Source organism: Schistocerca americana, chromosome 2 (assembly GCF_021461395.2).
Source record: "Schistocerca americana isolate TAMUIC-IGC-003095 chromosome 2, iqSchAmer2.1, whole genome shotgun sequence".
NCBI classification, from domain to species: Eukaryota; Metazoa; Arthropoda; class Insecta; order Orthoptera; family Acrididae; genus Schistocerca; species Schistocerca americana.
In genome coordinates this window covers 524,276,182-524,348,270 of record NC_060120.1, presented here as the reverse complement: position 1 = coordinate 524,348,270, position 72,089 = coordinate 524,276,182, and the positions used below count along the sequence as shown (strand labels likewise).

Here is a 72,089-nt window from a genome sequence, read left to right as displayed (position 1 = left end):
AACAGGGTCCTTAGCCACATCCCAAACCTCTCCCCAGAGACCATCTCTCTCCTCACCTCTACCATTACGCGCATTCCTACCTTCTACACTTTCTAAAGTCCATCTAAAGTCCATAAAACAAACTACCTAGAAGTCCCCTTTGTGGCCAGTTACCGTGCCACACTGAGAGAATCTCTGCTCTTGTAGATCAATACCTTCAGCCTATTATCTGCAACCTTCCCTCCTTATAAAAGATACCAACCATTTCTTCTACTGACTCTCCATAGTTCCTGTTCCTTTACCACATGATGATCTGGTCATCGCTAATGATGCTACCTCCATTTGCAACATCCCTAATGCCTGTGGTCTTACAACTACTGCACACTTCCTTTTCTAATACCCAACAGACTTCAAACCAACAACCTCATTCCGAGTTGTCATCAGCAGCTATATCCTCACCCACAATCACTTCTCCTTTGAAGGCACACTGACCAACAAATCTGATGGATGGTCATGGGCACCTATGGCACCATCCTATGCCAACCTATTAATGGGCCATCTAGAGGAATCCCTCCTAAACACCCAGAATCGGAGCCCCTCACCTGGTTCAGATTCATTGATGACATCTTTATGATCTGGATCGAGTGTGAGGATGTCCTACCCACATTCCTCCTGAACCACAACAACTTCTCACCATTCACTTCACCTGGTCCAACTCAACCCAACAAGCCACCTTCCTTCAAGGTTGCCTCCACCTCACAGATGGCAGCTTCAGTACCTCTGCCCATATCAGACCAACCAACTGCCATAAATACCTCCACTTCGACAGTTGCTACCCATTCTATACCAAGAAGTCCCTTCCGTACAGCTGAGCCACCTGCTGCCATCACATCTATATTCATGAATTGTCCCTCTTGAAATATAGTGAGGGTCTCACTGAGGCCTTAACAGGCTGTAATTATCCTCCCAACCCTGCATGAAAACAGATCTCTCATGCCTTATCTCTCCAGTCACCCAACACTTCCCAAACTACTAGTGTCTGCTCACAGAGGAGCATTCCCTTTGGGACTCATTACCACCCAGGACTGGAGCAGCTGAATCACATTCTCCAGAAGGGTTTCGACTACCTCTTGTCATGCCCTGGAATGATGAATGTACTATCAACTATGCTTCCCATCCCCCCCCCCCCACAGAAGTTTCACTCCTTTTCAAAGACCTTACCTTTTTCCCCACTACCACATTCAATCATGCATGAGTTGTTGAAGACGTTCTTCTCCCAGTCCCTTCTGGGGAAGCAGTTTTTCAGCACCAAGCCTATCAATCAGACTCAACCAACTTCCCATGTCAAACCCCGCCTGACTCAGTTCACTGCTCCACCTAAGTGTGATCCACAACCACTGCCCCCAAATAACCCTCTGTTAACTTTCAAGAATTTATTAGCCTCGAAACTTGCCTCACCCTCATTTCCCTAATCCCTCAACATGCATGAGCTGTGGCATTCTCTGTGAAGGTGCAAACGTGATCTTGCTAGTGCCTCTTGTGGGCACATTCCATGGACTCTGGCCCTCGTCTTACCATTCATGCCATCTGTGATAGGTTATATGTTCCCTTTGGGGCTGTGTGGTGGCCAGTGGTGTATTGGACACGGATCTGGATGAGTGTGCCTGAGTACTCGGCATCCTGGCGAGTTAACACCATTGACCAATGGGCTTTCGGAGCTCGTGTTTTCATGTAGTCTTGACCTTTGCCACTGGCAAGTTTTATGGGTAAGGAGCGGCTCCCATCGCGTGCAACCTAGTTAGGACGTGCATCAATCAACTCTTGTGTGGTAAACGCGCTGAGATGTATGGAACAACTTGTTAGCAGCCATGAGCAGTAGGGAAGTGTTATACAGTATCTACCTGTAGTCATGAGACTGTTAGCCTCGTTAGAATTTATTTGAAGTACCGTACTTTACGATTGTTAATTCTATCTGAATTGAGCTGGCCAGGAATCCAGTTTCTCATTGCCTTTTGGTAACACCTGTGGGTCTGTGTGTCTCAGTCTGGAGTTTCTGCATGCACCAAGCTAGTTTTAATCTTGTATCTGATGTCAAGGTTTGATATTATTATTTGATGCTACTATTTGTAATTTCTATTTGTTGTAGACCTCATTCCCCTTCCTGAGATAAGTTTTGGTTATGACCTGTAACTAAAGTTCTGCACACTCAGCCTAAAGGTGGACATGCATAGGTCATGTGTGTGTGCATGCTTGTATTTGCACACTCTCTTGCTCTGTGTTGAGGACCTATTCAGGTTATGGGTGTACAGGTTAACGTGCATCTGCCATTTGGTGCATATCCCTATTACAGTGTCTTTCAGCCCCTAAGAGGCCCCAGAAAAAGCTGTACCTTGATTTCTTAAATCTTGTTTGAAGTATTATGTAATTAGTTTTTTAAACAACTTTGAACATTGCTTCTTGTTATTACTGGGAAGGTTAATTTACAATGTTATCAGCGAGCCTCTACCATACTGAAGTTTAAATAGTTGAATTTTCAATTGCCCATTTAAGTATTTCTGTGAATGATAATATTTATCAAAATTGTTTGCTGTTTGTGGCTTGGTATATGTTGACAGCCTTGTGTCGGCATTGGTTGATAAGTTGCTGTTCTGCTGGCCTGGGGCAGGGATGTGTTTTCCTTCTGATTCAGTGGTTTTCTCATCATTGCACAAGGCATTTGCCACGCAATTCTGTGGATCTCCCATTCCAGCCTCAAGTTGAGTAGTTTGTTGTTATGCTTTTGATATCACGACATGTCAGAGGTATTGCATGATTAGGAAGTAAGTGAGTCAGTATTTCTGTTATTATAAGGCCCTTGTGGGCATGTCATGAAAGTCTTTGGCCAAACTGAGCACTGAGTTTCTTGATTTCAAAAAAATTGAAGGTTTAATTGTCATTATAGTTTTAATTTTGTTTTAGAGACCCATTAGTAGTACTTAACATAATTTATGTGGAACAGGCTTGTGACCAATTGGTGAAGTACAACTGTTGGTTTTGCCTTACATGTGGGTAGCCTTTGGGCAGCTTGGCCACATCTTGTCTGTATGAGAGCAGAATAACCAGTGGAGCTGTATGCATTTTAATGTTCTTTATTTAATGCTTGTTGAACTTATATTCAAGTCCTGTTGCGGAATTAGTACACAGTTGTGATCTAGTTGTGGGGACAGAGTGCCACAGCATGTTTACTAAATTGATTAACTGTTTATAATCAGGCCACTACTGTGTCACACAGTTGGCATTTTTTGAGTACTATTGGTAATTTTATGTATAACGCAAATCTCCTTATATGTTGTGAATCTCATTTAAAATTTTTAACTATTTATATGTATTTCGCAAGAATCTTGGTAGCTGTCAGTTGGTTCATGATATAATTGTTATTAAATAATAATATTTGTTGGGAATTATAAATGATGCATCGAGTTGGGTTACCCTTCATGTGTTTTCTTTAAATTTATCCCTATTCTTGTTCTTGGTTTCAATACAAACTAAGCTTACAAGCTCAGAAAGAATGGCAATCCACCACTTAAAAACTGACCATGATCTTATATTGTTACCTGCTGACAAGACTCCATCACTGTTGTTTTGATCTGCAAGGATTACCTACCGAAGGACTTCACCAGCAGTGCGATTCATCCACCTGAAAACCCTGCAACAGTGACCACATTCCAGAAATCCAGCAGGATCTCGAATCTCTTCTCAGTTCCTTAGGTCCATCCCGGAACTTCATCCTGGAGTCCCTCTCCTTCTTCACCACTAATCACTCCCTGCAATTCTACCTCCCATATGGCTCTTAAAGTCCATGAACCCAACCACCAAGGATGCCTCATTGTGGCTGGTTACTGTGCCTCCACTGACAGAATCTCTGCTCTCATAGATCAACACCTTCAGCCTGCAGTCTACCCTCCTACATAAAAGATACCAACCATTTGGTCCACCGACTCTCCACAGTTCCCGTTCCTTTATGACATGGTACCCTGCTCATCACTATTGATGCTATCTCCCTCTACACTAACATCCCTAACATATGTGGTCTTATTGCTGTTGAAAAGTTCCTTTCCCAATGTCCCACAGATTCTTTCCTAGTCGCAATGAGCAGCTATATCTTTACCCACAAGTACTCCTCCTTTGAAGGCATTACCTAGAAACAAATCTGGGTTACAGCTATGGGTCAAACTGTTAATGGGCCATCTTCAGGAATCCTTCCTAAACACCCAGCATCCCAAACCCCTTATCTGGAAATTTCATTGATGATATCTTTGTGGTCTGGATTGAGGGTGAGGACACCCTACCCACATTCCTCCAGAACTTCAACAACTTTTCCCATATTCACTTTACCTGGTCTAGCTCAACAAGCCACTTTCATCAATGTTACCTCCACCTCAAAGACGGCTACATCAGTACCTCTGTCCATATCAAACTTATCGACTACCAGCAATACCCCCACTTCGATAGCTGCCACCAATTCCATACGAAAAAGTGAGTTCCATAGAGCCTAATCACCCATGGCGGACCCTCTTGAAATATATTAAGGGTCTCACTGAGGCCTTCACAGACTGTAATTATCCTCCCAACCTTGTACAAAAGCAAATTTCTCATGCTTTACCTCTCCAGTTAACCACCACCTCCCAGAGTCCTAGTGTGTAATCACAGAGGAGCATTCTCCCTGTGACTCAGTACCATCTAGGACTGGAGTAACTGAATCACATTCTCTGCCAGGGTTTCAACCATTTCGCGTCATGCTCTGGAATCTCCTACCCACAATCCTTCCCACCCCTCCCACATTGGTATTCCGCCACCCACTGAACCTACACAATACCCTCCTCGTTCTCTACACAACCCCTGCTCCCAATACCTTGCCTCCTGGCTTATGTTCCTGAAACAAACCTAGGTGCAAGACTTGTCACATACATCCTTACACCACCACCTACTCCAGTCCTGCCACAAGCATCACTTATCCCACCAAAGCCAGGGGTATGTGTGAAACCAATCAGCGATCTACCAGCTAAGCTGCAACCATTGTACTGCGTTCTGTGTGCTCATGACAACCAACAAGCTATCTGTCTGCGGGAATGGCCCCAACAAACTGTGGTCAAGATATAGCAGGACCATGCCATTGCTGAGGATGTCGCCCAACACGAGATTCTTCATTTGAATAACTACTTCACAGCCTGTGTCACCTGGCTCCTTCCCATCAACACCAGTTTTTCTGAACGCCACTGGTGGGAACATTCCCTGTAGTATATCCTACATTTCTGTAACCCTCGTGGGCTCAACCTTCGTTAATAATTGTTATTACCCATCTAGCCCCTTCCCTGTCCCAATCCCAGCACTACACAGCCCTCTATTCCACCAACAAGCCCTCAGTCTATTTACTTCTCTACTTTTCTGCTACCCTGTCCTCTCTCCATCCTCGTCCCTCTATGCTCCCACAAACAGCACTTTAACATCCACCTCCCATACCATGGTATCCCACCCCTCCCCATCCCAGCCTCCTCCTTATCCCCAGCATTCTGTTGCCTCTCCCATCATGCATTGCTAGTTGCGATCTAGCTTCAGCAGCCAGAGTCTTTGACCATGTGTGTGTGAGTTGTGTTTGTATGAGTGTGCATGTGTATGTATGCTACTTCTGATGAGGGCCTTCTTGGCCAAAAGCTCACTTTCTCGCCATCTTTGTGGTGGCTATCTGCGACTCACCATTTCTGCTATATGGTGAGTAGCAACTATGCTTTTCAGAATACTGTTATAGTTGTATCCTATATTTTTTACAGTGTGTGCATCAACAGCTTAGTTGACTTATGATAAAAGTCTCTTTTATTTTTTATTAAATTCTTGTTGAAACCTTCTGAAAATTGAATTAGCTGTTAATAATCTTCAGAAGGAAATATCTATATCTCATCCAGGTAATGAATGTTGGCTTTATTTAGTATATGTAAAAGATGCATATATTATTTTCACATGTCAGTTATTTCACTTGAGTAAAATATTTGTTTACAGTAGAAATGGGAAAAGCTTTTTGATAAGGAATTTGACAAAATTCTCTGAGTGCTCAATTATGGTGAATCTTCAGAGCTGTCACATAACTATGATAGCCAACCAGAAACACGCTGAGAAACTGAGGTGCAGTGTGGTAGTTGATTATTGCAGATATGTCAGTAGAAGGAACATGAAAGGAATGGTAGACATTGCATCCTGGTAAGGAGACTTTTATTTTACAAATAAAGATTGCAACATACTTTTAAGTGAAAAAAGATTTCACACACATTAATGATGCCTTCAGCAGTCCACGAACTAAATCAGATGAGAATGTAAGAAGACCTGGTTAATGTTTTTCAGAAAAATGCATAAAGGATTTTTCTGGAAGAGGTTGCAGAAGAAACAAATGATGTCAGTAAAGTGTTACAGCCCTGAGACATGATAACTGGTTTGCGCTTATATTTTGATAGATACCTGCATTAGCATGTCTCTATTTGTGTGTGTTTTAGTAGCTATGCAATCAGTCACCTACTAATTCATCATATGCATCTATAGTGTCATAATGGTATCAAATGACAGTATAACATTTTCCAAAAAACTGTTAGTGGAATATCAAATTCTTTGAAGCACATCCGTTCAGATAAATGATTTGGTTAAGGAAAATGCAAATACATCTTTTTTCATGGCAGAAAAAATATTAACTGAAGTGGAAAAATGATGTAGCTGTATAATTTTTTTAGCATTCTGGCAAATCTTTCCTGTCAATCCAATGCTTCAAAAATATGATTTTCATGATGGCTTGTATTGCAGTCCTGAGAAACTTTATCAAGACATATTCATACATAAATACTGTCAGGTCAGGCACCTTGTACTAGTAAAAAAAGGAACAGGAAAGATGATTTAGAGGGAAAATCTAAAATATATCAACACAATATTGTTATTTTACCAATGTGTTATTGTAATGATACATTTCCAAAGAAATAACCTTAAACAGTTGTATGTTCATATACATCATCATAAAAATAGAGGATTTTTTTAAATTCCACTGCAACAGTACAAAAAGTAACTATATGTCACTGCCACTGATCAAAAACTTCATTTCACCACATTGTCATCGATGCCATTATACAATTATTGGTGATACTCTCCTTATTTTATATTTTTTGCAATAACTCTGGTATCTGAAATGCCTCAGAATACCACTATGCATCAGCTCCAGCAGGTTCTGAAGAAGTTATTATGGCCTTTTAACATCATATCAAGTAAACAAATTAACAATCAAATTTACAAAGAAAATTCAACTATTATAGAAATGCTAACTAAAGCACAAAAAAATAATAAAAATAACTCGCTCATATATTGGAAGTGTTGGTGGGTTTCTGAAGGTAGCAACTTTTGAATCACATACTTACTCATGGAAATTAATATGATTTTTATGTATTAGTCTATCAAAAACATGGAAAAATCATGAAACAATATGTCTGATCTGCAGTCGGTTTTATCACAGCTACTGTATTTTCTTAAAGGGGTTTCATTATTAAGTTTTGAAGATCCCTACAGAATACTCATATGGAAAACTAAGTTTCAAAAGTATTTAAAATGCCAAAAATCATTAACCTTCATTCTCCACTGTAGGAAAAATCCAATAAGATATTTTGCTTTATAATTTGTACTTAATTCACTTGACTTCTCATGGTGTTCACTCATACGAACTCTTACATTAGTTTCAGAATTTATGAGGGATAATTGAAAAAATTTAATTATCACCTTGAAAAAATGAAGTCATTAATTTTTTGCTTGTTTACAGTTAGGCAAAGGTAAGGTAAAGTGGCTAGACCAGGAAAAGTGACCATTGCATATTTTTTGCACTTGAAAGTGCTGCTATCTGCTAAAAGTAGCCAAACAAGTTCTAATAAAAACCATCATCATTGTAAGTAAGTTTAACAAAGGAAGCCTGATTGTTATTGTTTGGTAAGAGATTTACTGATTTTCACTTGTGATTTATTGACATGATGCCAAGGCTGAAGTTTCTGTTCGTGAATGTACTGCTTGATTTGCCAGTCGACGAAATCCAGATAAAAATGTATTTCGTCATCTGGAGCTTTACTTTTGAGAAACAGGTGATCTTTACCCACCTTCATTGAGAAGTGTGGGCTCCGGCTAATGTTGAAGCTATTCTAGAAGCTACAGACAAAGATCCCCATCCAAGTACACATGAAATGGCAAGGCAATTGCGTGCCTCGCAAATCATAGCCATTAACATACTACATGATGAAGGGATGCACCACTATCATCAGTCGTTAACACAACACCAGTCTCCTGAAGACGTCTTGTAAATGGTTCCAACAACAACAGAAAGCCAATGATTACCTCATAAAAATTTGAATAACGTCTGATGAAGATGCATTCATACTTCATCACTGATATGAAGTAAACCCACACATCGCAAGTCTGCTTTAGCATCAGTTATGAGCTGGAATACTGGGAGACATAATCTTGAGTCCTTATATGCTGCTGAACCAGTAGACTGAGCCATGGTATTGTGCATTACACACAAGGAATTTGTCTGAAGTGCACGAAATTTTCCACTTTAAGTTCACCAGAGGTTGTGGTTTCAACACGAGGGTGAACCTGCGCACCTGGGAAGAAACGTGCGGTGATATTTAAGGTGGGACTTCGCAGGAAATGGATCGTCATGGAGGTTCTGTTCTATAGCATCTGCATCCGCCTGATGTTAATCCTCTGGATATATTGGTGTGGAGGCGTTTGAAAGATCATGTTTCTCCTAAGCCCACCGAGATGTGGGAGACCTGGTAGCACGCTTTCATGTTACACTTGCAAATGTGATGTAGCTATGCTAAGAAGAGTTCAGAGAAGGGTGATTCGACGATGTAGGTAAGTCACTTTGAGCATTGCTCTGAATACTGTGTATGTCTTGTGAAAGGTATACTGTTACTGATAGCGTATTTAAAATATTGCTTCTGGTTGCTCCTACTGAATGCAGAATGTTCATTATGTGAACGGAAGTATCTGGACGCCATACATAATGTAGATTTGACCACTAGATGTCACGAGAGGTTGACCTGCCAGCATAAAAGTAGATGGGAAGTATTGTGTGGGGAGTATTGTGTTGTCTGTACAGGAGCAGTAACAGCAAAATGGGTCAGTTAAGACAACTCGGTGGCTCCAAATGTGGACTTCACGACTGGGTGTGACCTGCATAACAAATCGATCAAGACCATTTCAGTCCTTCTAAAGGTGCCCTTATTGATTGTTGATGGAAATACGCAAGAACAATTACACCTAAGACAAGATCGGGCAGACCTCCATTACTGACGGGGAAGAACCATTGGGTGTGGCAGAGGCTGATTGTAAAAAAATCCCATGAAGTCAGTGGAAGGAGTCACTCATGAGTTCCAAAGTGCTACCAGCAATCCAGCTAACACTATGATTGAGAGTAGTGAGTTTGCAAAGATTAGGGTACAGTGGTCAAGCAGTTCCTTGTAAGCCACACATTTCTTTAGTCAGTGCTAAGTGACGCTTGAGGGGTGTAAAGAGACACGCAGCTGGGCAGTGGAGCACTGGAAACGATTGGAGTGATAAATTACGCTGTATCCTGTGGCATTCTGACATAGGAGCTTTGGTTTGGCGAATGCCTGGAGAACGTTACCTTCCATCATGTGTAGTACCAACAGTGAAGTACAGAGTAGTTGGTACTAAGATAAGGGGGCGTTTTTCGTGGTTATAATGTGGTACCCTCATTGCCCTTAAGAAATCTCTAAATGCGGAAGGATATGAAAATACTTTACAGCATTGCATACTGTATGCATTAAAGACACAGTTCGGGTAAAATGATTGCAAAAGCATGGCAATGCAACCTGTCATAAAGCAGCATCTCTGAGGAACGGTTTATGGACAATAACATTCCTGAAAGGAATTGTGCTGCGCAGAGTCCAGACTGGAAATGAATGGAACATCTTTTGGATGCGTTAGATCGTTGATGTCACTTCAGAGCCCAGCGTCCACGACAACACCACTGTCTCTGGTTTAGGGTCTTGAGGGAGACCGGGCTCCTTTTCCTCCACAGAAATTCACTGTAAATGTCCCCAGCAGAGCTGAAGCTGTCGAAAAGGCGAAGGAGTACACACCCTACATTAATATTTGGAATAAGTGTCCGGATACTTTTTATCAGATAGTATGTTTAGCATGTCTCCAGTGATAAGTTTTGTAGTGAGTTCTGTCCCATCCATCTAATTTATTACTAACAGATTATTACTTGACATTACTATTTCTAACATGTCTGACTAATAATTTTTATATTTAACGCTAAAAAAGTGAAATTGTAGGATGTGTAGTGTACAGCATTATTGGACATATCAAAATCAGAAAATAAAGCAAAAATTATACCTCTATCTTGGAGCAAACTCTGAAACTCGAATAGGCTATCATGAAACTCTAACCAATGCGCTAACTTTTCTTTTCTATATATATTTTTAAAAAATACGTCAGTAAATAACCTGCATAAATTTCGTATCAGTATTTAAAGTTATGGAAATTCCTACGGACGAATTTCAACAATAAACACGGAAAATGAAAAGTTAATGAGTGAAAACAGACAGGTAACAGAATTCTGTAAGAGCATAACAAGGTCAGATCCTCTCTCACACAAGTCCAGTACTCTATCACTGTGCCATCTTACACTCTCTGACATCGATAATAACGTGTATTGGTCTCATATCATTATTTTAAAATTGTGAAATGTAGTATGGATGAATTTCAGAACAAAACATGGGAATAAATCAAAATTTAATGAGTAAAATCTATCAACAAGTGAAACCCTAAGAAAGCTGCATCATATTAGCTCTGTTCGTTTCTTTGTTTTCTCTCGATCTCGATTTTTCTTGTCTGGGGCGAAATCTGACGCTTGAAATTTGATTCCTATGGAAGGACAAGCACCAAAAACGATGGTGAGGGGCCAAGAGTACAAAGATACTCTCTTTAAACTGACTGGCTGTAAATATTGACAGTATTACAGACCCTTAATGTTCGCTGTTACCACTAACTGGGCAACGTAAGTACACAACATTGCATGGAGATACTTGTCGTACATTTGATTACAGTGTTGCCAAATTACGCTGCTATGACGTTCATTTTCCACAGAAAATATGGAAGAGGTGAAATACTGTTACAGGCATTTTTGTTTTGTTAGTATTCAAGGAATCACGGTGTGGTGTCCAAGTCCGCGAAATTTGTTTCACCCTAAATAGGGTGTTAGGACAGGATCATATAGCAAGCGATGTTGAGGGTCAGTCGGATGTCCGAAAGCGTTAAGGAAACAATACTGCCACTTTACGCACTTATTAACTATAAGAACAGCTTTGTCTTCGTCACATCACCGGCAACCAGGTGAGACAGTGGAGCCCTCGCTAACCAGTATTTGTTGTTGCTGGCATGGCCCCCATGTCGGTGCGGAGGTTCTAGTTTACGTCACGGACAATTGTCGATTTGGTAGCTCAGCAAACTTAGCTAGTACTGCCTGGTGGCCTGCAGTTCTGATTGCCAGGTTACCAGAGTATTCTCACTGACGTCATAGACGGAGCCCCCGTGAGGCAGCCGGCAGCTGTGCACGAGGCGATCGTAGTTGTGGAGAGTTACGTAATGGCCTGTCTGCCTTTGGATGGAAACATGTGTAGGGCTCTGCCTCAGTAATTTCGCGTAATTAAAATAATCTCTGTTGCAGTTCTTCGGGCGGATTTCGTTGGATTTCGCTCAATAACTCCAGAAATCCTTGGTGACATTTTCAAAAGTAGCTACAGTTTGCCGGGGGCCAATATTCCCCTCTAGATCACCGGCCACGATACCCGTCCGTTGGAATTTGGCCAAGAGCTTGCGAATGGTCTTCGCATAGATTCTTTTGGAACATTAAATCGTGTCTGACGACTGCGCGTTTTTACCGTAGGACAGTGTTCTAACCTGTGGCATTCCAGGACCAGAAAAAACACGTTGTTGAATAGAATACATGACTTCTACCTATTCCTTCATTATACTAACTTCCTTTCAAGTTTCAGCGGTGCAACTGACAGCTCTGAACTGTGGTGCACTATTTACAGGCACTAGGTATTGCGATTGCAGGGTTATCTGTTCACAGATCTTCGAGATATTTCGAAACTTCTGCGCTATTTCTGTATAAAATTCTTACAGCACTCACAATAAACATACCTTTTTGTTACAATCGTCTGTTGATCTTAATTTTCGAAATAATTAATTTTTAAATGAGCGAATCCTTCGATTGACACACAGTATGTTTCCCAAATACTTGTAAAAAGATAATAACATCTCGCCCTAATTCAGACATTTAAAGTGATTAAGCTATTTTTATACAAAGAAAATAGTTATTAAAATTGAAATAGTTACTGAGTTGAAACGAATGTATCTATCAGCATCAGTTAGGACTACATAGACACGTCAGCATTTAACTGAGTTAAATATTATTCAGGAAATTAAAATTAACGTAGGTGTGACCATGGTGTGGTTTGAGTAGTTACACATTTGTGCAAAAATTATACAAGTATTACTAAGTGGATCAGTGTGGGAAAGTACTTAAACGTGGCCTCTCTGTGGTCTCACTGAATGTGATTGAAACTCAAGAGCGACCTTATAGATCTATACACATATTAAAGGTCAGACATGAAGGTGTCCCATCAGCTTAACAGCTTAAGAACGGAAGTTGTACAGGGTGTTCAGAAAGTTGCAGTGCAGTAACTAAATATGTCGGAAATGACGTCCACAGGTGGCTACACAAGAATTTTATTGGAAAACACTTTTTGGAAATCTGATTGTGGTATTCTTACACATACGCCATTATTTCAGTTTCTAAGTCACAAATTGTGGGTGGGTAACTGCGACGCTCCAAGGATTTTGCTGTTCCTCAAAGAAAAATGTATGATGGAGTGAGTGAACCAGGCGACCATAGGTTTTTCGAGATGAAACGTGCCACGTAAACTCTTCCAGGACATGCATGGTGCTGTGTATGCAGCAGCGCCATATTGTTGAAACCATGAGTCATTAAATTGTAACATTCACTCTTCACGATTTGTTTAAAAAACAGAGGTCCAGTAGTCCAACTTAATGTGCATCCATAGTCCCTATTCCAGTACACAGTGATTTTCTGAACACACTGTACCTTACTTTATCTAATAATGCAAATGAAAATCAGAGCAAGACTGTTCAGTATCCTCATTATTCTCATAAATTTCATGGTAACTATTGTAAACATAAAAATTTGCTTTCCATCTGAAAGAAGCTGACTCCACAGTTCAGTTAACATACTGAATTTTGTCACATTGGCAAAATTGTTATTTGTCCAGTGGATTTCTTAGTGTGTGGTTGTGAAGTTACACTTGTCACATTTTGCACAATTTATTCTTTACATTATTGTAACACATGGAGGACCTCCATAATAAACTTTCAAACAGAATAGTATCTCTTACTTCACTTGCTTAGGATGGAGAACATCATAGAACCAAGTAGTACAGCATGAATAATCTTTGTGGAATTGGATTTGTGCCGACATTAGTTCTGTTCTCAGCTGCACCTTTTTTTGTTCTCAGTACATCAGGTGAACTTCCTTCATAGTAGTCCAGGTTTTGGATTGGATAGAGTATTAATTAATAAGAGTTGTTTGGTCTCCTCCTCTCATGATTCTTTTATGTTGGCTCAGTTATTCGTCTCCACCCTCAAGCAATTTTTCTTCAGGGAAAATATTCAAACAAGAATAAGAAGACTGTTGCAAAATATCTAAACCAAAGTTTAAATCAACTCTCTCGTAGATAGCTCCTCATTCAGTATGGTGAGAAATCTGGTTCATTCGACCATTTCTTAACAGTCATGTACCTTTCGATAATTTTAGCATAAACAATAAGGTAAACATCAGAATCGATGATATCATAACATATTTAATTAGCCTTTTCATTACTAATAGTTTCCAATACAGATTTATATAATTTCAGTATACCCTTTATACATCAATTGCTTTGCTAGCTCGGTCATTAACGTAGATTTTCAACTACATTTTTACAATAATGGTCAGATTTCCTACAACCAGGTTCTTAAACGAATGCCTTCCACCATACTAAACCCATTACTCTTATCTACACCAGCTCACATCTGACTACATGCTCCCTCTTCTTCTCACTGTATCAACTACTGGATCAATACTCCATTAATTACCATGATGTAACATTATTTGACACAATTCATACTTTTCTCTTCTATTTAAAAGATCATTTTATTTAGATAAAAATGTACACAATATGCTGTCATAAATCATTATCAGTAAGCATTTGGGAAATTTCTGCTCCACCTAAAGAGGAAATGTCCATAGTAATGAAGAAATACAATGTCAAGAATTACTCCAGTCATTGACAAAATCATAAGATGACTTAATCTTTTCCTGAGGGAAGAACATTCATAACACAGACGCAATTATAAAAAAAATCATACAACCTAGGCTACGATATAAACAATTTTAACATCGCAGTACTGTCTTGCTGCATCAGTCTCTCAAGCATGCACCCTGTGTGCCTACAAGCATGGAAAGCAAGTAACTGTTTGTATTACTACTTCCCTACATGTCCCTGAAAAAGCATTAAGCATTAGTTTAAGCTACTCTGCTATGAACATTTCATAATACTCCAATGGAATAACCTATGGCAGCACACAAATCAAAAGATACTCAATAATGAGGACAAAGCCCAAATCTCAATCACAATCAGGATTGACTCATCACCATTTGTTTATAAATACCTACATCAGGGGAACCACAAAGGTTAGTGACAAAATGAAAACAATGAATACGTTGAAATGGCAGTGGGAAAGACAGTCACTCGAAGAAAAGATGACAGATGCTGAAAACGAGTACTAGATTGGCGTCCAGTTTGACAATTTTGACTGTGGGGAAGACTACTGGACAGATGGGACAGAGACTTAAGGAGAACTGCCATACTGAATTTGCTGTGGGAAGCTCAATATCAAAACTGATGAACTTGCTGGGATCCTGTGTTGCACGCCCACTCAGAGAGACCACATTACCAAGCGACTGAACTGGTTGATAACGATAATGGTGACCTGCAATTCACATGTAATACACCAACTAGGTGAATAGTTCTCCTATCCTAAACACAATATAAAAAGGTCCTATGATCAAAACACAACACAAAAGGATGACGAAGAAGCAAATAAAAAAGAAATAATAGACATGGAGATGTGCGTTGCTAGTAAGATAATTACTATGTAAGAAGCTCAACAATTTAAGTATTCACTGAAAGAGAGTAATTTAAGAATGAAAATATATTGAGTTGTAATCTTAAATCCGATGACTGGAATTTCAAATAAACACTGCTACGTAAACATAATTAAATCAGGTACAATAACTATTCATTCTGTAAGGATTGTTGAATCGCATACACACAAACACAAATAGACATGCTGAATCACCAACGCCCCCACAGCAGAAACGTGTACCATTGCGAGAAGAAAGAAGAAAAATATTCAGACACAGCACCTACCATCCTTCCATACACAATCACCTCACAAAAAATGCTCAAAAATCTTAGTCTTAACAAAAATGTAATTTCTCGCCTTTCACTTACTCAGTTCATATCTGATTTTTTAAAAATAATTATACTTACCTCATCGAAGAACTGTCATAGAGCGAATGTAATTTCCTCAATCCCATTTCTTCAAAATCCAATTTTCTGTAGTGACCATGTTACATCTGTCATCTTCTGTAACCTCTTTGTAATAAATATACATGAAGTAGCTGTATGAAAAACACTAATCAGACCTCACACCATGCCACACATACAGGCAAGTAAACGTATCACCACACAAAAAATCGTCGTCAGCTGAACGAATCCTTGACACAGAAAAACACACAAAATACTTAGTTGCACACAAACGAAGACTATGAACCGAAACATTATTAAAATCACCATATATGGTGCTGTTATAACTAACTTTTCGTTACTGAGAGATCTCCCACGAATCTTATTCAACTCTTGTATCTATTTGTAATAAATATAATGTCGCTTCACTTTTTCAAGTTATGTGATCTTCACAGTATCCACTACAACAACTAACAGAATAACAACATCATTCATTTCAAAAATTATACAGTACCACCACAGTCTAAAGATATTATCAGTCATCACAACATCAACATTTACAGAATAACAACCGTCTCATTATTTCATTCAGTATTCTACATTCACTGACAAAACTTTCAAAGGTGTACAGCCTGACTCATAATCTGTTTATTTTCATTATCCATTGACACATTCAAATCTGTCACTTTAACTCTATCTTCACAATATATTCCCAAATAGACGGCATTAATTGAAACATTCTCAAATTCTTCACGATCAAATCACTTTCATTAAACATTGAACTACATACGCTTTCACAACAACCTCATCTCATCTCATATTCACAGACACCCTCACAGTGCACTCATAATACATTGATGATGAGACAGGCAAACCATTCTTCTCACCAGATGTACATGTCGCACAAGAAGTGCCCAGCTATGGAACCAAAATTCACTCAAAGACCACCAAGGATGAAACATCAGCCCATCTGAACAGCTGAATAACAGTCCATTCAGAATAAGAAAACTGTAAACCTTCACAACATATTAGGCCATGCTTACATATATTCACGCTAGGTAATAAATGCTACTAAACATAAACAAAATCCACTTACGACAACATACCACAGATAAAAATCCACAAGCATTCATAAGCATCCTTCTATACCATCTGACACATCATAAACAATTCACAAACCATCTACTATCAGTGTATTAACTCATCTATTAAATTTCATGTGGCACACAGTAAAATCTTTCTCTTGTATCTTTCATTCCACTAAGGTTACGAAACATTCATTCAGCATCAGTATCATAAGAAACACTGATAATATCCCCATGAAGTAGCTGTATGAAAGACACTAATGAAACCTCACACTATGCCATACATACAGGCAAGTAAACGTATCACCACACAAAAAACTGTCTTCAAGGGAACGAATCCTTGATACATATAAACACACAGAAATACTTAGTTGCACACAAAAGAAAACTGTGATCTGAAACATTATTAAAATCACAATATATGGCGTTGTTATAACTAAATTTTCGTTATTGACACTTATTCAACAACTTGTGGCGCAATTTGCTGTCGGCGTCTTCCTGAAGCAATTCACAAATCACCAGAAAATTCAATCTTTCGCAGCATTTTCTGGAAGCCTGGTGTGGAAAGAAAACCTCTGGGTATTCCTTTAATGCGTTGATTCTAGCGAAGACAGCAACACTATTGATGCTGTTTTGATAAAACAGCTTTATGAGTTAAGCCCTGCTCACCTAGTCCAGACCCATGTTGACTGTCAGCTACAGCGCACATGGATTCTTGTGTCCAACACAATGTTGCCACACGAATACTCGCGTCTAACAGCAAGTCATGACAGTAATACTACTAACAGCGCAATTCCTGCAGCACATAGTCTGAACATTATTCGTATAAAGTTGGGTACCTGCACAGTATATAGTTTTCTGTCTACACTGGCTTAAACAGCGAAAGTTTAAATATAACCACCCTGTACGCCACACTGGGTACTGGAACAGCAAAGGATATTTAATGCTGCCACAGATTTCTAACATTGCAATCACTTATGTCTCTCCTAAAATTACTGCTCTCACTTCTATCTGGGACAGCCTTCTGAAGATTCTATCTGTTACCGCCGTATCAACTCTTATGTCTTCCATCTTCATGTGGCCTTGGAGCAAGAGGAGAAGACTGATTAACATTCCAGCCATGACCATTCTCCTTACCACAACTCTCATATTCTACCTCTTGCAAGAAGCTGTCGAGCTCCCCTAGATGATATTTACTCTGACCGGCAAAAACGATTTGATCCAGGAATGAAGAATTTTCAGAATTCAAATATGAATCGTTTCTGCAGGACTGTAAGGGTTGCACAGAAACGGACTTGTCGTCGTCGTACTCTCAAAGAACCAATTGTGGTCTTAGAAGTGAGACTGGTTGAAATTTTTTATCAGTAATATTTTATGCTTTACTCTTGTCTCGTACTCCCTCAGTCCAGTATGCAGAGAAAATGAAGTAGAAGTTCTACATATGATTCACAATTACGAACTAAGGAACAGAAGCACTTTGCAGGTTTGCCATTCAAATAAAGAAACACAGATTCAATCTTACAACACACAGGCCCAATTGGTGACAGTGAAAAATAAAATTGCTCCAACCAAATGCGAGAAAAAATGCCATTAATGTCTTTCTGAGCATTCAAAACTTTTTGACACATAAGAAATAATTGTAATCAAAACCAGATAATTCCTAATAATTGTAATAAACATCATTGTAAACCTTCTTAAAAGTTTGGTTGATTTCTCCATTATTATTTGGCCATTCCTTCTACGTATTGGCCTTCAAGTCCTCAAAATCCAGTTCTAAACCTCACAAAATGTTGTACGACTTGTAATCTATCCTTGAAACTGATTAACTAATTATTCACTAGGCAGCAACACCATTTTTTTCTACCAAATCTGTCTATTCCTTCACTTTCCTCTGTTAAATTTTGAAATTTTTCTTGTTGCTGTTTATTCATTAATAGCTTTCTGAAACGTTATGAGTATCTGATCTTCTGCAACAACGGCAAGTTAACTTTCAACATTAGAAATTCTCCCATCAACATCTACATGCAGTTCTTCCCCTAACTGTAAGGTCTTCACTGATAGATTCAAATTTTAGTTCTAAGCTGTGCATCTGTCCCTGCATAATGGTAATATTAGCTCCTATCTTCTCTGATAACTCCTTATTCAGTGCTTTATTAGTATCCTTACTTTCTTTTACAGTGGCCTCTGTTTTCTCATCAAGTTTTTCACACTAGCCCCTAATTTTTTTGGGTTATGTTTCTGTCCTTCTTTTAATTTACCACACTCTTTCCTAATACTCTACCTATTTCTTGTATCATTCCACTGAATAAACCTTGATTAAAATTACTTTGTGGAACTGATTCAGTTGTCAGAATTCAATAACACAAGCTGTGGAAGGTCTAAACTAATCTGCTGATGTAGCACAACTACTAGCAGTCTTATGTGTCTGACTCATATTAGAAATAACTGCTCTGTCACTTTTGACGACACCATTGGTTATTCCTGATTTTCAGTATTCACATCATTGGCTACAATACTTGCATCTGATTATCAGATATTGTAACTGAATCACTGTTAAGTATGCTATCATCTCTCTCAGAAATAGCACAGCGCAAGATACCAGAATCAGAATATTCCGTCACCTTAACTTTCTCATATCTCTGCTTTTCAGTAGTCTTCATTTTTGTCATAACAATTAAAAGACCAAGAAAATAATTGATTTCCCTTATAATGTTACGTTGAATTGCACGACTACAGCACTCACAAATCAAATAGTTAAAAACAAGAGAAAAAAAATCTTCTACTGTGACAACAGAGCCTCTATTCAACTATACTCAATACACTTTATAGAAAGATAGTAAATTGTTGCTCCTTGTGTTCCTCAGATTTCTTTTATTTCATTATAAATCCAAAGACGGACCACAAATTCTTATCAATCAGGTTACTAATTTCAGTCAACTATGACCATCATCCAACCTAAAAATATGAATACAGAGGTACTATGACGCACAAATATTTCCAAATTGCACAAATACAGAATCAGAGCTCATCTTAAGTAAATGCAACAAGATTTCCGTACTTGGGTGTATGCAGAATACTACAAATATTGTGTCATTACATGTATACATGGTACGGTCATTATAATTAGCCACAGAAGCTTCATCACAGACATACAAATATTGAGAACCACGAACACCAGTGCAACATACACGTTGACACTTCGACGAAACAAGTTATATTCCCGTGCAACAACGAGTGAAGTTCGTGTCTTACGCCACGCTGGTTGTCGCTGTTGAACGTCAGTTCACATGACTTCGATAGAAATATTCCTTTTGATAAAGTGTACAGAATCTTTCCCACAGCATTTACTGGAAATAGTTATCATAGCGCAGATGATTGTGCTTACACATTTTACACTCTAAGGGAAAAAAGAAGCACCACGAAGGAATTATCCAACTGAGATGGAAATCGGTAGAGGTGATGCATGTGTAAAGACAAACAAATGATTACAATTTCAGAAAAACTGCATGATTTATTCAAGAGAGAAAGCTTTACAAATTGATGAAGACAATAACGCGTTGGTCCACCTTTGGCCCTTCAGCAAGCCGTTATTCGGCTAGGCACTAATTCGTGGAGTTATTGGCTGTCCTACTAAGGGTTACAATGCCAAATATTGCCGATGTAGATTGTCTAAATTCTGAGTTGATTAGAGGGCCGATGTAGATTGTCTAAATTCTGAGTTGATTAGAGGGCCCTGCCCATAATGCTTCAGGAGTTCTCAATTAGGTACAGACCGGGTGACTTTGCTTGCCAAGGTAGGGTTTGGCAAGCACGAAGACGAGCAGCAGAAACTTCCACCGTGTGTGGGCTGGCAGTATCTTGCTACACGTAAGCCCAGGACGACTCGCCATGAAGAGCAACGAACAGGGGCGTAGAACATTGTCGACGTACTGCTGTGCTGCAAGGGTGCCATGGATGACTATTGAGGAGTCCTGTTCTGAAATGAAATGCCACTCCAGGCCATCACTCCTGAATGTCAGGGCGTATGTCGGGACAGCCAGGTTGATATCTCATCGCTCTCTGGGATGTCTCCAGAGACGTTTTAGCTGGTTATCGGGGCTTCCGATGCCTACCAACCATCTCGAGATTTTGACGATGTAATGCACCAGTTTGACAGAATTTGACACGATACCCCTAGAGCGAACGCCCAACACCTATCTATGTCAATCAGTGTCAAGCCGAATAACTGCCTGCATAAGAGCCAGAGATGGACCAGCGCTCTGTTGACTTGCTCAATTTGTGAAGCTGTTTCTCTTGAGTAAATCACCCAGTTTTTCTGAAACTTTAAACACTTAGTTGTCTTTACATGCCCATCACATCTACCGATACCTGTCCCATTCGGATAATCCATTCTTAGTAACTCTTTCTTTTGTGTTAGTGTTATAACAAAATGTAATAACGAAGGAATTTCATGCTGTAACTGCCCAGCAATTGGGCAAGTTCAAATGTTTTCGTGGCTTGTAGTCTAAGAAGTTATCTCGAAATTCTACTTTTGACGACGCAGATTTATCAGTACTAGGGAAAATATTATGGAAATGGAAGAGGATGTAGGTGAAGATGAAATGGGAAATATGATACTGCGTGAAAAGTTTGAGAGAGCACTGAAAGACCTAAGTCAAAACAAGGCCCCGGAAGTACACAACATTCCATTAGAACTACTGACAGCCTTGGGAGAGCCAGCCCTGACAAAACTCTACCATCTGGTGAGTAAGATGTATGAGACAGGCGAAATACCCTCAGGCTTCAAGAAGTATATAATAATTCCAATCTCAAAGAAAGCAGGTGTTGAAAGATGTGAAAATTACCGAACTATCAGTTTAATAAGTCACAGCTGCAAAATACTAACACGAATTCTTTACAGACGAATGGAAATACTGGTAGAAGCTGACCTCGGAGAAGATCAGTTTGGATTCCGTAGAAATGTTGGAACACGTGAGGCAACGCTGACCCTACGACTTATCATATGAAATAGGGTAAGGAAAAGCAAACCTACGTTTCTAGAATTTGTAGACTTAGAGAAAGCTTTTGACAATGTTGACTGGAAAACTCTCTTTCAAATTCTGAAGATGGCAGGGGTAAAATACAGGAAGCGAAAGGCTATTTACAACTTGTACAGAAACCAGATGGCGTTTATAAGAGTCGAGGGACATGAAAGGGAAGCGGTGGTGGGGAAGGGAGTGAGACAGGGTTGTAGCCTATCCCCGATGTTATTCAATCTGTACATTGAGCAAGCAGTAAAGGAAACAATAGAAAAATTCGGAGTAGGAGTTAAAATCCATGGAGAAAAAATAAAAACTTTGAGGTTCGAAGATGAAATTGTAATTCTGTCAGAGACAGCAAAGGACCTGGAAGAGCAGTTGAACGGTATGGACAGTGTCTTGACAGGAGGATATAAGGAGAACAGGAACAAACGCAAAACGAGGATAAGGGAATGTAGTGGAATTAAATCGGGTGATGCTGAGGGAATTGGATTAGGAATGAGTCACTTAAAGTAGTAGATGAGTTTTGTTATTTGGGGAGCAAAATAACTGATGACGGTCGAAGTAGAGAGGCTGTAAAATGTAGACTGACAATGGCAAGGAAAGCGTTTCTGAAGAAGAGATATTTGTTAGTATAGATTTAAGTGTCAGGAAGTCGTTTCTGAAAGTATTTGTATGGAGCATAGCCATGTATGGAAGCGAAACATGGACGATAAATAGTTTGGACAAGAAGAGAATAGAAGCTTTCGAAATGTGGTGCTACAGAAGAATGCTGAAGATTAGATGGGTAGATCACATAACTAATGAGAAGGTACTGAATAGAATTGGGGAGAAAAGAAATTTGTGGCACAACTTGACAAGAAGGTAGGGATCGGTTGGTACGACATGTTCTGAGACATCAGGGGATCACCAATTTAGTATTGGAGGACACAGTGGAGGGTAAAAATCGTAGAGGGGGACCAAGAGATGAATACACTAAGCAGATTCAGAAGGATGTAGGTCGCAGTAGGTACTGCGAGATGAAGGAGCTTGCGCAGGATGGAGTAGCATGAAGAGCTGTATCAAACCAGTCTGTGGACTGAAGACCACAACAAAAACAGGGAAAGGTTTAAATTTCACATCGACGCCGAAGCATTTCCCAGTGGTTGATTTTATTAGTTCTGTTAAACAGGCTGTTTTGGAACTAAAGCTGCAGGCGACGTTAGGAGGGTGGCACATGCCTTGCGTTGATTGAGTCATGTCCACTCAGGAGGGCTGATTTACGTTCTCTTACTGTTGATCTGGTTATTGTTTTTCAACTCGCCGACAAGTGCAATGCTACAGTTGTTTATGGACAAGCAGGATTACGTTCAGGCGATGATGTTTTAATATGTGATTCAGCGTATCGCAGGATCAGTGCCGAGGCCACAAAAAGTATTGAGAGAAGAACTAACAGCCGCCTGAGAAAGGTTCCCTGTTGCAGGAGAGTATTCTTCTTGCGATGTCCCCTTAGGTTATGTGACCTTCCGAAGATCCACAAGAGAGCGTTTCCCCTTACGCCAATTGTGAGCAACAATGGTGCATCGACATCTACATCTGCAATTACATGGATACTCATCAAATCACATTTAAGTGCCTGGCTATCTCGTAAAACGCGCGGAAAAAACGAACACCTATGTCTTTTCGTACGAGCTCTGATTTCCCTTATCTTATTATCATGATCGTTTCTCCCTCTGTAGTTCGGTGTCAACAAAACATTTTCGCATTCAGAGGAGAAAGTTGGTGATAGAAATTTCGTGAGAAGATTCGGGCGCAACGAAGAAACGCTTTTGTTTTAATGATGTCCACCCCAAATCCTGTTCCATTTCAGTGACACTCTCTCCCCTATTTCGCGATAATACAAAACGTGCTACCCTTCTTTGAACTTTATCGATGTTTGTGTATGAGAAATCGGTTGGTAACTTTCCTCATGTCAGCACGTTTTAGGCGTCGCCACCGGCGCCAACCATGTGTGAATGCTCTGAAAAGCTAATCATTTGCACATCACAGCATCTTCTTCCTGTCGGTTGAATTTTGCGTCTGTAGCACGTCATCTTCGTGGTGTAGCAATTTTAATGGCCAGTAGTGTATTTCTGCGTTATCCAGGCCAGCCAACGCCAATCCGCGGCGTCAGTCGCAAAGATCTGCTGTGGCCGCAGGTCTCGTTGTGGCAGTGTGTGTGTAGAGGCAGGAACTGGGTATTGGGATTGTATGAGGTCAGCGTGAATGGATGAAATACGTTTTATATCGTTAATAACTTCCCATTTCTTGTCAGTATTTATGTGGAGCTATTGATAAAAAGTATAATGCAGAGTTGAAATATAACAGTTGTCGACATGAATCCACACTTTTATTACGTAAAACTATTACAAGAATAACAGAAAGAGAAAAACAGCGAAAACCAATGTTCTTAAATAAAAAATTTTGCAGTCAGTTTCTCGCGTAAATGAAAAGCGAATCTAATTTATTATATGTCGTGAAGTAATCAGAAAATGCTACAAAACAGGATGACTTGCTTCCGCCTGTTTTTGCTGTGAACAAAAGATGTATGTTCTGACGCTCTTGCATCGTGCTGTTCCTCTGAAAACGGTAGACCTCTTCAGTCAGGAGGCCAGCCACCTGGTCTTGAATCACTCGTAGACTAGTCACCTCCTTCAGGCTGAGCCGGCAACTTGGATTTCAATGCCGTGGACAGTCTAACAGCTCTGTCGTACATTTGTCCTTTGATTGCACCACGTAAACTACAAAAAATACAACGAATTATGGATTAACAAAGGTAGCAACTATGTAAAAACTTAATAGCAATTGATATTTACAACCGATAACAGAATTATAAGTCATCGCAATTTTCTACATATCATGAATTTCACTTTCAGCACTTTGACAAAATTATGTTTCGGTCACATTACACAGAGAAAGTAAGAGCCCTCTGGTAACAGATGCACTGCAAAAAAATTATTTCAGCATTTACAAGCTGTAGTTAGTCGGGATATCGAATTCGTTTGATTATTTCCCCAGAACATTAGAAACATAACTTGTTGATCCGTTTTGAACAGGTTTTCCTTCATTGGACAGGGAGGTGTCATGTCACATTTGGTCCGTTCATTTTACGAATACGTCTTTTAACTGGCGGTGAATGTTGTTACGAGTGCCATGATAGTGGAGCAACCGTCCTAACTGCTGACTAGAGCTCTGTATTAGTAGCCTCATCCTTTACTGGAACGATACGAGATCGCTCTTTGGCAGATGGACTATGCGAGTAAATCTGACGCGTGGCGTGTTTCCAGAGGATGAGGATGTCACTAGAACAAAGTTCCTCAAGGAGCCTAATGCCCACCACGTGTGCGGCATTCAGTGAGCCTCACGTGTTTCCTGGGTCGCGACAAATGACGAGCGCCACAGGATCTCAGTCGCATTTGCTGGGAACGGATATGCCAAACCAGGAGTTTGTGAGTTGGGGAATGGCGAGCGCGTCCAGCCCCCTGTAACCGTAAAACATTTCCCTACGTGAGCGATCTGATGAGAAAGCGGCTCATCATGAGACCGCCCTATTATTGGAACGATCCAACGTGACGCGGTGCCTTGCTGTTACTCTTTCCCGAGCGTGCAGCGCAGCCGCAGATTGGGCCATCCGCAAGCCCGGCCAGCCAAGGCAGTACATTCACTGTGGGTGATGGAAAGAAAATTTAAATCCAAACTTGTACTGAGAAAACAATGTTGACGCCAAACTTGTGATACCAGTACTACGTATTTGAAAAAACGTATTCGTAGAAAATTTCGATTTTGTATGAACAACTGATGTACCAGTCCTTGCAGTTCAGTGAGTACACTTGAAAATCACCTACAGCTTTTTATTATATTATTAACACCGTAAAACTTGTTCTGCAATTTAACCTATTTCGTACCACATACTTGTGTTGAAGAACCTGTTTTTGTATAAAGTCTAAAGAATGTTTGCATTCCAGCAGCGGGTTACAAGACACGGACTGGTTATTTCCACAGGCAAAGGTAATGCTGTAATTGTTTTCGAGCCACAGAGCGAATCTTCGAGCCGAAATAAAACTAGGCGCATACCGCATTCTTCCGAGATTGGTGGTGAAATTCCTGCAAATCGCAGACAAAATATGTCGCTAAAAGTGCAAGATGGCTGTCAATGTATTCAGAAACGAGCTGAGAGCTTTTTTGAGAGCTATGTGCTCCACCCCTACCAATTCACTCTTACATGAAATATATTTTTAGTTGCGAATATAGACAACCGCCAGCTGTATAACAGAATGAGAACACTTAAATATTGAGCCAGACCTTTCGATCTTATCGCGAGCAGTCGCCTTACCATTTGGCTATCCGAGACTGACTGACGGCCACACCCGAACTTTCACATGTCGTTAACCATGTTTCTACAACCTGAATTCGTACATCCATTATTCATATTCTCACACAGGGGAGCTGTTTTACTTGAAAGTCGGTGGCCTCGTGTCGGCAGATGACAGGAGTACTGCAGAAGCTGTGTTATTCCGACTTACGATGCAATGTTCCTTCGGAATTGCACGCATTTCCGAAGGAACTGGGACTGCGGCAACTACCGACGTTATGAAATACGTCAAATGTATTCGCAGTTGCGAATATGAATAGTCACCTGTATAATGGAATGTCGACGTTGAAAATTTGTCCTTGCCCGGGACTCGAACCCGGATTTCCCGCTGATCGCGAGCGATCGCCTTACCATTTGGCTATCCGAGCACAACTAACGGCCGGACCCAAACTTCCACATATCGTCAAAATATGTGTTTGCAACGTTTACATCCACTATGTACGAGGGTGAGTCAAATGAAAACCTTAAATATTTTTTTAATATTATTTATTGTGTACAAGTGGTACAAAGCTGTATCACTTTTCAACATAATCTCCGCCACGCTCACTGCAAGTCATCCAGCGCTTACAAAGTACATAAATCTCTTTAGAAAAAAATTCTTTTCGTAGTCCGCGCAACCACTCACGCACCGCGTGCCGTACCTCTTCATCAGAACGATTCTTGCAAGGAAGCCATCACCCTCTCGTTCCAAGCGCCGAAGAAGTTCTTCGCAAGCATCAACAAGTCGTTCTCTCATTTCAGGAGTCAGCTGCTGTGGCACCCATCTTGCAGACACTTTGTGAAACTGGAGCACCTCAGGCACAATGTGGTGTGCTGACCCATGACTAATCTGTGAACATGCTGCAATGTCATTCAGTGTCACTCGGCGGTTTTCCTTCACTATGGCTTCAACTGCTGCAGTGTCCTGTGGAGTCACAACTCGTTGTGCCTGACCTGGACGAGGAGCATCTTCCAGTGAAGTCACCCCATTTACGAACTTCGTACTCCATTCGTAGACTTGCTGCTGTGACAAACATGCATCACCGTACTGAACCTTCATTCGCCGATGAATTTCAATAGGCTTCACAACTTCACTACGCAAAAACCGAATAACAGAACGTTTTTCTTCCCTGGTGCCAGTCGCAAGTGGGGTGGCCAACTTTATACTGATACTGCGACGGTGTGTGTGCATCTGCACTATGCTGGCACCTACAGGCAATTCTGCACGCTCTTTGTAGCGCGCTTACCAACTTACAAACAGCGGCGCGAAATTTCGATTTGTTATTACATGTTTAAGGTTTTCATTTGACTCATCCTCGTATATTGCTGTACAGGAGGGACATTTTAATTGAAAACTGCTTGTCCGATGGCGGCGCTTAAGTACGATATTGCAGTGCGTGTGTTATACCGAATTACGACGCAATGTTCCTTCCCACATGCATATGCCGGCAGTATCCCTGCACCAAATTTCTTCTTATATGGATTCAACATGAATCTGAATTCTGAGATTGATATTCTCAAATCGCACCATACAAAGTTTAACGGGATGCTTCTGGATCAATATAGCTGCCCCCCCCCCCCCCTTAATTCTAAAAATATTTAGATATTCAAGAGATTTCTAGAGTGATCATTAGAGCACATGGATAAAAGTGTTTAAAGTTTCTTTCCAACGATACCTTTGAAAATGAGCGCAATAACTAGAATTACTTTTGACAATCAGACTCACAATAACAGTAAAATTTTCCCACAGTTTTAATGCAGTATTTAAGGACAATATATATCCACACGACGACTCTCAAACGACTGACTTGGAGGCGAGTACTGCATATCATGTTTGTAGAGATCTGGAGTATTCAGACTACCAGTAGTGGCGAATGTCATACTGCAGAACCTCGACTCTTTTTCCAGGTGACAGCTTCTCTATATTTTCTACCCAGTGACTATTTATCTAATCTAACGATCCTTAAAAACTTCTGCACCAGTTTGACTGAAAAGCCAGTTTTATGAAGGATTATGAAAGTGTTGGCGCCGATGCGGGAAGAAGTCCATTCCGTTAATTTCGCTTGGGTGAAATCACACCTCTGGATAAGCGGCCGGCCGGAGTGGCTGAGCGGTTTTAGACGCTACAGTCTGGATCCGCACGACCGCTACGGTTGCAGGTTCGAATCCTGCCTCGGGAATGGATTTGTGTGATGTCCTTAGGTTAGTTAGGTTTAAGTAGTTCTAAGTTCTAGGGGACTGATGACCTCAGAAGTTAAGTCCCATAGTGCTCAGAGCCATTTGAACAATTTTTTTGATGAGCGGCTATGAAGCTGGGACGGCTTAGCCGCTCGCCAAGGAAGCGCTGGGACGGAAACAACACCTGGATTGCCATCCACAGTTCGGATTACCGACCTGTTCTACACAGAACGTGTGGATTATGTTTCGTGGCGAACTTGCTTTCAGTGAATTCCCCATTGTCACGTAACTGTTGCCACTCCACTTGACTCAGCTACATATTTCTAAGGTCCTGCACATTTTAAAATTAAAAATCTTTGTCTGGAGCTGTTTCGACAATCACATATCTTCTTTTTAAACCTGCAGATTTTATTATTGTACTTGATTGCGAATGGTAGCCGTCCATTGTCATCGATACGTTGCAAGTGTCAGTACGTAGTGAAAACAGTGTTCAGTGTGTGTAGTTGTGAATGCGTTATGACAGAGACAAGTGAGATCGACAACCAAATGAGCTGAACTGTTTTCGTGTTTCAAGACGCATCCTATTAAAGATTTACACCGCGTTGAGGGAAAGCGCCATCTTCTAGCGTCTTGCTTATAAAAATATCTTCTTGATTCGATCAGCGTATAGTTCTCATATTGTTTTGATAATATAACGTTTACCCCCATTCCGTATCACTAAAAGTAGTAACAGTTGTAGGTTATTTTTCTCGTCAGTAACGTAGCTGCGCTCTGTCAAGGAGAAGCTGGCGCGACTACCAAATGCTTTGTATCAGAAATATCATCAAAGCTAGCGTCGTCCATTGTTGGGGAATGGTGCACACCAAAAGGGAGAATGGAGACCGTCTTGGGGAATGCTAGCCACATAGTAGGGGAATGACGAACACATAGGGGGAATTTTGGTGCCCCGAAGCTGGTGAACTGGCCACATTGGGTGATTGCCGTAACTTCTGAACATGCTTCAGCGACGACCATTTGGCTGGAAGGAGGCACATTGTATGTCACAGAAGACGGAGATCTTGGCTTCACGGCGTGGCTTCCGAGGTAGATACAATCCGTAATTTTAAAGAAAATGGTTCAAATGGCTCTGAACACTATGGGACTTAACATCTGAGGTCATATAGTCCCCTAGAACTTAGAAATACTTAAAACTAACTAACCTAAGGAAATCACACACATCCATGCCCGAGGCAGGATTCGAACCTCCGACCGTAGCAATCACGCGGTTCCAGACTAAAGCGCCTAGAACCGCTCGGCCACGCCGGCCGGCTTTTTAAGAAACTAATAACAAAATAATAAAGCAGTCTAAAGGCGAAGAGTCAGCTGTATGCCGAGGCGACCTATAGAGAACTTGTAGTACGCCATTTCTTCAGCAGAAAATCTGGGTTCTGTCCTGGAGGAACGTATCGACCCACCGCTACTCGTGAAAATAACGTTGACTTCGTTTCTCAATCTAGAAATTCTCACAGCAGGACGTGTGTACAAAAATGGATAAAAATACACAAATAAGAGAGCTTAGGTAGCTAGTTGTCCCGATCAAGTTTCTCTGAGAGAATATATTAGAAAACGCAACGTAATACAGCACACTTTCACAACAACAGAAGATTGGTTTGATAATGTATCAGTTTTCTATATAAGTTAGGATGGAAGACTTAAATCCAGTAAACGGTTAGGAAAGGCACTCTTCTCGTAGCCACGAAAGTAGTTCACCAAGTATCAAACATAATTAAAAGTATGTAACTCCTAGAAAATCCCCTACAGGTCGACTCGGAGTAAAAGAAATTGTTGAATCAATTAAAAATGTGGTGGCGTGATGAGATATTATGAATAAAGGAACGGAGAAAATGCAGAACGAATAACTATAACACAGAGGTACGCAATGTAATGACGTAAGTTGATAGAGCTCTAGAGAAAACAGTCACATACGAGTTGACTTGCTGTATAGTGGTGTTAAATACCATTTGGCCTTGGTCTCCCGAAGCTGCAGAGATGAAGAAGCTAAATTTTATGTCGAACAACAAAAGGAGTACAAACGTCCATACATACTGATGGATGAAAAATACGACGAGCCATCCCCTTGTCCTATTGTCGTTCCTGAGCAAAAGTTATTTTTCCTGAAGCTTCATCCATGGGCTGTGAAATCACACACTACAAGTGAAATTTGTACCAAAAGAAAATATACTTCAGTTTTTTGGCATCCCCGCCAACAGCATAATGTTCAAAAAAGAAATACAGGAACGAAACTGTGGTGTAGGGCTAGCTTCATTGTTTAGTAATGAAAGAGTCACCCATCCTGAGTTGGAAGATCCTCAGTACTTAACTTCTGACAAAAAATCATGAACGATGACGGCCGAACAGTTCCGCATAAGAATTCACCCTCATTCTGCCAACGGCCTTGTCAAAGATACTAGAAGGAGCAAACAAATATTTAAGACACTCTTTTGCCCTTTGGATAGGAAACTGTGCCATATAGGCGGAAGAATCAACAATGATCAACAGCATGAGTATATAGAAAGCAATGAGAACCACTGCGCTAATGACAAATAACGTGGCCTGCAACTGAAAAAGTGTCATGACGATCTCTCCATTGGCAAAGGATTCCGGAGTAGTCCCTCTTTCGGATGTCAAGGAGGGGACTGCAAAGTGGAAGGTGACCATGACAGAATAATAAATAACTAACGAAGGAATGACGTTCTACGAGTCGGGGAGTGTCATGTAAAAAGTTTGAACGTCGTAGGGAAGCTAAAAAGTCTCAAAACGAAAATGCTAAGGCTCCATCTAGATACATACAGTCATGAGCCGGGCGTCTTTAATTTTGGCAGGCGTGGCATTCTGCTGGCGCCACTAACTATTAGGTAGGGTCTTTGTTCGAGAAGAGCGTTGTTGGTTTTTGGTGGGCTGTGGGACTGACAGTTAACTGAAAAGCAAGTGGCCGGCAAGTTGTTGGTTTTGGGAGACTCCTGCTGACTGGTATGGACCTCGAGAAGCCGGGAGTGGCTAAATTACTCTGAGGCAAGCTTTGTCACCTGAATTAAGAAATCATAGCGGCGAGTTGCGCGAAGCTCAGCGGACGCTGCATACAACCTGATCAGCAAGTTCTGGGCCAACATTGCAAGTTTAAATTTTACGGCACATGGAGATCACCGGGCGCATTGGAGGCAATAACATCGCTGCTTGGAATCCTGGACGTTACGGTTCCTTCACACATGAGTGGAGTTAAGTGATGATTTTTATTGGTACTTGTTATCGTAGGGCCACGCCTGTGTTAATGTTGAATTAGACCTGTGATATTGACGCTCCTCTGAGTGATTGTGTGGGTGGACATCGATCACTGTAGCAGATATTAATTTGCTTTTCCAGGCCATATTCCGTGTAAGTGTGTGAACATTCTCTGTTGTAAACTGAATAGATAAAATTGAAGCTGCAGCATAGTCTGTGTCGATGGAAAGACATCTTTCGTAGGTGGGTATGACCTAGTAATTTAATTTGCAGGCACTGATGTTGTTGTTTTGGTCTTCAGTCCCAAGACTGGTTTGATGCAGCTCTCCACGCTACTCTATCCTGTGCAAGCTTCTTCATCTCCCAGTACCTACTGCAGCCTACATCCTTCTGAATCTGCTTACTGTATTCATCTCGTGGTCTCCCTCTACGATTTTTACCCTCCACGCTGCCCTCCAATACTAAATTAGTGATCCCTTGATGCCTCAGAATATGTCCTACCAACCGATCCCTTCTTCTTGTCAAGTTGTGCCACAAATTGCTCTTCTCCACAATTCTGTTCAATACCTCCTCATTAGGTATGTGCTCTACCCATCTAATCTTCAGCATTCTTCTGTAGCACCACATTTCGAAAGCTTCTATTCTCTTCTTGTCTAAACAATTTATCGTCCATGCTTCACATCCATACATGGCTACACTCCATACAAACACTTTTAGAAACGACTTCCGGACATTTAAATCTATACTCGATGTTAAAAAATTTGTCTTCTTCAGAAACGCTTTCCTTGCCATTGCCAGTCTACATTTTATATCCTCTCTACTTCCACCATCATTAGTTATTTTGCTCCCCAAACAGCAAAACCCCTTTACTACTTTAAGTGTCTCTTTTCCTAATCTAATTCCCTCAGCATCACCCGACTTAATTCGACTACATTCCATTATCCTCGTTCTGCTTTTCTTGATGTTCATTTTATACACTCCTTTCAAGACACTGTCCATTCCGTTCCACTGCTCTTCCAAGTCCTTTGCTGTCTCTGACAGAATTACAATGTCATCGGCAAACCTCCAAGTTTTTATTTATTCTCCATGGACGTTAATACCTACTCTGAACTTTTCTTTTGTTTCCTTTATTGCTTGCTCAATGTACAGATTGAATAACATTGGGGAGGGGCTACAACCCTGTCTCACTCTCTTCCCAACCACTGCTTCCCTTTCATGCCCCTCGACTCTTATAACTGCCATCTGGTTTCTGTACAAATTGTAAATATTCTTTCGCTCCCTGTATTTTACCCCTGCCACCTTCAGAATTTGAAAGAGAGTATTCCAATCAACATTGTCAAAAGCTTTCTCTAAGTCTACAAATGCTAGAAACGTAGGTTTGCCTTTCCTTAATCTTTCTTCTAATATAAGTCGAAGGCTCAGTATTGCCTCACGTGTTCCAACATTTCTACGGAATCCAAACTGATCTTCCCTGAGGTCGGCTTCTATCAGTTTTTCCATTCGTCTGTAAAGAATTCGTGTTAGTATTTTGCAGCTGTGGCTTATTAAACTGATAGTTCGGTAATTTTCACATCTGTCAACACCTGCTCTCTTTGGGATTGGGATTATTATGTTCTTCTTGAAGTCTGAGGGTAATTAGCCTGTCTCATACACCTTGCTCACCAGATGGTAGAGTTTTGTCAGGACTGGCTCTCCCAAGGCTGTCAGTAGTTCTAATGGAATGTTGTCTACTCCGGGGGCCTAGTTTCTACTCAGGTCTTTCAGAGCTCTGTCAAACTCTTGACGCATATGAAATCTCCCATTTCATCTTCATCTAAGTCCTCTTTCATTTCCATAATATTGTCCTCAAGTACATCGCCCTTGTATAGACCCTCTATATAGTCCTTCCACCTTCCTGCTTTCCCTTCTTTGCTTAGAACTGGTTTTCCATCAAAGCTCTTGATTTTCATACAAGTGGTTCTCCTTTCTCCAAAGGTCTCCTTAATTTTCCTGTAGGCAGTATCTATCTTACCTCTAGTGAGATAAACCTCTACATCCTTACATTTGTCCTCTAGCCATCCCTGCTTAGCCATTCTGTACTTCTTGTCGATCTCATTTTTGAGACGTTTGTATTCCTTTTTGCATGCTTCATTTACTGCATTTTTATACTTTCTCCTTTCTTCAATTAAATTCAGTATTTCTTCTGTTACCCAAGGGTTTCTACTAGCCCTCGTCTTTTTTACATATTTGATCCTCTGCTCCCTTCACTATTTCGTCCCTGAAAGCTACCCATTGTCCTTCTACTGTATTTCTTTCCCCCATTCCTGTCAATTGTTCCCTTATGCTCTCTTAACAACCTCCGGTTTTTTTCAGTTTATCCAGGTCCCATCTCCTTAAATTCCCACCTTTTTGCAGTTTCTTCAGTTTTAATTTACTGTTCATAACCAATAGATTGTAGTCCGAGTCCACATCTGCCCCTGGAAGCGTCTTACAATTTAAAACCTGGTTCCTAAATCTCTGTCTTACCATTATATAATCAATCTGATACCTTTTAGTATCTACAGGGTTCTTCCATGCGTACAACCTTCTTTCATGATTCTTAAACCAAGTGTCAGCTATGATTAAGTTATGCTCTGCGTAAAATTCTACCAGGCGGCTTCCTCTTTCATTTCTTAGCCCTAACCTATACTCACCCACTATGTTTCCTTCTCTCCCTTTTCCTACTCTTGAATTCAAGTTACCCATAACTATAAAATTTTCATCTCCTTTCACTACCTGAATAATTTCTTTTATCTCATCATACATTTCATCAATTTCTTCGTCATCTGCAGAGCTAGTTGGCATATAAACTTGTACTACTGTAGTAGGCGTGGGCTTCGTATCTATCTTGGCCACAATAATGCGTCCACTACGCTGTTTGTAGTAGCTTACCCGTACTCTTATTTTTTTTTATTCATTATTAAACCTACTCCTGCATTACCCCTATTTGATTTTGTGTTTATAACCATCTATTCACCTGACGAAAAGTCTTGTTCATCCTGCCACCGAACTTCACTAATTCCCACTATATCTAACTTTAACCTATCCATTTCCATTTGTAAATTTTCTAACCTACCTGCCTGATTAAGGGATCTGACATTCCACTCTCCGATCCATAGAAAGCCAGTTTTCTTTCTCCTGATAACAACGTCCTCCTGAGTAGTCCCCGCCCGAAGATCCGAATGGGGGACTATTTTACCTCCGGAATATTTTAGCCAAGAGGACGCCATCAACATTTAATCGTACAGTAAAGCTATTTCACATTTTTAATTTTCAAATTTATTTAAGAAGTGTTAATTTTGTAACTTGCATGTGTACTCACTTCCGAAATAAGTTAGTATTGGCTACATCATAGACACTGTCGTTTGTAGTTCTGGTAGCGGACGACGTGTTGCTGTATCCTGGGCCCAGAGCAGAGACTTGTTTCTTTCCTGCTGCAGCAATACTTGTGTCATCGCACGACGTTTAGATTGGCCAGCAGTCGGGCGCTTCTATCAGCCGCCTCGTGTCGGCTCAAGTTAAGTAAATTTTATCATTTGGTAGTGCGATGGTGGAGTGTCCCCAATTAATTTCAGAACTCTTGAACAATTCAATATTGTGAATTCGGAAAGCGCATAGGCTTTAAAGAGTGTTCTGCAAGTCTGAAATTTCGTGTCACTGTACTTCCTCTTTAATTACTTGTTTAATCCTCGCATCCTTGTTGTCAGTACTTTCAACTATGAAATTTGAGTTTTACAATTTTATCCAGAGTCATTAGCAAACTCCATTCATTGTGAATCTTGCCTGCTTATTGCCTGTTGACTGTGGTAGCCGTTTGCTGTAATTTGCCACCTTTTCTTGTCTTTTGGACGATTGTATATTTATTTAAGAGTCACTGTCAATGGTTCTGCTGGTGTGTTCCAGCTGGGATTCACATTTAAATTGTATGCCTTCCCAGCTATTCTTGTATATTGGGGAATTGTGTATTTTATTCATTAAGGGATTCTTATTAGCCGGCCGGAGTGGCCGAGTGGTTCTAGGCGCTACAGTCTGGAACTACGCGACCGCTACGGTCGCTGGTTCGAATCCTGCCTCGGGCATGGATGTGTGTGTTTTCATTAGGTTAGTTAGATCTTAACAAAGAGATTGTGACCATCGGCGTAAACTAAATGAAACTTCTTACATATACGGGTCACTGTGTTTTTTCGCGACGATGTAGTTGCTTGTGATTCTTATTAAGGTTTATAAGTTGTTAAGTGGTTTGCAACATCAACAATCAGTGGTGTGACTTGTTATCCTTTCTGTATTTTGGGTGGACATTGTCTGTTTGATTAATGTTTTATCTATGCTTCGGAATTGTTAATATCTTTAGCGGCCGTCATTTGTAATTATCTTTTCTGGTAAAACTCAGTTTGTTGAACCAGTTTGCAGTCACACCCAGTTGGTGTGTCGTCTTACTTGTATTTTTATATTTAGTCCTGGTTTTAAGCCCTATTTTTAATGATATAAATTGTTAAAGTGTTTTATTAATGAACTGCTCCTGTTTATGTTCTTTAAATTATTGTAAGTGTTGTTATTCTGTATTTTACAGGGTTTGCAATTTGTAATCATAATAATTGTTGTTAAGCAATAAAGTGTATTACATGAAACTCCGAATGACGAAATATGTGGGACCACCTTGAATGTGTTTGCTCTGAGAATTATCCCAAAATATGTTGTGATGTTGCGTTCTGCTTGGCAGGGATGTTTAGATTTGTCTACTTTTTGATGTCATTTATTGTTTCTTCGGATTACTGTGTTAATATTTTCTCCTTTCCAAGGTGTTGTTCTGATATGTTGTCATTGTTTTCAGGGGACCGCTACGTATCATGTATTCCAGAGGGTTTTTCGAAATTTCCCACCTGAAAAAATAGTTCTTGCTGCATGAATTGAAAGTAAGTCAAATTCTAACCAAAGGTAGCGTCCCGGAATTAGCGACCAGGTTGCGTTTGGCGTTGAACAGCCTGCTTAGCCTTTCTGTGGATATAATCGGGCTGGTAAGTGCCTCTCTTCATAACATTTCACCTGTGTTAGATGGCGTACAGCAACATATTTCCTTTCTGGAGGATACTCAACACACAACCAAGCAGGTCGGTAGGATACAAGCGCATCTGGCGTATTTATGGAATCGCTTGATGGACTGTGTTGAGCTTAACGATCCCGAAAGACTGAAAGTTACGCAGTTGAGTAATCAGGTAAGGTACTTGCAGGCTAGGGCGGCATCCTTGAGTTTCGAAAGCGAGGTTGTAGGTACGGGGCAAGAAAATTTAATCCGTAATCAACTCAGCGACGGTAAATGCTCCGACACCCGAGGTCTAGGTAGTCTGCCCTCCAATCACTTTGCTAAGTCACCCAATCCAATTATGTGCCTCCTGGCTGGTATTTCAGAATTGTCTGTTGACAGACTGAATCAAGTATTGTGACTGTATGTGTGGTTTGAGTTTCATAATGATGCCTTACACGTACCACAACCTTTAGCGAAAGGGACATTGGATCCTTTGGTTTTGGAAACTCTGAGTCGTCAGGCACGTTCAGGGTTCTTATAACAGGCATAAAATTGCCGGCGCGTGTGCATAATGAGCTTGAGCTGGGTGTTATTGGCAGGTTCAGGGACCGTCGGAGACGTTGAGCCAATACATAGAGTGAATGGACATATCTTGGTACGCCCATTACAGAGTGTGATAGCAGTTCTAACATCTTACGGGGCATGTGAGCCAAGGATCGATCACGTTTGGTGTTTGCTCGCCTTCCCACCAACTTTGGTGAGTTGCAAGAACTAGTAGACTCTGTCGAGGGCATCACTTTGGTGATGAGCAGTTTAGGGTATATGTAGCTTTGACACTGCTACCTTCAGTTTCCATGGGTGGCAAACTCTCTCTCAAATTTGATTCACTGGCACGCAGACGTTTTTTTTCGATGTGGCGGACACGATCGTCTTGTACGAGAGTGTGATGCCTAACACCTGACCCTGAACCCTTTGGGGTGCACGTATTCATTTTGCGACAGGACCGTCTCTCCCTTATGTTTGTGCACGTGTCGGAGAGGAACTTCCGTGCCGGTTATTGGACTCTGATTGTTCTGTATCGTTGCTTGACTATAAGTGAAATTTGGATGCGGCCATTCGTGTAAATTATCTCCCGTGCACCCCTGACCTCAGAGACTTAATGTGGCCAATGGGTAGTAGTTGCCTTTGTTTGGGGAATTTCTCTTGCCTGGTTGCGCTCCTGTTTGTAAACGACTTATCAGTTGATTTGTTGCTCGGCTGTGGTATTAATCACGGAACGAGGTTGGTTGTTGATTTTGCTAGTCGTGCCTTAGTCTTTAAATTCTCGCGAGGTGGGAAGGCAGCCCTCTGTTCTAGTTGCCGTCCCACCGTTATTAATTCTGTAAGTCGCGAGATCTGGGAATTTGACGTGACTAAACTTCAATTGGAGCAAGCCACCCATTTGTCTGTACCTCGTCTCCTACCTTATAAACGTCACAGAAGCTCTCCTGCGAAAGTTGCAAAACAAGCACTCCTGGAAGAAAAAATATTGCGGAGATATGGCTTTGCCACAGCCTGGATGATGTTTCCAGAATGAAAGTTCCTGGCAGTTCAAAACGGTGTGCTAATTATCATAGGCACTTGTGTACAAATTTCATGTTTTATTTAATTATGTGTAAACTATTAAACATTGGAAAATGTAAGTTATCTTAGGGGGAACGAAAGACGAAGACTTTAAACTCGACATAGATGTTATAATTATAACGTCGACATGTTTCATAAGGTTGGTGCATAAGTTCGAAGCGGTTTTGTTTTTCATGTTGGTATTCCAGTTGCTATGGATATCTTTATGGAATGTCATTTTGTATTTGTAGTTCACTGTTGCCATCTGCATTTACAGAGTGTCAGTTTATCATTTGGAGATGATGAGTGGAGCTGTAGATGCAAGAAAATGGAATGTCAAGTGCAGAAATCGGAACATTCCCGGCGTATTCTTTTGTTTAAACTCAATAGAGGGGTGACACCAGTGGAAGAAGACAGTTACATTTGCACAGGGTATAGGGATAATGCTACTGGACAGAGCAATGAAATGGTTATCTCGTTGTACGAGGATCGTTTTGACTGTATGATTCCATGTTCAGGGAGACGTTCGGGTTTGATAAAGATAGTTTAAACGCATTATTTCACAAGTACCCACGTCAGTTTACTCATTAACTCGGAAATGTGATAAACTGTCATTATTCCACCATCGTACGACAGTTGCATGCAATCGAGCAGCTTCAAAGTCGTGTGTATTGGTACCATATGCTCAGAGTCAAAATCACAAAAATTAGTGGGCGGCCATATGTCCATCTGTGCTTGCTCGTCGTCAATTGGCTTGTGAACAGAACCTATTATTCCTACACTGCTGATTAGAAATGGTGCCTTTATGCTAACATAAGGAAAAGAAACAATTGGTTGAGCTAAAACAATTGGTTGAGCTAAAAAAAAAGAAGCAACTCCCTGTAAAAAGACCTGCACCCAACCACGAATGATAATGTTACACATGTGGTGGAAGAGCGATGGAGTAACTATCTCTGCTGGCATTTATTCTCAACAGCTGAGATATCTTGCAGACGTAATGCAAGAATAACGACCAGCACGACTGCGTGACGTGATGCTACTTCAGATAACACGCGTCCACATTGTGCTAGACTGACAAGAAACACTATGCAAGAGTTGGGTTGGGAAGCAATTACGCACCATCTTATTCATTCGATGTTGTGCCATCAGTATGTCTCGTTTTCCGCTTTCTATCGAACAACGTTCATGAAACCTGCTTGCCGGATGAAAATGCACTCCGAATATGGCTCACAGAGGTCTCCGACTGAAAAACCACTTGATTTCTGTAGTCGCTGAGTAGAAAAGTTACCCTAGCATTGGCAGACTGTTGTAAACAGCGAAGGAGGAAATATTACTGGCTAAAGCCTCTGTTATGTGTATCTGTTCTGTTTACTAAAATTATGGAAAAACGGTACCAACATATGCAGCAACCCAAATTATTGGGTCCATAGGTCCACTTTCTAAATACTGCGTTCGTTGTGAGTTTCGGTAGTGAATCCGAGGACTTATAAGTCCGAGAGGGCAGTAACTCGTTGTCGTTGTGAGCTGAGGGGTCATTCCGCGTCAGACTGTCACGCAGTGTGGAACGGTATTGCAGCTAGTTTGTATGTTGGGGTGGTGTCAGTGGTTTTACGACCTATGAAGTGATTGTAGAGTGATAAGCGGCTACTCATGTACTTAAACAATTCTTAACGCTTACAAAATCTTAAGTCAAATGAGATTTAGGTGCGGCTGGTCCCGGCGGAGGTTCGAGTCCTCCCTCGGGCATGGGTGTGTGTGTTTGTCCTTAGGATAATTTAGGTTAAGTTGTGTGTAAGCTTAGGGACTCATGACCTTAGCAGATTTCACACACATTTTTTGAGATTTGGAAACAGTGAGGCTGCTGTGACATTAATATTTCGTGATGGTTAGACGACGTACGGTTTTGGTCTTTGACTGATTACAGTCAGAGTAGTGGAACAATACCAATACAAACCCACATTTCATCCAGTCTTCATCATCATCACTGTGTCCAGATAATTTATAAATCTCTCTCCCTACATTATACCCTGAACAAAGAGATCTACATCTAAAGATACATCACTACCTTGGCATTGCTGGAATTCACACGTAAGTGCCGGGCAGAAGAGTCATCGAACCACTTTTTTACTTCACTGTTCCACTGTTGGACCGTGTGCGAGCTGATTTACGACGCCATACTCTCCTACCACCCGAACATCAAATGATTTATGTCATCCTCACCCTCCCCTTGCCACAATAGGGAAAACCTGGTTGTAGGACAGACAGTAGATCATGTATGACACTTGGAATTCAAAATAGGGCTACAATTAAAATGCAGGATTAATTGTTCCTAATTGGATAACCTCTTAATGTCTCCCCAAGTTAAGTTCAAGGAGAAATATTCTCCCTGTTCCGCCTAGATAGTATCCGATATGACAGACCCCATCTACCATCGCAAATCCAATATAGGCAACGAAGTATCGCAGGGCAGGTGGAATTAACCATGAAGGGCTTCTTGCAGTAATTCAAACGTCACCCCTGTTCAAATTAGGTCTGTCTATATGGTATCACCATCAAGTATGGCGATGAAAATGGTGACTGGCCAAAGGATGGTTACCTATGTGACCTGTACTTAGCAAAAAACAACTCGTGCACTCATTTATCATAACATCTATAATATGGAGAGTTGTGGTATGATTTACAAGGCCACTTAAACAAAATTCCAAAATAATTTATTTTAGTTTCATAGCAATTAGACTGTGTAAGCATAGTACATTTGTTGTATTTTTAACGTCCTGCACCACATACATTGTTACATGACACAGTAGTGACAACACACTTGACACAAAGAGTTATTTTAAACACGGTGATTCATTTTGTAAGTTGCAATATGGATGGACTTGAACTGATTTTAGTACCTTCATGCTACACGTTAGTTAACCTGTGTGAGAAAATTACACTAGTTGTGTGTTTAATAAAAGTTCTTTACATGGTCAAGAATGGTAGGATGGAGGAGGTAGGTGGGAGGGGAAGCCGGTCTCTAGTATGCCTTTTCATGCTTGCTACCCTTTTCGAGGCGTGTTGTATTGCATTGCAGTAGTTAACATGCAACAGAAAAATTAAGGCAACATGTTGAGCATTATAAGGGCTTTCAGGTATGCTTTAGAGTCATACATACTTATTGCGCGTTATATTAATTTAGAAACTGAAGAAGAAACGTTTGGTAATATGAAGCGTGGATGAGGAACGTTCGTGTATGTTTACTTCAACAGATATCACGCTAACAGCACGCAGCATAATTTGCACGTCTTCGCCAACTGAACTATGTCTTCAGTAGCACTACATGTGTTTGTATTCCAAGTACCACGTATTTTGATAAAAAGATTTATATGATACGCATGTAGTGCCCATACAAATTTAGCGAAGCAAACCGTTTAATATTCCCCAACTTCAATGAACCAAGGCTTGTTACTGTCAGCGGAGCAGTTTATTGAAAATGTTTAGTTGTAACGTAGCAATGTATGGAATAAACTGTCGCAATTGCATCTACTTATCAGTAACCAAGAATATCCTCTGAAATCCAGAAAGATTCTGTTATACGAATCGATTTAGACAAAATGCTTTGCCATGAACGAAGTCCCTTATTAAGATTCTGATCCATTGGATAAATTCGAGATGTCTGCTGCTGCTCTCTAGTTCAATCCCATAGTTTTATAGAAATTTTTTAATCCCCTATATTCGTTAAAGTGTCGACAAGTGTCGTCTTTCTCCTAATAAATATATAAATATGTGCTGTCATCGCGCTCATACATCCAATGCAGACAAGTTTTGCTGCTTCAATGACATGTTTTGCTGCAAATTCCGTTTACTTTCACTGAGCGATTTTTTTTGTCCTAAGAGCATCAAGAGCATCTATAAAATCGGTTTAATATTTCTGAACTATTGTGATATATTCCAAAAATATATATTCCAATAATATTGTCCAAAACAGCAGCATTTACATTCCATGGTTTAAATTTACCGTTTTTTTAATTACAATGAGGAGATAAAAAGAGGACCACAAGGAAGTAGAGGGAGAACAAGCATACAATCAGACACCATATCTAAAAATTATGTTATTTCCTACAATATTCTAAACTGGGAAAAAATTCGGGAAACGTGTTGCGCTACGTATGTAAAATAATAAATGGTGAAGGAACTTTATTGTTGTATAATTGAACTGGAACCCGTCTTTTCATTAAGCCAACAAGGGAGATATTGCTACTAGTTCCAGTTTGTATCATTTATGAGACTCATACTTCACTGTTTGTCTACTGTTAAAAGATTGCAACTCCAAACGTTAACGTAGCGGTATCATGTAGCTATTAAATGGGAGAACCATGTGATCAAAACTGGTGCCAGAGGCAGGGTTAGTATGAGACTGTTCTGAATGATTCAAAGAACCGACTCGTAGAGGAATATCTTACATGATCCAGTAACAGACAGGATCTAATAACAGACCGGAATGGGTTTACGTAAAGGAGAAACTGTCACTATAGAGCAGTTAAGGCTTCAATGACTCCAAGTGTAAAAACGAAGAAAAAGACGTTACGAGATATATGAAAATATTCCTCCTTATCAGAATAGCAGGAAATAAACTGGAGTGTATTTGAGCTGTCACCATCGAATATTCATCTGCTCTGATGAAGAAGATGTGAAGCACAAATGGATGAAATCTAAAAGTACTGAAAACGCATCTTAACTTGTAAGTACCAAGTAGGCTTGCGATGGATCGCAAAGACTGACCACAGTTCACGTCGTATGTTACTAAGCCCGTCCTAAAAGAACGAGAACTTCAATAGAGATTTAAACGGTGGCAGATCCTTGTTAACAATCACAAGATGAAGGTAACCATGTGTTTGAAATTAAAATGTCACTAACCGATATGATCAAAAATCTTAAGAAGTATCGGACCTGAAAATGCGTCTACACTACCCATTCAGTCACCTTTTGGTCGTACTGGCACCTAAATGGAAGTTCATAAAGGGAAGGTCGAATTACTGAATTCGAAACTGTTTCATCATGGAATGAAGGCTCACCCAATTATCCCATAGCGCTCATTTGGTCGACGTGGACATAATTGATGCGCATAATAGAAACCAAAATAGCTCAATAGTGTAAAAGTAGAAAGTCATATGGACCTGGGAGATACTTGTAAGATCATATGCAGAAAATTCTTCCCTTGGAGCAGAAGTTTATCGTAAATTGCAGGACCAACGAAGCTTTCCAATCGATTTGAAAAAGCGAACGTGATTGGAAATTGGAAATTTGCTGTAAGTTCCCATGGGACCAAACTGCTGTGGTCATCGGTCCCTAGGTTTACACACTACTTAATCTAACTTAACAACTTACGCTAAGGACAACATACACACTCATGTCCGAGGGAGGACTCGAACCTCCGGCTTGGGGAGCCGCGCGAACCACGGCAAGGCGCCTCACACCGCGCGGCTAACCGCGCGGCTGCGCATGACTGAAGGCCTAAATCGCTAACGTACAGAGTGATTGAACACGTTTCACATTCACTCATTATGACTATTTTTGGACGACGAGAATCCTCTCCATTAGAAATTCACATGCATTCTGCAAACAGAAATCTCGTGGTAGCTCAGCTCCAGAGCGTGGACAATGTTGCCCACATTAGTTCCTCGTTTCTTTAATTATTCCGAAAGATATTCGATACAGATATGTGTCGCTGTAGATATAACTCAACACATAGCTATTAACGGAACAAAATCGACAGTTGGGAAGACAATTTCAAGAGCACCCAAAAGAAGGGCGACGTAGTCACTAGTGTTCACACTACACAGTGTTAAAAAAAATTATTCTATATTTGGAGAGGTGGCACTTTGGATTAAAACATGGCCAAAATGTCAAGTAGATATGTTCTCTGAAATTCATACCTCAAGAGCTCTGAGCACTTACTGATTTTTCAAAAGTGGTTCAAATGGCTCTGAGCACTATGGGACTTAACATCTGAGGTGATCAGTCCCCTAGAACTTAGAACTACTGAAACCTAACCAACCTAAGGACATCACACACATCCATGCCCGAGGCAGGATTCGAACCTGCGAACGTAGCGGTCGCGCGGTTCCAGATTGGAGCGCGTAGAATCGCTCTACCACACCGGCCGGCTATTGATCTTTGTTATTGTGAGAGACGTCTGTTATAGCGCAGGACGAACGACCTACGGAACGCAGTAAACAAATGAACACGTTCCTCTGTTATTGTCTGTGAATACAACATGCAATAAACATCTGTTAGTGGTTTTGCTCCAAACCGTATTCACAGTTCTGGGTAAGTGGAGCACATTCCTTAATTCTAACAGGACCAATTCGTATTTTTAATAGCTTGTGTGAAAAATTTATGTTACACTTTTTACTCTGAACTTGCCAGCACTAAGGAAGCGTGATATTACAGAGCGATGGCTCACAAGCATAGGATGTACGCAGCAGCAAGCAGATTACATTACGAGCTCTTGTTTGTAACACTACAACCCAGTGCCTCACGTACTCTTCAGCTACTTCATGTCCGGAATTCAAAACAATTTTCTTGAACAACATATATTTATTAATTTTGTCAGTAATTAGCATCATGAAAATATAATTTATGCTAAAAGAATAAATAAGAAATAATTATGCCAAATCGCTGTAGCAAATACGTTGACAATGTCGGAGATATTTTATTGCACGAAACACGAGTAATATACACTCCTGGAAATTGAAATAAGAACACCGTGAATTCATTGTCCCAGGAAGGGGAAACTTTATTGACACATTCCTGGGGTCAGATACATCACATGATCACACTGACAGAACCACAGGCACATAGACACAGGCAACAGAGCATGCACAATGTCGGCACTAGTACAGTGTATATCCACCTTTCGCAGCAATGCAGGCTGCTATTCTCCCATGGAGACGATCGTAGAGATGCTGGATGTAGTCCTGTGGAACGGCTTGCCATGCCATTTCCACCTGGCGCTTCAGTTGGACCAGCGTTCGTGCTGGACGTGCAGACCGCGTGAGACGACGCTTCATCCAGTCCCAAACATGCTCAATGGGGGACAGATCCGGAGATCTTGCTGGCCAGGGTAGTTGACTTACACCTTCTAGAGCACGTTGGGTGGCACGGGATACATGCGGACGTGCGTTGTCCTGTTGGAACAGCAAGTTCCCTTGCCGGTCTAGGAATGGTAGAACGATGGGTTCGATGACGGTTTGGATGTACCGTGCACTATTCAGTGTCCCATCGACGATCACCAGTGGTGTACGGCCAGTGTAGGAGATCGCTCAACACACAATGATGCCGTGTGTTGGCCCTGTGTGCCTCGGTCGTATGCAGTCCTGATTGTGGCGCTCACCTGCACGTCGCCAAACACGCATACGACCATCATTGGCACCAAGGCAGAAGCGACTCTCATCGCTGAAGACGACACGTCTCCATTCGTCCCTCCATTCACGCCTGTCGCGACACCACTGGAGGCGGGCTGCACGAGGTTGGGGCGTGAGCGGAAGACGGCCTAACGGTGTGCGGGACCGTAGCCCAGCTTCATGGAGACGGTTGCGAATGGCCCAGGAGCAACAGTGTCCCTAATTTGCTGGGAAGTGGCGGTGCGGTCCCCTACGGCACTGCGTAGGATCCTACGGTCTTGGCGTGCATCCGTGCGTCGCTGCGGTCCGGTCGCAGGTCGACGGGCACGTGCACCTTCCGCCGACCACTGGCGACAACATCGATGTACTGTGGAGACCTCACGCCCCACGTGTTGAGCAATTCGACGGTACGTCCACCCGGCCTCCCGCATGCCCACTATACGCCCTCGCTCAAAGTCCGTCAACTGCACATACGGTTCACGTCCACGCTGTCGCGGCATGCTACCAGTGTTAAAGACTGCGATGGAGCTCCGTATTCCACGGCAAACTGGCTGACACTGACGGCGGCGGTGCACAAATGCTGCGCAGCTAGCGCCATTTGACGGCCAACACCGCGGTTCCTGGTGTGTCCGCTGTGCCGTGCGTGTGATCATTGCTTGTACAGCCCTCTCGCAATGTCCGGAGCAAGTATGGTGGGTCTGACACACCGGTGTCAATGTGTTCTTTTTTCCATTTCCAGGAGTGTATTTCATGTAACAATAACTTCGTTGTGTTGAGAGAGCGGGTAGAGATGAGTTGTGAAGTTTCTGTGTTCTGGTATAGACGCGAGTGTGGGCGCGGAAATGCCAAATGGAGATTGTGATGGAAATGGTTTTATTATAAGAGGCAAGGCAAAATATCAGTGAACGAGCACGTGTATGGGCATAGTACACGGTCGCTTGAAGGTTTTTGAAATTAATGAAGACTGCTGCGTGTCGTAGCATAATTATAATTAACATTATTGCAACCCATATTGACGTCTTTAGTGTTCATTTTACGGATCTTTTCTACATCTAAGTTCACACAGTGCATTTTGCTTATTTGCCACATTATCTGCCTTGCTCACTATTTGCAAGATTTCAGAATTCGGTCTAACTTCAGTAAAACTCATTTATTACGTTTTTTTCATTTCTGCCGTTGTTGTACGCAGTAAACACTCATGCAGTAACAATTAGTTTGTAACTGTCTATATTCGAAAGGTAATCTTCGGATTAGATACCTTGTTTCTGTTAATAATTTAAAAGTTTGTACACATGTCACAATAAACCTTTTTATGCACTGAAGAGTATACACCGTTACATAGAAACCAAATAATGTGGTCTCATTTGTTTTCTCATTTTTACTGCATTCTGTAGACAGTTAGAAATAGCAAAGGGTTTACAGTAGACGAGAAGTGCTTCGCGGTAGCAAGGATGAACAAGTGCTCATGCCTCTTAAGGTGTGCATTTTACATACCATGTTTATTGGAATTTTTTTTTTGTTTTCGTCCACATAACACTCACTCAAAACATGCAATACATTTTTAACACACTGTATATAAATGATTTAGTGACAACGGCGGAAGGTTCATGAGATACATCGTGGACGATACTGTTGTCTGTAGTGAGGCTGCAACGTCTGAAGACTGCAGGAAAATGAAAATCTACGGAGGCTGGACGATTAGGGGAGATGTTGGAAGTTGACCACGTATGTAATTAAGTATAATGCATTGGGCATAAATAAGCGAAGAGATCCACTGCTGTTAAATTACACTAATTGTGACCAATCTCTGGAACTAGAACGTGCCTAACACTGATTATCCGAAGTGACCTGAAGTGGAATGACCAACCAAAACCGGTTGCAAGAAAAGCCATTGCCAGTGTCAGAATTACTGGAAAATTCTTAAGACAGTATAATTCTCCCACGAAAGAGATAGCTTGCAAAAAAATCTCTCAGTAGGTCCCCGAATACTTCTCATACGTCTGGAATCGATAGAACAGACATAGAGAAGATACAGTGAAGGGTGGTACGTTTAAACAAGGAGATGCTTGACGAACTCCACTTGTCATCACACCGATATTTGGCAACACCTAACACAGTGATATAACATTATGAGTTTCGTTTCTACCACTGCATTCACTTTTCATGCAAGCTGGTATTTCATCCATAAAGCGAATTTATCTTTATGTCGGTCACTTTTTCTCTACAGTCATTGTTTGGTTAGGACAACTGAATTCTCAGCAAACAATAAAAGTGTGCTACTCACATTTTCTGGTATGTGGTTCGGTAATTTCTACATTCACAGCTCATTCATTCCTCAGTTTGGTATCCTGTATATTTTCCTATCTTGTGCTACCCTATTCGCCTTGCAAGCCTGTAAAATCCATCATACTTCATTGTCTGTTTAGCGTTGTTTTGCCTTCGCGTGGCGCTTCTAATTTTCCCTTCGATTGCTCTCTAACTACTCAACGGTGTATACGTACTATTCTGATACACGCCACGCGGGATTAGCCGAGCGGTCTAGGACGCTGCAGTCATGGACTGTGCGGCTGGTCTCGGCGGAGGTTCGAGTCCTCCCTCGGGCATGGGTGTGTGTGTGTTTGTCATTAGGATAATTTAGGTTAAGTGATGTGTAAGCTTAGGGATTGATGACCATAGCAGCTAAGTCCCATAAGATTTGACACACATTTTATTCTGATACACATAATATTGGTAACTGCTCAGGTCATACTATAAAAGCACTGAAATTATTGATATAGACTACAAGAACGCCTTTCGTCGAGTACCTATTCACTACACAGCTCACGAGCACCAGCGAATGGAACAGTCCTAGAACACTCGATACTCTAAGCTGTTTTCTGACTATTACCTCGACAGTTGCGGCAGTGATCAATTCTTTGACGATTGCAGAAAGAGATTTTCACAACCTAACACTTCTTCAGGAACTATATAAAAGGAAGTAACGAAGGGAAAAAGGTTACCGTGAATGAAAATTTATGAATTCCGCCAATACTCACCAGCAACAAGCAACAGTGCAGCCTTCATTGTACTCAGTAAGAACTACTACTGCTTCTTGCGTTGTGTTTTCGTTTATATATATTTAAACACCCGATCCATCGGTTATCGTTGTGTTCCATTCTGATTTTCCCTTCCACGAACTGTGGTTGCAACAACAAGCAGAGGATAGACTTTCCTTGTACATAAAAGGATGCTATCGATGGCTGTGTCATGTTTGTTATCAACAACATTTTACCAGCCACTGTCAAAACGACTTTCCTTGTACATAAAAGGATGCTATCGATGGCTGTGTCATGTTTGTTATCAACAACATTTTAACAGCCACTGTCAAAACGACGGGTTATCATACTGTCACATTGCACCTTTAATTTTTTACGTTGTGTGTCATTGAGATACAGCCAAGGAAATGAAAACACCAATGTCTACGGAATTTACATGCTACGGCTCACCAACATACCATAGCTGATATATCCATTTCTTCGGGGCAATTTATGTTAAAGCTGCAGTGGGAAGAGAAAATGACAGTAAAAAGGTGAGTCACTACAAATTGCTCACGGGGAATTTACATGCCATGGCTCACCATCACACCTTAGCTGATATTTCCATCTCTTCAGGGCAATTTATGTTAAAGCCGCAGTGAGAAGAGAAGAAGCTAGTAAAACAGCGAGTCACTACAAATTGCTCAAGATGCTTTTTTAAAATAGCACAAAAAAATTTAGGCAAATATCTTGAAAGGAACGTTCTTTTTCTTTCAATAAAATCTATCTATTAATGCAGACGTCTCAAATCCCGAAAAAGGGGGTATATTCGTATAGAGGTCACTGATCGTTTATACCGTTCACCTTGCTTTCGGCTTTCCGTTTTGAGCGGGAGAGTCTTTTACCTAGTGGATAGTATACCTAGGAGCACGTGATGTTTTTTTAGTCGCTATGTCAGTCTAGTTATTGACTTTAGAATCACATGAAGGAATGCGCTCTGGAGATCACTTCCTATATTTTTTTGTTGTTCTTCAATGTTGAATTTTGTTTTCTGCTGCATTTATAAATACTTCTAAATCTACACATTTCTGTCCTGTGTAATATATTGGAACTATTTGAGATCTGTTGTTAAATCTTCAGTTACGGATTGTTATGTCACGTTATATATCCTTAACAAATCATTTATCTTGTAACGGGAAACAAATCGTCATTATCCTTCGACACTAGCCGTCACGTGAATGACGAGACGAGCACTATTCATAAGGGCTAACTCCAGCTACACAATGCAAAACTGAAATTGCAGCCGGCCGAAGTGGCCGTGCGGTTAAAGGCGCTGCAGTCTGGAACCGCAAGCCCCCTACGGTCGCAGGTTCGAATCCTGCCTCGGGCATGGATGTTTGTGATGTCCTTAGGTTAGTTAGGTTTAACTAGTTCTAAGTTCTAGGGGACTAATGACCTCAGCAGTTGAGTCCCATAGTGCTCAGAGCCATTTGAACCAGCCATTTTTTTGAAACTGCAAATATCTGCTGAAACACCAGAGAAAAAGCACATAACGACTCTTAGGAGAGACACTCTGAATAACGTATAGACTGTAAACATATGGCGTCGGTTGTGCGCCATCTTCTACGCTGAGACAGTAGAATGTCTTTTACCATGGAACATGTCATATTTGCAACTTAACTGGTTTTCCTTAATGTACACACATCTTTACCTACCTTTAAAATGGAAATTTCTGTTAGGTTCCAAGGTCTTCAGTTTCAAAATGTATTTAATTGGTAACCAGTTTTTGATAAAGCTTCTGCCTCATTTGATATCACTTACTGAAAAATGGTTCAAATGGCTCTGAGCACTATGTGACTTAACTTCTGAGGTCATCAGTCGCCTAGAACTTAGAACTACTTAAACCTAACCAACCTAAGGACATCACACACATCCATGCCCGAGGCAGGATTCGAACCTGCGACCGTAGCGGTCGCTCGGTTCCAGACTGTAGCGCCTAGAACCGCACGGCCACGCCGGACGTCTCACTGACTGATTTTTGGCATGTAGTAAAGCAATAATTTAACAGCTAAACAATTAATTACGGTACTCATAAGGTAGTCCCGATAGCAATGTCTTAATTTCATATAATATTTTTACCTATGCAGAAGACTACGTTGTAATGGGGAACAAGTTTTCATACTTGGAGAAAACTTCGATTTCCTGCAGTAAGTATCACAATTTCATAAAAAACCTGCAATACGTTAAAAGTGAATGCCAACATTAAAAACTGGAACAAGAAAATATATTTACCTTCAATTACAGAACTGGCAACTAGCGAAAGTGTGTAAAGTGTTTCCAGTTAAAACATGATCCCTACGCTTTAGATACCCTCAAAGTCACACAAAAACGGGTTATGTAGCAAGTGGCGATGCTGCTTCACATCTCACTAACATCCCACACAGGTACACATACGTTCTTAAGATGACACTGTTAAGTTTCTTTGGTTTTCTTTGTAAATGGTGTTTTAACTGTTGCATATGTACTAAATCTATTCACGGGGACTAGAATAAGGGACTAAAAGAATTTTTTTAAATGTTTTAAATCGTGTGCACAGAGATGTGGGCCATACGGAGCTAAGATCATGGCCAATTTCAGATGCTCTGCTCTTCCCCCAAAGGCTTTTCTACAAGCCGATTATCTGCTCGTTCTTCCTATAAATGATCTGAAGAATTACGAACAATGCACACCGCTTCATTGTGTCCAGCTTCTGTAAGCTGTAAATTCCGATACTACTGCATCTTATCGCGTATTCTCCCACAATTTGCCTTGCTACTGAATCTTTGTTAATATAGTTATCATTTTATTAGCAGTCTGAGAAGGATATCCACCCATATTTTTCAATTAGTAAGTTTATTTGTCTTCAGTGGCTTTACGAAAAGAGAAAATAAATAACATTAAAAATTCCGGAAACGAAATGATGTGACGAAATTTTGACTGTCGCCTAGAACTAACATGGCAGAAACGAAGATACATCACCGTCATGAATGATGCAGTCGTTTTCTGTTCTAGTGGGCTATTTTCCTTTAAGTTTTCCAAAGTTACCCGACGCTGCTTAACGCGCATGCCTGGCTGGCTTTCATAAATATAGACCCCGCAGATGGCCTTCACCATCATTATCTGAGGTTGTGCTCCGTTTCTGATGACATCGTCGTCTTTCCTCAAGAGGTTCTTCCTCCTGCACGACAAAACACTTCGATACGGATGTAGCAACAGACACCCTAAAATTTTCTTCGGGTTTGAGTAAATCTATTATGCAAAGGAAGGAGATAAAAAAGCCCGAAACAAAGGATGCAAGTGGTAATTATTTGAAAAATATGCTGTTTTGATTAATTGTATTTAGTGGACAGATCCGAAAATTACAGAATAGCTGCTGAGCTTATTTCGACGGTTATTGTGAGTACATGAGGTGAATTCTGCTGCTATTGTGGTTTCCTGGTGCCTATGAACACAGACGTCACTCTCTTCTGCCTTAAAATGACTTCTTATCAGTAGGACAGCCATTTGGGCTTTACTGGCTCCCAGACGAGTCAGCCATTTCGTGCTCTTCCTCTAGCTGAAAACGCCAGTAAGACCTCGAGGATAGTGGACAGTGTGACTCGCTCCCCGACACACCTTATTTTAAACTGCCTCTTAATATGTAAAAAATAAATGGACGGAAGAGTTAAGAAAGGTAGTAAATGTGGAAAATTACTGCGGATGTTTTGTTATTTACTGTGGATAAACCAAATTGTCTTCGCTAGTGATTTGGCACATTGTAGTCACAAAGAATTAGCAATCCTTCTGATAAAGAGCTTGTGTTGTCGAAAGAAGTGAACATCAAGGGTTTAGAAATATGTTTCTGTTTTCGGTGGAAATATCTTCAGCATAAAATTTTTGTTTGGAAAACTTGCATCTAGAAGGGTACGATATGGATTACATGGCCAAGAAGTACACAGTAATTAGGGTCCTTCCACATGTCAGAAGTTCCCAGAGACTGAGGTCAAAAAATGCTTCATATGTTCTTTAGTCATTTTTCCACTTTTACTTGCTTCCACGTGTTTACATTTCGTGTGAAGGTTGTTTAAAATTTCTTCGAAATATTGGGCCAAAAATGCCTTTTGCTTCTTGAAAACAAATGTACAACTTGTTTACTAGGCTGCTTGTCATTGATAAAGCCAAATCAGTTGGGTAGCTATGGGTAGACCTACGCACAGACTACATTAGCTGTAGTTTCCTCTCCTCTGTAAGACAGTGTTGCTGATGATGACATTTCATACTGGATTTGGCTTTGGTCAATGTTCCAAACATTTTTTTTCTCCGCACGCTGTTCTGTTATAAACATATTCAGATTTTCCACAAAGCGGTGTGCTTTCTGATCGATAGATTTATAATCTTCTTTGTCCTTAAGTGTGACGAATGTAGTAAAATGCTTAGGTGAAATGGCATTGTCGATAAAAGAAGTCGAAGCTTTGAAATTGTCCAAGACAATCATTGAGAAGCTTCTAGTGGCCACATTTGCAGTTGTCAGTAGTGAACTGTAGACCCATACGAGTTTGCTCCATCGAACTACGATAGTACATGCTATTTTATATTTAGTAATTGTACAGATTTTTCTCTTTCGTAGTACAAGGGGATTCGACTGTTTTGTAAAGATAGTTCGTACTCGTTTTAACTGGACTGTACCTGGTGCTTTGGAGAGGAAAGATGTGTACTGGTTGAACAGCCACCTTCGGTTCAGCTTCCTCCTGCACCTCAATATCAGTGTATCTATCCATCGCAATATCATGTATTTCTGTGTTATCCCATTATATTTCTGAATTCTTATACTATGCAAAACATTCGCAAACTGCCTTCCGCTCAGATTTCATTTCCATATCCAGAAAGCCGCAACCTTGTCCCTAACATTAGGACAGTATTCGTAGGATTAATTCTCCTAATGATATCACTGTACACAGTTTACACGTTAATTCGCATAGGAACACTCCAACAGAACCATTCACAGTGTAGCTATACCATTCACGCTACTCAAGCACTTGTTACTGCAGCTGTAACATGCCACCGACTGACCGCACTACCAGACAAGTGCGGAGCTTTGCATGGAAATGACACAGACCCCTGCTATTTTTAAGAGCGAGTGTTACCCTAAGCATGGTTTCATGCGGTTCCGAACCTTCAATGTCATAAGTGTTATTTTTAAGAAATTTGTTTGTGGCCTACGGATGTCGGTAAGTGTGCAGTTTTGTACGACATACTTTGACGGAAAAAAGTCGCAGCACAAGAACGTTGTGCGGCATCGTGTTCGGCGTATGGCTCTGGCGGATCGCACTGCGTCTGCAGCAGCATTTAGAGCAGGAGTTGGCACCAAAGTGGAACAGAGAACTTCATACATTACTTCAGCTCTGAGGCAGTCGTTCTGTGGCGCGCATTTCTCTGACCCCAAACTACCGCCATTTGCAACTTCAATGATGTCAAGCGAGAGCTCATTGGAAGGCAGGAAGGAGGTCCTTCGTCTTCTGAAAGCTGGTTGTGCCTCTGCGCCAGTGATGGCCATATGTTGGCTACCAGGCCATTTAAGGGATTGCAGCCAACCTGTGTACATGCTAGAGGCATTGGACCTACACGTAGGGTTACGATCCGGGGTGCGGTTCCATTTGCCAACAGGAGCACTCTCGGGTTATCCCACGCACCCTGAATACAAATCAGCATGTCAATATGTTGATTCGACCTGTTTCGCTGCCATTGCTGAACATTATTCCCATGGCTTTTCTCCAACACCATAACGCTCGCCAGCATTCAGGTGTTGTAACCTAACATACTCTGCAGAGTGTTGACATATGATCTTGCCCTTTTAGATCACCAGGTCTGTCTCCAATTGAGCACACATAGCCCAAAATCGGAAGATAATTCCAGCGTCATCCACGGCCAGCATTAACAGTCACCGTACCGACCGACCAAATACAGCAAGCATTTAACTTCATACCACGAACTGACAGCAGGGATCCGTGCAACACAATGCGTGCATGTTTGAATGCTTGCATTCATCATTCTGGTAGTTACACCAGCTTTTATCTTACCAGAATTTCAAATTGACAGTGGCTTATATCGCGCTTGTATTAATGTGCGATTTTGCAGTGCTGATCACTTGAATATGGTACCTAAACGAATGTGTTTCCGGAATTTCATTATCGTGCATTAATTTCTTTCTTTTATTTGGCTGAGATTTCTTTTCGTCAGTGCATTTTGTAGGCTAGTGCAATAGTAGATCAGTACTTTGTCTATAGGTCGGAAGAGCTCGGTTCTCTTTATACTTCTACGTACCGATCATTCCCATTCCATACTTGGAAGGATCAGAGGTGGCTGGTTGCTCGTATGTATTCTTGCCAGCAACCAAGAGCTTAATTCCATCTTCAAAGTGTCCATGACGATACGTAAAGGGGTGCAAGGTATTCATAAATTCTGTCCTGGCAGGTTGCAGGAATTACTAGGTTTCCGCCGGATATCTGGAAGCTTTGTTAGAACATTTGTCAGTGGACACTCTTTCATGAGCTTTACACCACCCTTCCGTTTATGTAGCCTATACAATACGTGTCATCTTGCAGGGCGACATGCGAGTGTGAGTTCCACAGGCTAGCGCACTATATCAGAATACGCTGTGTGAGGTTTCATATGAGTAGTCAGTATAGTGGACAATATTGGAAAAATAATTCAAAGTCCAAAACTTTCTTGATCCTTACATCGGGCAATGTGATAGTCCCACTTCTGATTTACACACGTTCTGCTTTCGAGGAATTTGTGTTACGTAACTGAGTCCTATTGTAAACCATTAATTATTAAAATTACGTTTTGTGACTTGCATCCCCAGGAGGTTTCAAAATCCTTTTGCGAATAAGGCATGTGTCAGCGCCTGCCGTTGTGCTCCACAGCGGAGTGTTGTATGACAGAGACTAAGCGGACGACTGTTTCATCTCCATTAAAAGTCGACCTTCATAAGTGATACATACCGATGAGGTGGGTGAATGTTGAAGCGAAACATTCGTCAGAGTGCAACAGCTGTGGAATCTTTCGCATTTCTGTTGCATAAGACCCACCTAAAATAAGCGGGAATCTGCATAGGTTTACTCTATTTTCCTACCAGCTACGTGGGAGCAACTTGGTCCTCGATTCGTTAATCAACAACACTCCCAGCAGAATACGTATACTATCAGGGAGTACAAACACCCAAATAAACCGTGAAACTACAGTAGATAGTTCTCCTTATCGAGCTTCACTTAAAGATTGTAACAGAACACGTCTCACAATACGGACCATGTTTACAGCAACAAACGTGAAAAATGATCTTTAGTTTCGACGTTTTATACAACCAAAGCTTCTGAGATTTTTATAGTATACTTAAATCCGCTAATGGATTGAGAACTGCTCATTACAGTCGAGACACCAAATCAGCATGTAACGAACTTCGAATGTACACTGTTAAGCTCCATTTACAATTAACATTTAAATGAAACAAAGGTGTTGCGACATGTTGACATGTAAAGAAGTAGACAGAGGACAACTTCGGAAATAATTGGAAGCAGTAGGAGGAGTTACGCCTTATAACAGATAATGTTGATGGCATGCTAGAGAAAGCTGAAGCGTTTCTGTTATCTATCAGAACAGCGAGTATCTTAATTCAAACCTCATTTCACAAAACGAAAAAATTTTAATACCAAATCCTCTAGAATGTTTTAATTAGCGTACTCCTCTGTATGACATGTGGAAGATCTGGTCACTCTCTTCATGGACCAGAAGAGACATGCTTGTTCTCACTATTGTGCATTAGCTGCTCAGGAAAATATTTAATGTATAGTCGGAAATGCCTGAGAGAAGAAAATCGTAAACCGAGCTTTAGCACGCCATATACATCGACAACCAATAGACCAGCAGTGGAGACAAATGCTTTGAACCAAACAAATATGTGTTACCCTGCCACCTGCTGTACAAAGATCAACCTGCATCTATTAAATCTCCACGGAAAATTCTACACGGAGACAGGGAACTAGCAGGATTTATCAATCCTCGGCTATGGCACTACTCACCCCCTTTCTCCTCCACAATACTCACCATCCCTCCACCCAACACTGCCACCACTATGGCAATAGACTATAGCCACATTTATATCAAGGTCTAAATAAAGTGAAAGTCACATGATCACAATCACCAATCATCTCTGAACTCTTGCTGCAGACTCGATATAATGACGAAGGGGAAGAAGGATGTCAACAGCATTTTACAGGAATTTTGATGATTACAGGGTGCAGACGGAAAAGTTAAAAGTCCAGGTACATGTAAAAACTGTCTATATACGCTACCAGATGAACAGTTCACGCCCTTTGGAATCTGGTGCTAAGCATGACAAAGTGGTAGAACAGCAAAGTGTAGGCTACGCCTGGCTAGTGAATAGCAAGCATTAAACCACGAATTGTAGCTATAAATGTCTGTTTACTCCAAGCGGCAACATAATGAAACTGTGGTGTTTCTACTTTCCCCCTCGTAAACACTCTATAGTCAACTCCTCAAAAACCTTATTTCAGAACTTTTGCGGTTATTTTTCCTTCTTGGAGACATCAATTCACACACAATGTCCTACATGGCTTTATCAGCACCTATTCCAATAGTCACCAGAAGACTGTTTACAAGGATGGAATTGGTTTGACTCCTTAACAGTACAGAGACATAGGCAGCAAGGGTGCTGATAATCAGCAGTCTAGATGGCTCTTTTAGCTACATTATCACCATTGGCCTGGAGACAAAGGAGCAAAGCGAGGTGTGGACAGTGGGAAAAAATGAAACCCATCAACCATCTGGCAAGGTGATGCCAAGTGCTTTTTGCAACGGTCACAATTCAAACATACTCACAAAGGTATCACGAAACAGGTTAAATTTTAACATTGCATCAGGTTCCCTGGATACTTCATCACTTGCGTACCTTTGACAAGCTGTCAACAGTTACACTGAGATGAGGTGTACAGGGAACCGGATGGTAATTTAAAATTTCACCTATTTGATGATACCTTTTTTAGTATATCTGAAAAGAGTTTCCATAAGAAAATAGTGAAATATAATTGTAAGAAACTATCTAAAAAGACATGGCTTACTAAAGGGATAAAACTGTCCTGTAAATAGAAAAGGTTAATGTATCTTAGGGATAGGAGGAGTAATGATCCAGAAGTAGTGAAACATTATAATTACTACTGCACTGTACTAGGAAAAGTTATTAAAAAGTCCAGAGCTACGTGAATTATGTCTGAGATTAGCAAATCTGATAATAAAATTAAAACAATATTGGTAAAAGGGAAACAGAGCAACTGAGAGCACAGAAAGACTGTATATCTATCAAACTGAATGAAAAGTTTGTTAACAAGAAGTCAAAGTAGAAAACGCTATTAATAATCATTTTTAAGCGTTTGGAGAAAATAGGATCCAGCTATTCATTAGAAAATGCAAGGCAGCCTATAGAAGAGGAAATACCTATGCAATTTGATAAAATTTAAATCAGCCCATCTCTCCTAATGAAATTAGGAAAACAATAAATTCACTAAAAAGTAAAAGCTCACATGGAATCAAAAGCTTGTTCCCAACAGATAAGTATGATTCTCGTCCACACATGTAGTAGCTCACTGAAACAGAGCATTTTTCCAGATTACGCTGAAACATTCTATTGTTAAACCATTGCATAAAAAGGGGATTAGGTCTGATGCTAACAACTACTGCCCAATCTCACTTGTGACACCTTTATCCAAAATTCTTGTAAAAGTAATGTATTCTAGAGTAGCAGTAAATATTTTTATAAATGAAGCACTATCAAAATAACAATTTGGTTTTTCCTTTCACTGATCATAAGTTAAGTGCATTGAATAACCAAACAACATCTACTGGGATATTTTGTGATCTCTCAAAGGCTTTCGATTTTTTGAATCATGAAATACTTCTAAATAAGCTTAAGTATGAGTGGGACAGTGAACAAATAGTTTAATTGACATCTAACTGGAAGAATACAGAAGGTTGAAATTAAGAGTACAGAATGTCTGCAAAAATCAACACAGTCCTCTAACTGGGGAGGTGTCAAGAATGGTGTCCCACAGGGTTTAGTATGGAGCATTTATTGTTCTCAATATATATAAATGACTTACCACTCTATATTTATGGAGACACCATGCTAGTTCTTTTTGCTGATGAGACAAGTATCGTAATCACACTCAACAAACAAGAATCAGTCCAGGAAATTGTAAATAATGTCTTTCACAAAATTATTAAATGGTTCTCTACAAATTGACTAAGCAAATTTTGAGAAGACACAATATATACAATTCTGTACAGTAAATGGCATAACACCATTGATAAATATAGGCTATTAACAAAAGTCTGATGCTAAGTCAGAATATTCAGAATTTCTGGGTGTGCGCAGTAATGAGAAAGTGAACTGGAAGAAACACTTCAATGATCTGCTGAGATAGTTAGGTTGAGCTACTTATGCTATTAGGGTTATTGCAAATTTTGGTGATAAAAGTATCGGTAAATTAGCCTAGTATGCATATTTTCATTCAATGCTTCCATTTTGCATCATTTTTTTTGGTAAACTGAAAAAGTGTACATTGCACAAAAGCGTGTAGTCATAATAATAGATGGAGCCCAATTAAGATCACATTGCCGACATTTATTTAAAGAACTCGTGATATACACAGTACCTTCGCAATACATATATTCTCTTACGAAATTTGTTACTAATAATCCTTCCAGGTCAAAAGTAACAGCGATGTGCATGGCTACAGCACAATAAGAAAGGATGACCTCTATTGTTGGTTAAATCTTACTTTGGCACAAAAAAGAGTGAACTGAGATGCTACAAAAGTCTTTGGTCATTTGCCAAATGGCATTAAAAGTCTGATAGATAGCGAAAGAACATTTAAAAAGAATTAAAAGATTTTCTGAATGACACCTCCTTCAACTTAGTAGATGAATTTTTAGATATTAAATAGTAACTGTAAAAAAAATTTCTTGTAAAGAAAACTTATGTTTAAGTGACACGTTCCACATCATTACGAAATGTCGTATTCATGATCTATGGAAGAAGTATTAATGGATGTTAGTATCATCTTTCTTTCCCAGTATGGGTTTTGTGGTTTTAGATTTGTCCATGCGACTGAAGCTTTATCGAAGAAAGGACACAACTCATTCCTAACAAGAAAAGAAAATCTGTAATCATAAAAATTAGGATGGAGTTATTCGCCCAATCTTTTCTCACTGCCCATGGTGCGGTTCTCACTGAGGCGATACGGGATGCGTGATATGATGCAGAAGCAACCCGCAGCGTCGGAGCTCATAGATATATAACGAAAGCGAGTTACCCGGCTCACCTTGGGACGACAGCGACACGACACCATACGTATCTCTATCGTATCGCCCGGTGCTAGACGGAGTGCTGGTCACTGCACGCAACTCTTATCGTACGATACCCAGGGAGTGAAAGTTCAAGTCATCTGATTTGCCTTAAAACTGTTTTGTGTATAAGGAACGAAACTACATCGCCCTCTGTAGTTAATTTTCTTGTAAGGATCTTATTCTTCGCGTTAAAAAATGAAAATGGCTATTTTGGGAATCGCGCATATTCTCCGCTATGCAATCTTTCTCGTTGGACTGGCTGGTTCAAATGGCTCTGAGCACTATGCGACTTAACTTCTGAGGTCATCAGTCAAAAAAATGGTTCAAATGGCTCTAAGCACTATGGGACTTAACATCTATGGTCATCAGTCCCCTAGAACTCAGAACTACTTAAACCTAACTAGCCTAAGGACAGCACACAACACCCAGCCATCGCGATGCACAGAAAATCCCTGACCCCGCCGGGAATCGAACCCGGGAACCTGGGCGTGGGAAGCGAGAACGCAACCGCACGACCATGAGATGCGGGCGGTCATCCGTCGCCTAGAACTTAGAACTAATTAAACCTAACTAACCTAAGGACATCACACACATCCATGCCCGAGGCAGGATTCGAACCTGCGACCGTAGCGGTCGCTCGGTTCCAGACTGTAGCGCCTAGAACCGCACGGCCACTCCGGCCGGCTCTCGTTGGATTCTGGAAAAGTATTCGGTAAAAAAAAAATCTGCATCTTATAGCCACAGCCGTATAATGACCTGTTTTCGTTTCGTTACAACCCATAGTTACTGTGATACATCGGAAAAACGTAAAACATTGCCCATATCTTGAGAAGTTTGCAGTGAAAAATGTAATTGCTGCCAAGTCTACGTTTGGTATGTTTTATTACATCCATTAAAGCGTACAAACTATAGCTAACATCTTGAAATTGTTTTTAACGGTGGAATGAGTACCTCTTCCCATACTCGAGCAATACGTGAGACATATTGGGGATTGTCTGTAACCATGTTCGTAGCTGCACGCCACCTGCAACGCTATTGCTGCTTGCTATGGCTTGCTGTGTGAACTCCGGAGCTGCGTCGTGTTTCTGTTTCGTACGGAGCCAGTACAAACCGAATCTCGAAATGAAAACCTTACCGAAGTGAAGAGAGACCGAGGATCATGAGCTGATAGTGGTGATTGGATTAGTTTCAGACCATGGCCCTTGATTTCATATGTAAAAGATATCGGTTACTGAGCAGCTGGGCAAAACCAAGAAGGAGAAGTCATTTTTCTAATGTTCAGAGAGTGATTCTATTTCTTCAAACACATTGGGTACCCTTACGCAGAGTTTACCACTCACTGCTACGCTATCCATGATGACTGATCTCATTTCAAATCCAGCAATGTTTCCTCCGAATACTTCCAAGGCGCATTGTATTCATTACTTATGTAGGTGGTCTTGCAAACTTAAATTTTTCATGGTGGCGTCTCTAAGGTAGCCCACACACTTTCACCAATTTCCCTAATTGAAACGAGTGACTTGTCATCGGAAAAACAGGAAATCTAAAATTTGTGTCCTGCTTAGTCAGAGTGCCTGAAACTAATAGTTCGAAAAATTCGAAACTGTCTGGACTCCTTCTGTAGGATTCGTGAAATCTTTCGTATAGATAGACCTCACGAGAAACCACAGCGAAACTGTGTTTCACATTGAAAGCACTATATCTGTGTACCCAGTAATACCTTTCCTTTTTAAGTTTCTTGAGCTGTAAATAGTATGTCACAATAACGACCACTTCAGAAGAGATCAAGATTGCAACTGAGGCAGAAACGTGATTCGTGCTGTCTTGTCACATATAGTACGACGAGTCACAATCAGTATCGCATTACATATCGAATCATGCCAGTGGGAACACGAGCAGACGGCCGGAGTGGCCGAGCGGTTCTAGGAGCTTCAGTCTGGAACCGCGTGACCGCTATGGTCGCAGGTTCGAATCCTGCCTCGGGCATGGATGTGTGTGATGTCCTTAGGTTAGTTAGGTTTAAGTAGTTCTAAGTTCTAGGGGACTGATGACCTCAGATGTCTCATAGTGCTCAGAGCCATTTGAACCATTTTGAACACGAGCGCGGCACCGCCAAGCGTCGTGTCGTATCGCATATCGTATCATCTCAGTGGGAACCGCGCCTAAGAGATTCTGTAACAGAAGGCTAGTTTGGTTTCAGTTCCATTGAACAATTGGCTGAGCGCACTAGACGTCATTGGAATGCACCGAGCTTGTTGACTAGAGGCCGCAATGTTGTTAGGAGTCAATGCAAAGAAATAGCTCGAATAATAATAATCTGATTTCGTTTAAAAACATAAATTGCTGGTTTGATTTACGAATCTTAAAAGTTTAAAACATGCAATCGTGGCGTCACCAAAGTAACTACTATATTTCCAGCTAATTTCATTAGTACAAAAATGCTGGGTGTTGCTCTATGCTACAAAATGAAGACGAAATAATTCAAGTAGCATAACTGTTTCACAAAAAAGCTCAAGTTACGGGAATAATGCAGCCTTCTAGCAGCGAGCTTCAGCAAGGAAGAAAAAAGTTCAGAATGAAATTTTCACTCTGCAGCGGAGTGTGAGACGATATCAAACTTTCTGGCAGTTTGAAGTTGTGTGCCGGAACGAGAGTCGAAGTTGGGACCTTTCCAGTCGAAGGTAGGAGTGTAGGTACTGGCGGAAGTAAAGCTGTGAGGAAGGATCGTCAGTCATGCAGTGGTAGCTCAGTTGGAAGAAAACATGCCCGCTTAAGGCAAAGGCCTTGAATTACAGTCTCCGTCTGGAACACAGTTTTAAGCGTCCACAAATTTTCAAGACAGATATCTCTATATTCTGTTACCTTAACAAAAACCATTACAACCATTGGAATATTCTTTCATTGATAGCAACAGGAATTCATTGGAAACTTTGAAAATTTTCCTCCACAATGGAATGTAGCGAAAAGCCAGTTAATAGCAAACAATCATCACAGAGCGCCAGAAGGGCTTAAAATGTGTCTTACAAAATTTACTACTAGGTCAGAATGAATAATCATCAAGCACCACAAAGCTTAGAAATTGCTTTGAATTACTAGGTCAAGATCAGTACAGGACCCCAGACAATTTAGATATATTAAAAATTTCACTAGATACAAATACTGATTCTTACAATATAGGACATTCATCAACAGTCCACAGTGTCCGCTACATGACAGCCAACTCCCTATGCAGCATGGGCTAATCGACTCTCCTCTGAATGTCCAATGTAATTATAAAAAATAATAAAAAAAAAAGTGTTTAAAGGTTGGTCCTCTATTTGCCCTGCCTATCTCAGTAGGACTATTATTAGGTGAACCTCTTCAGCTATTCACTAAAAAATAACACCATACGCAACTGAAAAACCTGTCACTGTGAAGCAAGAGGAACTGACTGCAAGTAATCAGCGACTCACAGAACCCAGAAGCGGCCAAAAGATCCAATACGCGTCGTCCGCTGAGACGACCGAGCGACCGACCGAACAACCAATCAAGCAACGGTCGTCCCCTATGAAATCATGGGCAAAGTAAAAAGTTGGAAGTGGATCCCCAACTTACAGCATATTGCCAAGCGGTCGCTTCGACGGACGGCAACGCAGTGGGCGACGGCGGTAGCACACTTTCGAAGGAAAACCAGTAGCCATCAGCCTCTTGCAGAACGGAACGCATGGTCACTTCCCACATAATCGGCCAACCGTCATCCCGACCGCTTCAGCTCTACCTACTCCCAGCGCTGTCCAAACGAGGCTCGCACGCCACGAAGATTAGGCCCACCGGCCGCAGCGCGTTGGCAGCGCCACCGGACGAACAGTGGAGAAGCCAAGAGGAGGAAGTCGCACCGAAGAGCTATCGGTAAGAGCCGACACTACTCAGTGACTTTCACAAACTAAATGTATAAAGGGATGACGATTATCACCAGCGATTTAGTCTTACTTTCTTTGTCAGATGAAATGATTTGCTACACAGCCCCCTTGAATGTAGGTAGGGACCGTTCGAGAATATTTTTCACTCAAGCGAATTATGATTTGGCGCCCCCATCCCTCCGACATTTCCCATCATAAAAATTCTGTGAAGTATCATGGAAACCTGCATAAAAAATTACACTAAACCTGCACCAAGCGTGTAAAGGTGAAATCTAAAAGAGGTACAAAGCTGAACATATTTCTGTTGGAAAAAAACCGTAGCTGATAGGACAGCTCGTCAATATGATTTTTTTTTTTAAATATTGAAGAAATGTGCATATTAGTATCAAAGAGTAAATGTACAATGTAAAGACATTCTTTGTAACCATAGACATCTTATCTCATTAAGGCTTAGGTTTGCTTCACAAATTAACTATGGTGTCATATAACCAATACCTAATTCTGAACCAGTGTTCCAACCAATTTTATATCTCCATGAACTTAAGGAAAAATATTACATCCGACCAACCCGAACCAGTTAAAAAACAGCCTAATGATGAAGTAGTAACGATTAAAAATTGGGTCTTGACAGCTGGATGGGTAGAGAATTGTCAGTTTTGAACTATATGCCAGGCTGACTGGCCTGGTGTTACATAATTTTAAATCCTCAACTCCTCTGTAAGCCGGAATATCGTACATATCACAAATTTTATGACCGTTTTCATATAGCTTCATTTATAAAATTACTACTTACTGACTGGTTTGTATGTTCACAGTTCTCCTTGCCGTTGCTTATGCTTTTCTCACTATAATAGCCGCCAGACAGTTCCAAATAATAATCATTTGAAACAATTTGTACTAATAGAACTGGCTATTTTCCTTCTTTATTATCTGTATCTTGCGAGATTATGGTATGTTGTTCATATTTTTAGCTCTAAACTGTAATTCGATGAGTTTTTTGTCATTTGACGGTTAACTAGGGTTCGTCTTTTGTACTCGGGATTTTCCAGTTAACTACATAAGGCATCTTCCCTGCCTCGTAATTTTATCCTAATTCTATTGTTACTTTTACAATTGTAAAGCTACTTAGATTCAGGTACAGGCTTTTGAGCTTGAATATTTTTCGGCAGGTTTACAACCTAGCTCCTTCTCGGTAAAGATTTTAACTACATGCTGTCTTAGTATGGTGTTTGGTCTTGTTGGCCCTTAATACGAATGCATGTCGGTACTTGAGTGTAGCTAATGGTGATGTTTTTGGTGCATGTTCAAATCATTTTCACGATGTGAAAGGCATGTTGTCTTCAGGCAGTAACATATTACTTATGCAAAACTCTTTATTGGATTTGTTTCGTACTCACTTTTAATATTGCAACTGGCTCTCCTCATATATTTTGTACAGCAGTTATACTTTGCTTTATATCCTATTTTATTCTACAAAGATATTTTCTAAGGCTACTATTCATCTACTAGTTTAGAGATCTTAAAAGCAACGGAAACTAGTTATCATGATTTAACTATATAACGAAAATTTCGGCCTAAAGATTTAAATTTTTTCATATTAATTTTTTTTTTTTTTAATTTTCGTTAGTGTCTCGTTAGACCTCAGTTTTTCTTCCTTTCTTTTAGGCTTAATGTTTTCTGGTGTGTTCCATTTACATTTACTGTTTACCTTATATATATTGAGAAACATTATAACTGAACTGTCAAAGACGACGTTTACTTCGATTTCGGCATGGAAGGTTTTGCATCACAGTCTTCATGCGTATTATCTTTTCCCATGGTGTTGCTTCGCAATGTATTCTCCTTCATTACGATGTTTTGTGATGATCTGATAGTAATCTTGTTGGCCCAAAAACGTTTTCTAAACTAAATTGAAAGGATAAAGTACACACTATGTAATCTTCATTAGTAAGTAACAAAACGCTGTTCTGCCATGTAACAAGCGTCGAAATTATTAACGCAGTTCCGTACGTATCGCATTCTTGACCCCATATAGCAGCAGATAAGCTGCTGGAACTCTGACCTTAGATGTCGGCTGCTGAGTACCGATACTGACCTGCCACACCGCGAATTCAGTGCTCCAACATTGTGATGCGCACTGTTAGACATAAACCCTAACTGCAGAGACAAAGACCGAGTCGTTCGCTTAAGACGGCTACCCCTTAGAATTACAATTCCAGCCATATGACCGATCTGGCAACACTCTATAATGCGGAAGTATATGAAGGATGGTTTGTCAGTTTTCTCGAGTTGTTACGGAAACGTGACTGCAACTAGTCTAATGGTAAGCTTTGTGCCTTGTATAAGATGGAGTCACACGTTCAACCCCACTCCATTCCATACCTTCTTTAAATCGAATTTCTACTAATGTTATGAGTCTGATGAAACCTGGCGGAGGTTCGAGTCCTCCCTCGGGCGTGGGTGTGTGTGTTTGTCCTTAGGATAATTTAGGCTATGTAGAATGTAAGCTTAGGGACTGATGATGGTTCAAATGGCTCTAAGCACTATGTGACTTAACATCTGAGGTCATCAGTCCCTTAGAACTTAGAACTACTTAAATATAACTAACCTAAGGACATCACTCACATCCATGCCCGAGGCAGGATTCGAACCTGCGACCATAGCGGTCACGCGGTTCCAGACTGAAGGGCCTAGAACCAATCGCCACACCGGCCGGCCAGGGACTCATGACCTTAGCAGTTAAGTCTCATAAGATTTCACACACATTTGAAGATTTTTTTTAATGAAACCTGAAACACAATTTCGTTCGTTCTCTACAGAACAGTTTATGCTCGAGAATTTCCTTGCCTCAAAGCAGCTGCCAGCTGCTGGTTATACGTCGCCAGCCGCCAACGTCAGGTGTTTACGACCTGGTGAACGTGGAACTGCGCTATGTGTGTATTTATCAACGGTCAGTTTCTGGTTTAAAGTTTTCGTTTCTATATCGCAGTTATGATTTGGTTTTTTCATGCTTGAAATATATGGACGTTGTTCAAGTATGATAAAATACAGTCGCAAACGGAGAAAGGTCTAACATTTGAGATGTATTGTTCGCTTTGGCTTTAGTGGAGGGGTGAAGGCAGCAGAGGCAGCTCTGAACTTTTGTACTGTGTGTTGGATTAGTATTTTGGCGCAAAACACGTCAGAAAATGATTTTTGTTGCTTCAACAAAGATCGTTTCGTCGTGAAACATTTAAGCGTCGCGCGAAGTTTCGATTCAATAGGTGACGTTCAGGAACAGGAAGGAGTAGTACAGCATGTTCTAATGTAAAACAACAAGAACACATTTTTACTTGACGGTCCTCAGTTGCCTCATTAACAATTTCAATGCAATATACCTACTTCTGAATAGTTATGTGGTCTTGATATTAACTTCTTAAGAAGATGGATGAGCCCTTTCAAAAGACATATACTCGAATACAGGCAGTGAGAAGACAATAATTTGTCTCTGGTAGCTCAAAAACTTTGTTGTGCACTAAGAAAACATACCCACTGGAGAGTATACCGCAGATACGTTGTTTTGTCAACAACAAAGATATGTCTGTGTAGTAGTGTAAGGGAAACGCCCTACAAAACTTCACTACAATACTTTACGATAACGCAATCCGCCGATTTCACTAACAAAACTGTCCAGAAGTTTGAAAAGTCACCCCCACGTACTTCTTCTCTGACCTTATGCCCACAGATGTTTACCTTTCAACCTCCTTATCGAAAAACAGCCAAGAAAATTCCCCTCTGGACGAAAATTCACTTCAAGTCTTGTTTGAAGACACCTTTAAGTCAAATCCAATAGGTTTCGGTAAATTGCCTCAGCGTTGTCAGAGAATGGGAGAGAATACACTGATGAGCCAAAACATTATGACAACCCGCTTAACAGGTTGTTTGACGGTTTTTGGAACGCAGTGCTTCACTTGCTCCGTGTATCAGATACCCGACAGTTTGTTGGTAGGTTTTTGGAGGTATTTGTGAATAAATGTCATGCACATGTCACATAAATCGGTCAAATAACTGGCTGCTGATTTGCGTACGCGATGATGGTGGCCAATAGTGACCCAGATGGGTTCTATAGGATTTACATCACGCGAGTCTTGTCGCCGAGACGTCAAAGCGAGTTCACTACAACGCTCCTCAAACCACTGTAGCGCGGTATTGCCTCCGAGGCGTATACGGTTGTACTGCTCATAGATGACATCGCCGTCAGGGAAGACATGTAGCATGAAGGGATTCAGGTGGTTCGCATCTGTCAGCGTATCTTCGATTACTACCACAGGTCCCATGCAAGCGCAAGAGAATCTCTCTCATAGTGTAGTACTGCTTCGAACAACCTGCGTCTGTGGCGTGCTGCACCGCTTCGAGCCGCCGTTCACTTCGATGAATGGATTTGCGGTGACAGCCATCGACCTAGTGTAGCAAAAATGTAATTTACCCGAGGAGCTGACAATTTTCCATTGACTGACGGTTGAATCCCGATGGTTACGTACGACTGAAGTGGTAATTGACGATGTCGTCAGCTCAGCATATGGACACGCAAGGGTGGTCTGCTGTGGACCTCCATGTTCAACAATATACGATAAGCAGTGTGCTTCGAAACACTTGTGCGTGCACCATCATTGTGCCCTTTCGGCAGAAATGCCAGAGATCACCATCTATTTTACAGAGTAGACAAGATTCATAACTCCACGTTCTGTGAAGAGTAGTGGAATTCCAACTATTTAGTGCCTAATGGTAGTTTCAATGTCCTTCTACCTCTCCGTAGATGCTCAAGACTTTAGCACGTCAACATTCGACCATCTTCGGCATTTTCGAAATACTTGTTCACATGCTCTGCGTGATAATAAGCTGCCCTTTGTCTAAGTCGCGTATATCAATGAATTTCCCCACTCGTAACCTATATCTTTCACAGAGTGATTCCCCCTCCGTGTCTACCCCGCTAACATACCGGGTGATCAAAAGGTCAGTATAAATTTGAAAACTTAATAAACCATGGAATAATGTAGATAGAGAGATACAAATTGACACACATGCTGGGAGTGACATGAGGTTTTATTAGAACCAAAAAAAATTACAAAAGTTCAAAAAATGTCCGATAGATTTGATCTGATCAGAATAGCAATAATTAGCACAACAAAGTAAGACAAAGGAAAGATGATGTTCTTTACAGGAAATGCTCAATATGCCCACCATCATTCTTCAACAATAGCTGTAGTTGAGAAATAATGTTGTGAACAACACTGTAAAGCATGTCCGGAGTTATGGTGAGGCATTGGCGTCGGATGTTGTCCTTCAGCATCCCTAGAGATGTCGGTCGACCACGATACACTTGCGACTTCAGGTAACCCCAAAGCCAATAATCGCACGGACTGGGGTCTGTGGAGCTGGGAGGCCATGCATGACGAAAGTGGCGGCTGAGCACACGATCATCACCAAACGACGCGCGCAAGAGATCTTTCACGCGTCTAGCAATATGGTTCAAATGGCTCTGAGCACTATGGGACTTAACATCTGTCGTCATCAGTCCCCTAGAACTTAGAACTACTTAAACCTAACTAACCTAAGGACATCACACAACACCCAGTCATCACGAGGCAGAGAAAATCCCTGACCCCGCCGGGAATCTAACCCGGGAACCCGGGCGCGGGAAGCGAGAACGCTACCGCACGACCACGAGCTGCGGACTAGCAATATGGGGTGGAGCGCCATCCTGCATAAACATCGTACTTTCCAGCAGGTGTTTATCAGCCAGGCTGGGGATGATGCGATGCTGTAACATATCGGCGTACCTCTCACCCGTCACGGTAGCAGTTACAAAACCAGAATCACGCATTTCCTCGAAGAAAAAAGGCGTGATAACGGTAGATGTGTTAAATCCAACCCATACCTTGACTTTCTCGTCGTGCAATGGAGTTTCCACGACAGTTCTAAGATTTTCGGTAGCCCAAATTCTGCAGTTATGGGCGTTGACAGACCCTTGGAGCGTGAAATGAGCTTCGTCGGTCCACAACACGTTGCTTAACCAATCGTCATCTTCCCCATCTTTTGAAAAGCCCACACCGCAAATGCTGCCCTCCGCTTCACCAAATCGCCAGGTAACAGTACATGATGCCGACGGATTTTGTGCGAATAGCATCAGAGGGTACGCCTAAGTGCCAACCAAACAATAGTGTATGGAATGCCGGTGCGACGTGCGACTGCACGAGCGCTGACTTTCCCGTGCATAGACAAACCTGCTGCAGTCTCCATTTCATCCTGAACCGTCTCAGCAGCATTACGCCTTGTGCTCGCTCGGCCACTACGAGGTCTATCGTCTAAACAACCCGTGGCTTCGAACTTCGAAATCATTCTCGCCACAGCTGCATTTGTCAATGGACCTTTCCCCGTTCGAATCCCCTTCCTATGGCGATAGGATCGTAACGCTGAACTAGCAGATTCCACATTCTGATAATACAGCTTCACTAAAAGCACCTTTTCAGGTAACGTCAACAAGCTGCGACTGCTGGCGTAACTCTCTGTCTCTCATTACAGCTCCTTTTATACACGATTGCCATGCGCAGTCACTGACGATTTGCTGTACAGCTCCATCTGTCGGACATTTTGTGAACTTTTTTTTGTTTTTGTTCTAACAAAACCCCATGTCAATCCAAGCATGTGTGTCAATTTGTACCTCTCTATCTACATTATTCCGTGGTTTATTATGTTTTCAAATTTACACTGACTTTTTGATCACCCGGTACTTTTGTTACCGCGTCGGTGCCCACAACTCCACCAGGTGGCAACCAACGTCGCGCCGGCGTGATGTTTTGCCTGATGTGTGTATGCTACTGATAATTAATTTATCTGTGATGTTAACTGTTGGGCTCAGCGAAATAACGCACGCCGCTAGTAAAATACGTTTTGTACCAGTACAAATGAAACTGAAATCACCACGACGTTCTTACGATGAAACTCTATTTTAACGAAACATAAAGTATCTGCAACACCAGAGTGCATGCATCAGCACGAATTAGTAAGATGTTAATCAGACTGGACTTTGAAATGTTCTGTGTTTACTAGCCGTTCTGTGTCACAATGAAGTAGTATGGAAATCTGCAATTTCATAAATAAAATTCCATTACTGATTTTCGACCTGGCTGTTTATGGCTCTGTCCTAAATGACTAGCAACGTATCCTTCAGCGAGACTGAAACCGGGAACCAAAGCAGCCCGAATTTTGCAGGCGACCTTGTTTTTAATTGTATTTTTATTTATACATTTAGTTTCTCCTTCAATTCCAAAAACTTGGGATAAAACTGTAATAAAAATTGCTTCTGTTGGTAAGAAAACATTGAAAACAAATTAAATCACATTAATCGTCTCAACATAAAATACTTTTTCCAAATCACATTTACTTCATGCGTCCGTCTTCGAATACACTTCTGAACTCAAAAGATCTAAGCACAAATAACAGAACGGAAATTTCAACAGTTATATCGCTGAAACAACGTTAAAATGTATCAAAATAATGCTGAATGTTTCACATCACTTCACGTACGCTTCCCATCTGCAGACAATCGTCATTGATGCCGAGTTGATAACCATTTTGCTTCATATCATTGTCAGCTTGGGGAATTCTCTTCTGCCCAGTACATCCCAACTGTCAGGGAGGAGGGGGCGGGGGTGGGGGTTATGAAGACCAAAAATTTGGGAAGAGTTATTGACAGCGAACAGTTTGTTCCAGTCCACAGTGTTTTTCTTGGAGATATTGCCAACAGTCAAGATCCATTTTCTCATCATCGCAGAATAAACTGTATTTGGATATGTCCTGAAACCATGTGAGAGCATGAGTCTTGCCAATCAGGAAGTAAGCGTCCTCCGGCAAAGGTGCCAGGGCTCAGTCGTCTTAGGTGGGGCACAACAGTAATAGGCGAGAATTTTTTTGCACCAGAATCCATACATCAAACACTGTTCCACATGTTAAAGTATAGTAGTAGAGAGATGAAGGCATAGGTGCAAATTTGATATTAGAAATTGATGTCAAATTGGTATGAAAATTAATTGAACCGATCAATTAAAGCCCCCTCGCTACACCCAGCCTCACCCCCCGAGAACCTCAGGTGTTTTTCTCAGC

The 72,089-nt window shown here is 41.0% G+C and overlaps 1 long non-coding RNA gene across 1 annotated transcript; it reads right to left on the bottom strand.

Moving 5' to 3' along the window:
* Nucleotides 1-24,105: 24,105 nt before the first annotated feature.
* Nucleotides 24,106-63,821, bottom strand: LOC124596306. Its single transcript, XR_006978290.1, has 2 exons — nt 63,643-63,821; nt 24,106-24,518 (listed from the first exon to the last, which is right to left on the bottom strand). It is a non-coding gene; the product is annotated as an uncharacterized LOC124596306 (long non-coding RNA).
* Between the last annotated feature and the right edge of the window lie 8,268 nt (nt 63,822-72,089).